At 44.0% G+C, this 72,089-nt stretch overlaps 1 protein-coding gene and 1 long non-coding RNA gene across 4 annotated transcripts; both read right to left on the minus strand.

Annotated features, from left to right (window-relative positions):
* Positions 1-648: 648 nt before the first annotated feature.
* On the minus strand, positions 649-40,617 carry MRAP2 (melanocortin 2 receptor accessory protein 2). Of its 3 annotated transcripts, none has more exons than XM_034766112.1 (4): positions 40,455-40,617; positions 21,563-21,696; positions 10,581-10,680; positions 649-1,626 (listed from the first exon to the last, which is right to left on the minus strand). In XM_034766112.1, exons 2-4 carry the CDS (start codon positions 21,687-21,689, stop codon positions 1,233-1,235), a joined length of 621 nt encoding a protein of 206 aa, XP_034622003.1. In that variant the 5' UTR covers positions 21,690-21,696; positions 40,455-40,617; the 3' UTR covers positions 649-1,232. The 3 variants fall into 3 exon arrangements, with proteins under 3 accessions (XP_034622003.1, XP_034622004.1, XP_034622002.1); XM_034766113.1 differs by lacking the exon at positions 40,455-40,617 and adding an exon at positions 26,148-26,810; XM_034766111.1 differs by lacking the exon at positions 40,455-40,617 and adding an exon at positions 22,238-22,372.
* Positions 40,618-67,787: 27,170 nt separating this feature from the next.
* LOC117875138 lies at positions 67,788-71,764 on the minus strand. The gene is made up of 3 exons (XR_004645191.1): positions 71,715-71,764; positions 70,191-70,227; positions 67,788-68,830 (listed from the first exon to the last, which is right to left on the minus strand). It is a non-coding gene; the product is annotated as an uncharacterized LOC117875138 (long non-coding RNA).
* Between the last annotated feature and the right edge of the window lie 325 nt (positions 71,765-72,089).

Consider the following 72,089-nt stretch of genomic DNA (forward strand, 5'->3'; position numbering starts at 1 on the left):
TTTAAATTTAGGCAGGGGTTTCCATTTGGGCTCCAACTATTTATTAATTTTCTGTAAGTAATTGTCATCTCAGAGTCAATACCTCTTCCAGTTTTAAAAGGTGAAAAAAAAGTTGCAATAAAACTAAATCTCTACCAAATTCTTTATTTTTTTACAAAATAGCTCTCAGTGGTTTTGCAGTTACCCCAAAAATATCAGAATGCATGAGCACTACAGTCGCAAGTACTGTGCTGCCACTTGCTTGCTTTCTCTGAGTAAAGTACAGTAGCAGCAAGTATCAATCAATTACAAACATACACTACAGTAACTGGCTATATCTGTTGTGCTGTGGACAAAACAGGAATGTTTTCAACCCTGTTTCCTATACTTTCTGTATTAAATCCTGTGCTCACCATGTTAAAGGCTCACATTGACAATCAAGTCCACAAAACTGAATGTTATTAATTGTATGTAGAACGCATTCATTCTAGGACACCCAGCCACCCACAACTGCAAGAATATGAAATTTTCTGAAACACTAAATATCTTCAGCAGCAGATGGTAACTGTATTTTGTAAACACTAACTGAATATAACATACAGAACAGCATCACTAGAATTTTGATAGGTGGGGTTTCAGTAGCCTCTAAAAGCTGCGAGGAGTCTTGAGTGCAGATTAATGGCAAATTTTTATTATGTTGGTTATGTTTCAAAACAATCTGCCTTTTGAATGGGGGGGAGGGGAGGAGATTCAGAGCCTGAAAAGATGTTTCCTCTTCTTATTCCTCCATTCAGTCTTGATTTGAGTTTACTGTCCTCCTGGCCAAACAGTTCCACGCCATTCCTTTCAGAATCCAATGATACTCCTCCCTCTGCAGCTGCAGCAATCCCACAAAGCCAAGTCAAGTGCATTGCAACTCTTGTCTCATGTTAGTGTGTTCTGCTACCACTAGGCAGCTGGGCATGATGGCTAGTTAAATAAAACAAATAGCAAGCAACAACAGCAATGCTGAAGAAGGTTTTGATCTTAGGAAACACTTGAAAGTGACATAAAATAAGTCTTGACATAAAATATTAAGTATTTCACTTTACACGAAAGTGAGGTCAGTCAGTTCAATATTCACAACAAAACACAAGGCATAAGATATGAAATATCTTCTACTGAAATAGGCAAAAAGGTCTGATGTTAGCAGCTGAATAAGAGTTCTTGATACTACAGAAACAATAAGACACTGCTTTAGAAACCAAGGTTTTTCAGTCAAGGATCTGACGTGAGGCTTGGATAACTGGTTTGCTTTCTAAAATGATTGGTGGCTCTGAAATCAGCAAATCATCTTCACCCAGTGAAGAATTCTGGTCAGTGTTCACGAAGTTGGGGATGTTAAATTTTGTAAGGCAATTCAGCTCCTCCTCCAGCCTTCCACTACTCCTAGCTACTTCCTGGAAGTGAATATTACTGTCCAGACCTGGGGCCTTATGGCTTTGTTTTGCTTTGTCCAAATGCTCCACTTCATTAATGTAAAAGTGAAAGAGTGACCTGGACTCTTCAGCTACTTGACGCGAAAATACCCTGTCTGACTCCAGAGGTTTTCCAAAGTCTGCCACAAAGCTACTCACGTGAAATCTTTTTTCAGAAGGTTCTGTATTGCTGGGGGGAGGAAAAAAAAGCAAAATTATATGTACTAAAATAACCATGGAAATAAAAATAACTATTAGACTTCAAAATGATTACCTCTCAGTATCAAATGTAACTTCAACAGGCATCAAAATTGGGAATAAATGCAAAAATATTCATTTACCGAGGGCATGCTTAAAAGACGAACTATCTACTTCATATTTTCTGTTGTAAAATTTTTGTTTATTTTTATAGATGATGTTGTGCTGGAATAGATCATTAATGCCAGCATTCCTACACTGCACTCTAATATGCCAGGTGTTAGAAACCCCTGATCCTCCCATTTCATTTAATCTGCTAAATACTCCTTGTTTAGTATTATGAGTAATAACAGTAATAATTAGAGCAGCACTTAACATTTTCAGAGCATTCTACAAAGCATTAACTGACATCTGTGGGATGTATGTATGGGTACTGCCCCCATGTCTCTTTGGTGACTAGCAATCACTTGACTAGCTGGTGGTCTGCGGAGGCATCTATGAAGCTGAGGTCTAGGGGACGTATACTCAGCACTTCAATGCTGAATGTTTAGGAGCCTTTGCTGCCTAGTGGAATCCACAGCCCCAGTTAGATGCGCCGGTCTCTCCAAACAATACCGTGGGAGGAGTCAGGTGCCTAAGAATGGGATTCACAAAGGCCAGCATGCTGAGCAGTGAACCACCTAAGCTAGGCAATAGGTAAAGGTCCTTCATTATTGGGTATTTACTGATTTTCCCAGAAAAATTCTCAGGGTTTTTAAAAAGTCAGTATTCAGGTGTTGTTGATATTCATCCAAATTGTGGCTTTTCTGAGACCCGGGAATTTTTTGCAGGAGAAGCAGATGGGGCCGTGCATAAGAGCCAGTGGGGTTAGCAGGAGACTTTGCCCAGCAGGGGGGCTAGTACTCCTGGGGAATAGTCTTTTACTCCCCTCCTGACCCAGCCCAGGGGTGGAGAGAGACATATGCACAAGGAGCTGGGTCCTGCAGCTGAGACGCCCATCTGCTGCAGGACTGGAGCAGAAGCTTCCTCAACTGCCCCTTGGTGTGTACGCCCCACTCCCCCCCAGCCACAACTGCCCTCGGTTTGTTTTTTGTTTGACTGATTTTTCTCCCAGTAAAAACCAATACATTCCCTGGACATTAAAAAAATTAAAAAACCCAAAGCGAAGGGACTTCCTTATAGGAAATGACATGAGGGGTGTGGCCTAGTCCCCACCTCTCGAAAGGATTTAGGAGCTTATGTCTGAGTCAGAAGGAAAATGCCTCTCTCTGCTTGGTATTCACAGCCTGAAACCCTTTCCTGCAGTTCGGTAACTAAGCCCTTTCTCACCAAAAAAAATGAGGAGCTGGTGTCCCCCCTTATAACCTTATCCCAGTGGTTAGAGCACTCACCTAACATGTTGATGACCTTGATTCAAATCTCCCTTCTGCCCGATGTGCAGCAGGGATTTAGAGCCACATCTCCCAAGTTTCAAGTGAGAGTATTCTAACCACCAGGCTATGAAATATTCTGGGGTTGCTCGCTCTCTCACTGTCTCCTGATGAAGCTGTTCTATTATGTACAAATATTATAGGCCAGACAAAGTGAGAATGCTCTATAGCCCTATGACTAGGGCACTCTCCTGAGAGTTCCTGTTCCAATGACTATTTAGTTATTTATACAAAGTGAAACAGCTTCAACATGAGACACAGAGAGACCGACTCTAGAATACTCCATAGCCCAGTGGTTAAGATGTGCACGCTTCTCAGATTCTGGATAAAATCCCAGCTCCATCAAAGCCAAGGGCAAAACTCCATTGATTTCAATGGAGCCAGAATTTCACCCATTGTTTCAAACTGAGGACAATATAAAAGGCCAGGAGGACAGCAGGATAGCTATGAAGACTGGATAAATAGCTAGGAGACCCAGAAATTCAAGGGAGCCTAAAGAGTAGTAGAAAACCATCCTATGCAATAAGACTTTTATATGATATATCAATACTGATAAATCAAATAAGCAGCGTAAAGTTTAAACCCTATGTTACACAGAGAAGATCTATATGGTATAAAATGCAGGTGTATTAGATTCAGTATGATTAGAAAAGTTTGCCCAAGAGTAAAAAACATTGTCATTTTAGAGAGTATTCTATTAGTAGAATTTCCATTACAATAATATCCTGTGCTTTACAAAGCCAGTAAGTGTGTTCTAATGGATTTTAATAGATTTGCGCAGAGGAAGTTAAATTTCTGTAAAGTTAAAAAAAAAAAAAAACCACACACACACACCTAGGCTTTACTATAGTAAGGCCCTTTATAATGGATAGTTACCAATTTTCCCAAAAAATTCTCAAGTTTTTCAAAAAGTCGTTGTTCAGGTTTTACTGATTGCCCCTCCCCTCCCCCCCATTTTTGGGACCTGGGGAATTTTTGAAGGAGAAACAGATTGGGCTGCACTGAAGGGACGGAGGGGCAGGAGGGGGCTGCATCTGGTGGGATGAGTACTCAAAAGATATAGCCTCCCCTTCTGACCCTAACCCCTCAGTGAGGCCCCGTTCACTTCCCCTGCATGGGGGCTGATGGAATGAGATGGGCAAGGAATTGGGCCCCTGCAGCTGAGATAAGCCAACTACTGGAGGCAGTGGAAGGCTTCCTCAACTGCCACATACAGAGAACACCGTCACTGCCCGTTGTTTTCAGTTTTTAAACCAATTTGCTCATGCTTTTTAAATTTTTGAATAAAAACTGATAAATTCCTGGGAAATTTAAAACAAAATAAATATCAAAAAGAAAGGGGATTAGATGTTTTGCACTATTGGGCACAATACAAGCTACAATGATTGATACAGATATTCTTTTTCTGTTTATATTAGTCTGCCTTGGTAATTTTGAGCAGTCTGAAGCTGTGCAATTATATTAGTCAACAATTTGTAAGTACAGGTTACAAGAACAGACTCATGAGGTATGTATACTGGTTTTCCTAAGGCCATTTTTAAATGAGCTAACAATGGAGTCTGAAAATCTAGACTAGTTTTCATGCACAGATACAACAAGCCTCAGAAAGAAGAATAGGAGTACTTGTGGCACGTTGGAGACTAAGGTGCCACAAGTACTCCTGTTCTTTTTGTGGCTACAGACTAACACGTCTGCTACTCTGAAGCAAGCCTCAGCAATCTTGTGTCTTTTTTTTCCCCCAAACTGATTTTCTAAACATGGATAATGTACAAAAAACACAGACAAAAACAATTCTGGCCTTATTTCCATAATTATCAAAATAGAGTTCTTATTTTTCCCTGCCCGCTACATTTTCTTTCTATTCTGTCCTCACTCTATTTTATATATCCTGACTGAAGACCTCAGGAAATCTGGTTTTGGACATCCTGTACAATTCTACTCAGAATATGCCCAGAGCCTATTTGTCTGAGATGGTAAGCAGCCTTTGATGCACAGACTGGAGAATTCTGCTACCTATTCTGGATTAAGTTACATTTGTGCCCACATTAAGGCCCCTTTAACATTGCCAGAGTGGTCTAAAGCAGTGCTTCTCAAAGCCAGTCCGCCACTTGTTCAGGGAAAGCCCCTGGCAGTCCGGGCCGGTTTGTTTACTTGCCGCATCCAGAGGTTCGGCCGATCGTGGCTCCCACTGGCCGCGGTTCGCCATCCAGGCCAATGGGGGCTGCGGGAAGCAGCGCGGGCCGAGGGATGTGCTGGTCGCCCTTCCCGCAGCCCCCAATGGCCTGGAGCGGTGAACCACGGCCAGTCGGAGCCACGATCAGCTGAACCTGCGGACGCGGCAGGTAAACAAACCAGCCCAGACCGCCAGGGGCTTTCCCTGAACAAGTGGCGGCCCAACTTTGAGAAGCACTGGTCTAAAGGGACAACAGTATAGCTGTGAATCAGGGTCTCTTCCAAGACCTGGGTATCCCATTAACATCAACTTGCCAGTGAAGTTCTGCAAAACAATTCACTACTGGAACTATGGGTCAGGAAAAGGTCCGATGAGATGAGAGGGTAGGGAAAATACATCTCAAACTAAATCCACAGCCTGCATTGACTTTTCCAGTAAATATTTACTTTTCCCAGAAAATGTTATATTCTTACACATGCAACAAAAAGAAAAAGGGAACAATAGCATTCATTGCCTTCAGAGAACACTGATAAATAAAGTTTCTAGCTCAGTAAACAATATGTTATCTGAATCCATATAAAATAATAATGCTCTAAGACACTGGAACCAGTCACTCCAGACACAGCTGTGATAATAACAAATATTCAACCATCCCACACTCAAATCTACATCCCATAGCTCCAAAGAAAGCCAAAACTAAAGTAGGCACAACTGAGAAGACTGCTTTGCTTGGGGAATGAGGAAAAATACTAACAGACAGCACGAGCACAGTGGAAGGCTTCTGTAGGCCTTCCTTTCTCCCTAGAGGCATCTTTCCCACAGTACAAACATTTACTCATGCTGAGAGACACCCATATCATTGTGTGTTCATTGCACCATGCTCACTCCAATCATTCCTCTCCCCCACTATTTGCATGGATTACAGTAGCACATGGTGGATCAAATCAGGGATGACTGCTCCAACAAGCCAAGCACCATTTAGACATTTAAGCAAAGAGACTCTTAAGCTCTTTTGGGGCAAGGACTGTCTATATTATGACAAAACACAGCAGGAAGAGTTGACAAACAGAAGGGGACGACGACGGTGGAACAAGCAGTAGTCAGCCTCTGAATAACAATGCTCCCTCGTATGTTATCTCCCTCCTTCACTGCACACACATAATTTCCATCTCATGGGTAATTTCAACATATCAATATCTGTATTCATTCTGAATCTGAAGGAAGATTAATATTTTAAAAAATTCCCATGAAATAGAATTTCTGAACAATTTTGATTTAGAAAAATGAACATTTTGGAATTTTGAAATTTTATTTTGTATATCGTTTTTACATTATTTCATGACATAATATATACTACTCCTGGGAGCATTCTGTGCCAAAACATTAAAAATTCTACACATCATATTTCAAAATTCTGCAAATTTTATTTGTCAAAATAACACTACATAATCACACCAGTTTCAATTATTTTGGTAATTTGTTTCAAAATACCTGTAGCGAATATGTCTGTACCAATACAGACACACAAAAATTCCCCCAGGAGTAGAGAGTTAAAGAAACCCCTATGACAGCCAAGTTCCTGTTTCTCTGCCCTCTTCCCTCCCCCAGAGCCCAGCCAGGGAGCCAGATACCTGCACCCCATTCCCCCCAGAACACATCCAAGGAGCCCCCCTTTGCCCAGACACCTGCCCCCTCCGACCTCAGAGCCCAAGGCTCCAGAGGGAGAGAAAGCCTGATGCTCAGTCCCAGAGTTTCCTGTGCGCCGCCCTCTCTTCCCCTCAAGGCATGCTGGGAACTGAAGTTGCCAGGAACCCTCTAGCTCTCTTCCCATCCCCCCTGCAATGTCTTCTATTTGCGAGCTGGGCTCTGCCGGGTCCAGCAGCCCCTAGTGGCAGCCAGTAGCACTGTAGCCCATTTCTGTGAGAGAAAGGAAATTCTGTGCGCACAACATTAATTTCTGCAAAATTCTGCATTGCACAGTGGGCAGAATTCCCCCAGGAGTATCCTACGGACAACAGTTGAAATAATTATTTTAAAAATAAAACAGATTAAGGGCAGCTGGTACTTAGTACTGATTAAAACATTTTCTCTTTTCTAGATCAAAGTGTCTCCTGTTTGTGCTATAAATGAAACACTGACACTCCTTGTTCCATGTGTGGATGTGGTTTAACTAGGCTGCAACTTTATTAACTCATCTGGGAACTATCCAGCAATAACTCATGCAGTCCAAGTCACCCTTCCTTAATCATTTCCACCTGACAGGGGGCTGCTGTCAGTCCCCCACCCCTCCAAAGCTGGTCCAAGCCAGTTACTGAGACTCCATTGCCCTCCCCTCATATGAGAGTTTAGGGCCTGGGGAAAGGGGGTTGTCTCCAGATATTAGAAGCCTCAATCCCATTACCTGGCTTCTTTAGGGGATACCTTCTCCTAAGTCCACTTTCAGTTTATCAGAGAACTGGACCCCCTATAGAATGAGTAACTGCTCAGGACACTTGCATCCAGGCTTGAGAGGGGACTCAGCACTGGAGAGACAGGATTTAGATCCCCTCCCACCGGTGCACAAGGGCCAGTTACCTGAGTCCCATGGGCCCACCCACCAGGTCAAGTGATGCCTTTCCATGCTCCAACTCTCAAGTGATGGGGAACTCTTAAAGGAGCCACTACACCCTTTTCCCTCTGCCAGTGCCAACAAAGTGCAGTCAGCTCCATCACCTCCTTCAGACAGACAGAGCTGAGACTGAAACAGTCCAGAAAGATCTGCAAGAGATGTGAGATGACACACACTATGAATAGCTAAACAATCAAGGAAAAGAGCTAGGCAGGAGCAGGCGGACTGCTCAAGAAGGAGGAAAGCAAGTATGCTTCTTTCACAGCCAATTCCTCATCCACTACAGCAGAGACCTCACTTCATAGAGAAGGCCTTTTATTTCATTTGTGGTTTGTGAGCCGAGCTCACATAACCTAACACAGTGCTGAGTGATGGGGTCTGCATGAGCTCACTATGTCTGAAAATCAGGCCATCTAGTTTTTTGTTTATTTATAGTCTTTCAATTTAGAATAAAATGTTCCTGCAACACAGGCTCTAAAATTATTTCAAATTATAAACCAAATAAGTAGGCCAGTCAGCTCACCCCTTTTACCAAGTAGAAACTCATAATCAAAAGATATCAACCCATATTTTGGCCAGCACCTCTATTCCCCGCCTCTTTTCAAAAGCCAGATGAAGGACATGAGCCCTGCAGGATTCACCAAAAATCAACAAATCCAGATTATTTCAGATCAGGGGCTAAATGGCTTTCAAGAACCCACAGGCCCTTATGCCGAACATCCTGCCAGGGACCCTGTATCCACAGTAACCTTGCATCAGCACCTCTCCTGACTGCAGCTGTGGCATGGTAGCATGGGGAGAGTGATGCTCTCTCTGGTCAACTGGACCAAGATATAGGAGCCAAGCATCAGGTTTGAAAAAATTCAGCTGAATCAGTCACCTCTCTCATTTGAAGCCACGGGATCAGGATTTTCATCAAATTCCACTCTCTTGAGGGCAAGCTTCTTTACCTCCTCTGAAGGTAGAACGTAACGGGGAATGCTTGGGGGTTGGAGAGCGCCTACTACATCAACAGCTGGAAGGCAGTGCTTGTGATGTCAGATTCTGGTAGTGCTGGGGAACTCACAGCAGGTAGAAGCAAGGCTGCCTCACACTAAGTGCATACGGTAGCAAGGTGTATCACAACTCTGGGTACCCCCAGGAAGCGTCACAACTCCTAAAACCCTAAAAACCTAAAACCAGATTGTAACCCTTCAGCTTCTTAGAAGGAGCCATTCAGGTACAACAGCTTTAATGTAGGCTACATCTACACTGCATTTTATTCATGTATCATTTTGCCACCTTCCACATGTCCCTATTTCCCCAACCGTCTGCTCTTGTCACTGCACCCCACTTACAGGGGCTTATGAAATAGATGTATCTAGGTTACCATACATTACACCCCTCTTTAGGCAGCACGTAGGGCAGTGGTGGGCAAACTTGTTGGCCCGAGGGCCACATCGGGGAATAGAAATTGTATGGCAGACCATGAATGCTCACAAAATTGGGGTTGGGGTGTGGGAGGGGGTGCGGGCTCTAGGTGGGGGTGAGAGGTTTGAGGTGCAGGAGGGTGCTCTGGGCTGGGACCAAGGGGTTCAGAGAATGGGAGGGGGATCAGGGCTGAGGCAGGGGGTTGGGGTGCAGGCTCCAAGCGGTGCTTACCTCAAGCGTAGTGCAGCCCCAACCCAGCGCCCCAGCTGGAGCGCCGGAGTGGGGCCGAGCATCGTAGTGCGGCTTGCAGGCTGACTTAAAACGGCTTGCAGGCCAGATCCGGCCCAAGGGCCATAGTTTTCCCACCCCTGACATAGGGTATATGTAGCTACATGCCACAGTAAAGAGCAGGCTACATCCAATCTGCAGTGTGAAACTACATGTGTCAATGAAAGGCTCTGGCAGGAGGAGCTGCCTGAGTCTTTTGAAGCTGCTTCCCTCCTGCCAGTCTTTCACTGCAGCGGTGAAAGGCTCTGGCAGCTCTGTGCATTAGGGAAAGGATGCTATACTGCTAAAAATAGCAGGGTAGACAGTGGGAGGCACTGCTTGGGCAAGTACAGAGCCCTGCAGTGTAGATACTCACAAGATTCAGGAATGCCTAAGCCATGCCTCACTGTCTACACTATTTACACCCATGCTGAGGGGCATGTAACGTGTGTACTTTACATGCTACCAAAAGGAGTGTGCAGTGTAGATGTACTTCTAAAGGAATGTCATCAAGATTCAGAGGCCTAAAATGTAGCCTATCACCTTTCTTTTAGGCTGAAAGCGTGCGTGTATGCCCATTATGCTGTCCTTCCTCTCTACTTGCGTACTGATTTTGCTAAGCAGGTGGAGGTATTAAAATATTCTATACAGAAGTGCTCTCTCAAATGAGTTCTGAAAACAAAGATTCTTGATTATTTTGGTGCCATCAACTTGGTCACAAGAACAAAATAGGCAGGCAGAGTAGAAGGGTGGTATATCTACACTGACAAAACACATCCTGGGACCACATAGAAACAAGCACCCTGGATTTGTTGTCTGGTCTGCAAAAGATCACTGATGTTAGAAATTATGCTGCTCCAGCTTCTGAATAGGCAGACTTTTTAGTATCAGCTGGAAAGTATTAAAAAAAAAAATCTCCTTTTTTATAGTAGGTAAAATTCTGGGCAGTTTAGCCTTGACAGCATCCCCTTTACAAGCAACTCAATAGAAGGGACCATCACTGTAAAGGGAAAAAACATTTGATCAGCACATCACTGTCGCCCTCTGATCCGACTTACTCTTGGTGCGGTGCTCCTGTCTTCGTCAGCAAGGTCAGCACAAAGAACATGAAAATGACAAAAACTGCCAGACCGACCCAAAATCCAATCACAATGGAATCTGCGGGAGAGAGGTAATAAACTGATTAGTATTCCACCTTCGCTTGTAAACAGGTTCCATTCCACATAATGTGTCATGACTCAGAGTTCAGAAAGGCTTTGTTTCTTATTACAAGACACATTCAACATCCTGACCAGCCAACATACCAGGCACTGTGTCTCTGGAAAAAGCCAATGGATATAAAAGTGACTAATTCAGCATCAGCTACATCAAGCATGCACAGCACTGAATGCAGAAACAATTCTTTTTTTAAATTTCCACTTTTATAGCAATAAAACCTCAGGACAGGCCAATGTTTGGCATCCTAGGTTCTTGAACTCCTCCCAGCCACTCAGTCTCCAGCAAGTGCCCTGTACTGCTATCATTAGTGATTAATTACAGCCAATGTATGTGTTACTGTGGCTGTACTCAATAGTCATATTTGATTGGAATAACTGGAAATGCTATTTGGTCAAAAACAAGTAGTGGATAGAGTAATAAATGAATTAAATGCACAGCATTATGGTAACCGGAGCTGGTAGCAACCCCTATATTTAACTTACCTAACACTTTCCATTACAAAAGATTCTTACAACTATTTCTTTAAGAAGCTCTCACACTAGAGTGACCAGACAGCAAGTGTGAAAAATCGGGACCGGGGGGGAAATAGGAGCCTATATAAGAAAAAGACCCCAAAATCGGGATATCTGGTCATCCTATCTCAGACTTCCATAGTTTTCAGCAGGCCTTTGATATCTGACAGGAGGAATGCCCTCAAACTACAGAAGCACCTGTTTTTGTCTCAAAGTCCATTCAATTTTTGCAAAGAAATCAGCATTTCCCCTTCTCTCTGATGTGCCTTAGGACATTTTTGGCAACCTGCCAGAATAACTACTAAAAGACAACACTAAGTGGGGCTTGCAGCACTGCCAAAGTACAGCAGCACATGCTGTACTGAGCACACCAAAGAGCTACTGGAGTGAGGGGAAGACAGATAGGCCAGGATTCCCCCAGCCCCCAGACTGAGCACATGGCCCCAGTTGTCCACACCTCCTCTGGGGGTAACCCATTGGGCAGGTGCTCCCCCAGCTCACATGGGGGGTGGGGGGAGAGAACATGTGCACACCGGGCCAAGCTCCCCACAACCATCCCAAGACCCAACACATGGTCGTAGTGACCCCCACCCCAACATAATAGCCCTCTCTTGTTGCCAACCTTAATTCACTCCTTGTGCATATATATGCATGATGAGAAAGTCTTTAACTACATGACCACATTTTTTCCACAGGACCCCTGACTCATTCAGTGCACAGGCTGGATGCACAAAGAGGCAGAATTAAGACTGCACAGGCAATTGTAAAATTTGGCTTTTCCTAACATTAAAGTGCTTTAAAAAATTGCAAATTAAACAACATTTTGACATAGTTTAATTGTATTTACCGTATATACTCGTTCATAAGCCGAATTTTTTGGTAAAAAAGTGACGCATCAAAGAGCAGGGGTCGGCTTATAAACGGGTCTACACCAAAATTTGATGATTTTAAACTCTGTGGAATCATTGAATTGAATAGCTAATATACTGTCGTTTTGTTTACCTGGAGCATCTGCAGGCATGGAGCCCCTCAGCTCCCGGTGGCCGGGTTCACCATTCCCAACCAATGGGAGCTGCGGGTAGTGGCGCCACTTCCCGCAGCTCCCATTGGTTGGGAATGGTGAACCGCGGCCACCGGGAGCTGAGGGGCGCCATGCCTGCACACACTCCAGGTAAACAAAACGTCCCGCCAGCGGCTTACCCTGACAGGCCGGGAGCCAAAGTTTGCCGACCCATTTATTGATGTCAATACTGCAGCCTTTTAAAGTTGCAAAGGCTTCGTTTAGTGGACTAGATTGGCTTGAAATGGACCTCATAAGTCTCGAGCCAATATGAAAATATAACATACAGAATCGATGGAATCACTAATAAAATTGAAATAGCCTGTTATCCCTAAAGACAGCCAATCTACAGGGCTGCTTTGAAATAAACAAAGAACAATAATAATTTGATAGTGATAAAGCAGGTGACGTTCCTATACAAAGGACTACAAAATCTATAACTACAATAATAATAATAATCTATTTTCATACTAGTATTTAAAATGAACAGTGAAATCAAAAGAAAAAGATTTTCTTATCATGCAGCGTTTAAACTTAAAGTTGTTGAATATGCAGAAGCAAACAATAATTGCGCCATTGCTCGTGAATTCTGTATCAATGAGAAGCAAGAGAATGGCAAAAAAATAAAACACTAAAAGACATGCCGAGAAGCAAGAAAAAATGTCCAACAAGGTGAGCTTCATTTCCTGAGCTAGAGAAAGATCTCAATAATTGGGTTGTTGAATGTCGACAAAATGGGTATATTGTCACTAGAACTGGAATTCGTCTGCGTGCTCTGCAAATGTCGAAAGACGACAATTACAAGTCAGTAAAGCCGTCAATGTTTGTCGCATCAGCGGGTTGGTGTACTCGCTTCATGAACCATCCTGGTCTCTGTCTTCGTCAGCGAACAAAGATAGCGCAAAAGCTGCCTAGAGATCTGGAAGAAAAAAAAAAATCGAATCTTTCCAAAGATTATTATAAAATATCCAAAGGAATATGCATTTGAACTGTCACAAATAGGAAATATGGACGAAACATCAATGACATTCGATCTCCCGAGCAACAGAACGGTAACCGGTGTTGGTAAAAAACAGTTTTAATTAAAACCACTCTCCATTAAAAAAAATCCATTTTACAGTGGTTTTATCATGTTTGGCAAATGGATCAAAGCTCCCTCCTGTTATTTTTAAAAGAAAAACCTTGCCTAAAAACCATGAAATTTCCTGCAGGTGTCATTGTACATGCACACGAAAAGGGAAGGGTGGATGAAAGTGGGACTATTGAATGGCTGGAAAAAGTGTGGAATAAGAGGAGCACTTTTCAAGAAACCTGCTATGCTCGTTTGGGACATGTTCAGGGCACACAAGACGGATGAGGTGAAAAACGTGGCCAAAAATATGAAAACTATTTTGGCTGTAATACCTGGAGGCTTAACTTCAGTTCTACAACCGCTTGATGTCTGCCTGAACAAACCCTTTAAAGACAGGCTACACAAAATGTGGTCTGAATGGATGTGCTCAGGCATGACGAAGTTGACAAAAGGCTGGACTCTTATGAAGCCCAAAATCAATCTGGTCGCCCAGTGGATCAAGGACGCGTGGGTGTCCATTCCCTCGGAAATGGTAGAAAAATCATTTAGGAAATGCTGTATCAGCAATGCACTTGTCAGAAGATGATGCCATATTTGATGACGACACAACAGAGGCTGATGATGAGAAGGAATCTGAGTCTGACAACGACACTGCTGACATCTACGATGACAATGCAGGTGCAGCTGTGACTGAAGCCAAGTTTAATTAACTGTTTGGTGAACCAGAGCCTGATTCAGACTTTGAAGGATTTTAAGACTTTTTAAAGTCTCATATTGTTCTAAGTTAGTTTTAAATATCCATTTACTGATTTTAAATATTGACTGTAATGTTGAAGGTGAATACGTATTTGTTCAATTATTATAACAATAGGTTTTTCGTTAGATTACATTAAAATAATTCTAGCAAAACTTTTGAGTGTTTGTGATGCCAGCTTTTAAAATATAGCCAGGGTCGGAAAACTTTGGCTCCCTCCCGCAGCTCCCATTGGCTGGGAACGGCAAACCGCGAACACTGGGAGCTGAGGGGGCTCCAAATAAACAAAACATCCCAACCCGCCAACGGCATACCCTGACAGGCCGGGAGCCAAAGTTTGCCAACTCCTGAAATATAGGGTCGACTTATGAAAGGATCCTACAGTTTTAGCTATTTTTACCTAACCATCTTGGGGGGGGAGGGGGGTCGGCTTATAAATGAACGGGCTAATGAACAAGTATATACAGTAATTATTCTTCTTTTAAGGAACCCGAATAGTATATTATAGTGTGAAGTTATGTTTTAGCACTGGAAATATAATTATATTTTGGCAGTGACATTCATCAGCAGCTGGAGGGTGCCAGTGCTGAGGAAAACACTAAATGAATGGCAACTTCCAGCAGTCAAAAAAAGGGAGAAAAGGAACAAATGGATGATTTTTCATAACTTTTTATGAAAGTCTTGACTTTACACGGAATGGGTCAGGGCAACATTTTCAACCTCTGCCCAGGGCAACTGACACAATTAGTCAGTCACCAAGTACTTATTTCTGTGAAACACAGCAAAACTGACAACTGGGTCGGGGGGGGGGGGGGGGGGGGCGGGGGGAGGGGAAGGCTGAATTCTTGTGTGTTACAATTGTTCCCTTCCTACTACTGAATATGGCAAATAAGTGCCTTGCCAGATTCCTGTTCACCGGTTAATATCAAATTGAGATCCATCTACTGTATCAGAGACCTGACTGGCTGGGTAAGAGACATAGGGGTTCCAAAAGGATGCATTTATTTCTAATTGTTGGCTTTCACTTTCCCTCTTAACCAAGATGGGATTTCAATCAAAGTTGTCCTATTTTGTGACTGGAATTAGAGTTTTTTAGCCATCTAATAAATTCTTCTTAAAGAATTCCCAATTTTCATTCAATTTTGTCTAAATTTTTTCTCCCACTCAATTTCACTCTATTTTTCCCAGCTTTGGGAAATTCTCCCTTTGGAAGCAGCAACTATATATTTTATACTGGTTGGGACTGTCCTTTGTTTGCCCATACTGAATGTAATCAGTTTATGATTGCTGGTCCCTAGGTAACCACCAATTTTCAGTCCACCGACTAATTCAATTGTGTTTGATGCGGTACCTTATGTGAAATCATCATCTATAATTTTTAGAAACTCTAATGATGTTTTACTACTGACTACATCTGAGCACTGATGCCTCTCAAACTGAAGTCCCCCATAACACCACAATTTTTCTTCCCACACAAGTACTTACGGAGTAACTCAATTTCTCTGGTTTGATTTGGTGATCTGTAACAAACCCCCCACTAGTACCCTCTCCTGGGCTTTGTTAGTTGGTACATTGATCCACATGCACTCAAGAAGGTTCAGAGCACACAGCCACATCTTCTTCTTAAAAGAGCTTGTTTTAAAGCGGCCTTCTTAATCACTGTGGTGGATCTGCCGCTTTGAGCCTCAGTTAGATGATTCAGATGTTTTTCAATGCCAACGACGAGGCAGACAAGTGTTACGTCTGTCAGTATCACTCTGGATCTCCCCAAGAAACAGAGCCAGTGTCCTCCAAGTTTTGTTTAGATGTCATAGGAATATAGGAGTTGCTGTACCAGGTGAAGTCAGAAGTCCACCTATTTCAATATTCCCTCTAAGTGTCCAGAACCAGATGTTTCCAAGGAAGGTGCAAGAAACTGACAGTGAACGATAACCTGTCCCATTAGTGGATAGCTTATGACCTGAAGCATAAAGGTTTGTATCCCTTCTAAATTTTATCTTTCATCCTTTCTAATGTAACAGAAGTTGTCATCCATATAAATATCTAAAGCCTTTTTGGAATACTACTACTAAGCTCTTGGCCTCAATGATAGTTCGTGGCCATGGCTAGATCCTGAGGAACCCCTCAGCGCTGCTTGGATCAAGTATGAGGCATATTAGGCGTTCTATCACATTTCTCTCCAAGATCCTCAAGGCACACTTTGGACTGTTATAACTTGTGCAAACTGAAATGGGCACCGCAGGCAATTCTGCCAGCCCAGAATCACTAGAATTCAATAGAAAACAAAACTGTACGTACCAGGAAGACACCACAACTTTGTCAACAGCCTTATTCCTACAGCCACAAAGAGACTGATCCAATGACTACTGAAGTCAATGGGAATCTCTTCACTGACTTTAATGAATATTGGACCTAGCTCAAAGGCTGCAGCACGTGCACATACACACACAAAAAATCTTCGAATCTTGCAGCTGTTAATGTCCCTCTAATAAGTGGCGATATAACCAGTCTCCAGTTCCGTGGATTTTAAATACAGAGGAAAAAATGAAGGAAAACAGACAGTGCATTAACAGTACAAGCATGACTTTATATAAAAGCGATTTCAAACTGAATTGCTGTTTGGAAAGTGATGAATATTTATGGAAACCTAAAGCTGCACAGTGGTTAAAATACAGACGCCAGTTGCCTGGAGGATTTCTACATACACTTTCCAAATGTAATCAGTAGTTGAAAAAAAATATATTGTTCCCTTCACCCAACTGGGAGTAGTGAAAAGTAATGCAATAATAAATAATTGCTCTATGAAGCCTGCGGGGCTTTCAATTGCATTATCACTTTGGGATAAGATTTTTCCTGTTTTACTAGATATTCTCCCCTTTTCTACTCCCCCAGCTAAACCACACATATGCAAGCTAACCATTTTAAAAAGGAGGACATCCTCCTCAATCACACAAAAAGAAGAATTCAAGTGTATCATAGCCACTACCCTTGCCTGCCTTCCCTTACATCCTTTTACACTCTCATAACACCTTAAATGCTGTAGAATTCCATTGAGAAGATTTCACCCATCAATCTCAAGATGCAGAGAGAATGAACAGTTGTTCCAAATTTGCTTCTTTATCATCTGCATCTGCCAGAAAGCACAGGGCTCCTCCACTGACTGCTACATCTTGACACCATGAATCACATATACACAATTTAAGTGACTAATGGCCAAATATTGCGCTCAGTTTTACCACTGTAACCTCAGTGGATTCACTGGGGTTGCACTGATATACCAAAAGTTGAACTTGGCCACATATTTTAAGGTGCGTGAGAAAGCCTGGTCACTTAGCATCTTTTAGTAATTTGTAGTAGAAAGCCCCAACCGACAGATACATATGCTAGGAACTAGAAAATTAAAATTAGAGACAGGCTGCAACGTTCAAAGCTGGCTCTGAAAGCCATAATGCTCAGAAGGGTTCCAACCCAGTTCATTACAGAGATGGGGCTACTGATATTTGGGTGTCAATTAAAATTCCCACTTCACCACCTACTAACGTGCAGGTGTGCCGATATCCAGGTTTTTGTATTGGGGCCCATCTTTAATTAAAATATTTACTCCTTTTGTTTACAGTTTCACATTTTGTACCCCCGACTCAAGTGTTAAGTTCTGCCTGCATTAAGGATTAATAAGGTATCTTGCATTAAAAGGGAACTGCAAGGCAGACATCTTAGTTAAAAAGGCTGATAAATGTAGCAGTCATCAAATTAAAAGAATTTTTTGAGGGGAAGGAGGGAGATAATGGGATTGGGTATGTTTGAGCACTTAAAAGCACCCTCACTGTGGTTTACAAGAGAAAACACTTAGCACGCCCTACAAAAGGAACTGGCAAAGATTTAATCACGCCATTGTTACCTCCCACAATTTCTGCCTAACTGCTACTACCTTGAAAGAGAACATATTCCTCACTAGCATTAAACAGCTTCCATTAAACCATTTGCAAGAACATTAGTAGTAGTATCCGCTGTTATTAGTATCCACAGTTATTAACAGCTACCTGGCATGAGGGTGATCATGACTCATTAATATATTCCATGCAAAGAACTAATGTTTAATTCCATATTGCTTTAGACCACAGGTAAGCAAATTGGCAGACATACCACAGTTGGCATCCATTTTTCATAGTGTAATGCTCCAGGATATTCAAATATAGCCTATCTGCTAATAACATCAAGTTTTCTAGATTAATTTGACTATGATCACTGTTTGGAATCGAGCACATTAGTCTGAATTCAATATATAACTGTCCCTATGATGTGTCTCCTCCTTCACCAAGAGATAACTAGCTTATTGTAACCAGCTCTAACAGCTATCACTATTAATAAACTAATGAGGAAAGAGGACAGGTGCCAGAGAAAGCATTAATCCAGTCCATTCTCTAATTCTTCTTAAGGTAGTGGTAACTCTGAAAAGTACTCCCATAACAGGGACATCCTGCAGCACCACCTTTGGTTACTCAAAAAAGGCTGGGGTGTTATGTTTTGGGGGGGGGGGGGAGGGGGGGGGGGGGGTTGGTGCTTGAACTTTCCATATAAATCCACCTTTGGGCAGAGACCAACACTGGGAAGATTTCATGCTGAAACGTAAAAGTTATTTCTTTGAAAAAGGAGGTTAGAATGGAAGCACCTATGAAAAGTTCAGATTCATAAATTGGGTCCCGCCTCTAGTAAGAGCTGGAGGAAACCGATGAAAAATAAATAAAACCAAAACATGACCTTAATAAATTGCTTGTAAACTACATGATTCACCACAAATGAAACAGCAGGAGCAAATCTTTATCAGCATAAATCAAGTTACCATTATCAAACACAGACACAACCAAAAACTTCCTCAGGTTAGGGTTCACTAACCACTTGAGTATGGAACCATCATCATCATGCCTTTCCATTTCTCTCTTTCCTGCCGCCCTATGCAGGGCAAGGGATAAAAGGAGCTCAAGTTACCTCTTGTGTAATGGGGACCCTGCACTTCTGTCAAACTGTTGCGTTCACACAGTCCTGCCATGCTTCCAGAATCAACTAAAGTGAAGGGCTGCAAAGGGTCAGGGAAGATACTTCAGCCCTTAGTCACTCAAAAGTTCCTTCAGGAGTCAGTGAACACAATTCAGCATTGGAAAAAGTGGATGCAATTCCACTGAAGACAATGGAGTTGTGCCCACTTTTCACCAGTATTTCAAAGGAACTGCACCCATTACCATCCCAACTAAATCAGGGCCACAGGATTGGGTCCTATTTATACATTTGGTATTATCAAAACACTGGGTTGCTTTAATGCACACTAAAGACAGGTGCCTATGGCAACTAAAATTTAATTTAAATTGAGCTGAATTAGTTACTCAAGAACTCCATAAAATATCTGACAGTGAAACCCGCTGGTTTGCCATGCCAGTCATGATAATTAGTTTAAATAGAGTTCAGCAAAGGTCTGTGGTGCTAGACTTTATGAGACCCAGAGGCAACTATCAGTTATATCTTTCCTCTTTTACTTTTGTCTAATATGTGACTAAATGTGATAATATAGCAAATCTTCAAAATCAGTACCTCCAGGTTCAGTCTCTGGCTAAATGGAATACAAATTAGGGAGAACATGATTAAAGTGAGATATCTTTAAGAACCTACTTTTGTCAAATATCTAGTCTTTAAAAAATAAAAACCAAATGAGTCATAAGGGTCTGACAACGCCAGCAGGCACAGTGAAGCATGCTATAATTAAGGCTGAAATGCAAGTTCAGGTATAGCCCTCTCTCTTTAAAGTTGTTTATATTCCCTGGCAAACAAGTTTTGTTTGACACTTTGGCATCCATCCACCCAGGTATTTATATGGTCCTCAACACTAATACCAAAGCACCTACTCTTATCTTGACCCCCCCCCCATGCACCCACATTAATGTTGCTTTTGCAGCACATGGGTGTGCCCATTCATAAGCAAGAACCAACTGCATATTTTAGCTCTGTAATACAGTCCTATAGCCTTAAAATTCTACCTGTCTTGCAGCTGATTTCCTGGGCAGAGGGTGAATTCTATTGAATACAGTTGAGTTGCCATTAAAACCAACTCTCTCTTCATTCAAGAACTTTAAGCCTCTAGGACTTTTCTCTACACAATAGTGTCAGAGTCATCGGGAATTACAGTAAGCCCATGCATTAGTCAGATACTGTAAAATCACCAGGAAGATCAGAATCAAGTCCACTGACTAGATTTTGTATGTTTCCCAGTTGTATTACCTTGTATTTGTTCAAGTTGAAACTCATTTTATTTCTAACCTCTCTGCTACACCTTTGTATGATTTTTTTTTTGGTCTGAACTGCTGGTTGGCAATTTTCACATGAGTATAATATGGGAATAAGCATGTGGTTTAGCCCACTCCATATCATTAAAGATGTTAAATAATAACAAACCTAATACAGATCTCTGCAATAGCCTACTATACAGCTCCTTACCTTGATATATTCCTATTTAATCAAATAATATTTCAAAATAGGTTATACAATAAGACTGTAGAACACACAGGACATTGATTTCATTCTGATGACAACTGCATAAATATGAAATACATGACATTTCATATTAATTCAGCATGCTGTCTGGAACAGGCTATTCTCCCTATCCACCACTACTTAATTATAATTACAATAGTTTATAGTGAATTTGATCCTTCTGACTAATGACTAAATACAAACCTATGGTTTGTAAACTATAAATTGATTCTAAAATTTAAAAAGTTCCCTCTATTTGTTTTATATAATTGATTTATAACAAGCAATGCAGATTATGGTGCTGACATGGACAATGGGAACTAGCTGACACCACCAATATCTTTGACACAAGCCACCAAATAGCTTTCAGAGGGCAACAACCATCACTATCAAGTAAGCCAGGTCTCTGTATTCTATTCCCTGAACCCTTGAGACCCTTACACACTTGTTTCATCTTTTCTTATTTACATATACTTGTTTTAATGGTCACCACTATTAGCAAACATATAATGATAAAAGGTCTCACCTGAAAGAGAATTTTCAAAATGTGTTTTAAACCTTAATCGTTTTTCATATATATTTTAACAAGAACAAAGCAGCCACGTTTCTTTTCTTATCAGAGAGAACTTTTTTCTTCTCCATAAAGCAACTAGATGTTGCAGTGGATCATAAAGTATGGGGAAATTTCTATTTGAACCAAAGAACTGGTATCCCAGCTATCCCAAGGTACCGATATGAATAAGAAAAAAAAAATACTTCAACAAAGAGAAATCAATAATGCTATTAATTCAATGAGCTGTGTGTGGGATAATCAATTCACAGAAAAAGGTTTTTGAAAAGCTATCCATTAAGAATACACCAGGAACTTCAAAGCATAGAATACAGAACTGCCAGATAGGACTTACATTTATGAGCTTTCAGTCCTTCAAAGGAAACTGGTCCATACTCATAGTACTCATACTCCCAAGTGTAATCAGAGTTCGATAAAGCTTGCTGAGATGTTTGGTTGGAAATTAACCTATGGGCAGACATCGCTAACCTGTACAGATATATAAAATGTGAACACAAAGCAGGTCAGTATACAGAAATATTTTTAACAATGTCTTTATACGTTTTTATAACCATGCACCATCTTTTGGCTTTCCCCCTCCTCTGTCCCTTTCATAGGTAATGCCCCACTCTTGCATAAAGGGCTGTCTCCCACCTGTTCCTTTCAAAGCTAATTCCACCACTCCTTCAGATAGAGCCATCACATTCTAGCCCATTCCTTCCCTATCCCTTGTCCAGGCCAATCACCAACCTGCGTAGAGCTTCCTTTTAATAGAAAGGTGGAATATATGAGGATCTCCACAAATGTTCCTATTAACACATAAAAGTATCAGAGCACATCAGTCAGATAGACCGTGCCTCCTCTAGGCCAAATACAGTAAATACAAATGATCATCAGCCAGAGGGAGTCCAGAGGTTTAGGTAGTGTAGTCTTGGGTATGTTTACATTACAAGTATTACAGCGGCTCAGCTGCAGCTATACCCCTATGGTGTAGACAGAGAGACAGTTTCTGTCACTATAGTAAACCTACCCCCTCAAGAGGCAGTAGCTAGGTTCTTCCATCGATCTAGCAGTTCCTACACTGGAGCTTAGGAACTGTTCACACCTCTGAGCAATGTAGGTAAGCCGACCTAAATTTTAGCCTGGTGTAGACCAGGTCTCAATTGCACCAGGCTTTGTTTTCGGTATGTCTCTACAACAAAAAAATATAAAATCAAGCCTAATAATCATTCTGAAGGAAAATTCCTGATCAGTTCTAAATATTGTGGAGTTTCTTCAGATGGGGAAGGAAAAGGTCCTTTTTTTTAAACAGGTTCAGTTTTCACATTATGGCCCCAATCCAGCAAAGCGCTTACTTTAAACACCTGAATAGTCCCATGGAAGTCAAAGTCCAGCATGTGCTTTAAGTGCTGAATTAGGCCCTTTGTGTATTTTGTAATTTTTTGCCTCATGCAATGGATAAAACAAATGAAAGTGAGATATTCCCTTTAAAGCTCACAGAGGTGCACATTTTAATGAAATATACAAGAAAGATTATTTTGTATTTTAACAGAAAGATCTGAAAGCCAACTCCTGTCATGATAAAAAAAATGATATAGTCTGTAGACTTCCAGAACATGAATTCAGTGTTGCTATTCCAAAGAAAGTTGGCACTCTGATATATAGCTCTAATAGTAAGCCATGTATGATTTTAACCAACATAAGATTCCACTGGTTTTAGGAGCTAAAAGCTGAATCCAAGTAGGGAACTGACTCATCTTTGAAATAAATGATATAATCATGAAAAGATATCAAAACCATTTTTTAAATGGAAGGAGGTTTTAAATTGTCATGCTTTTGCTGTTAAAAAAAAAATTCCTTTGTTCAATCTTTGAAATTAGCTGTACTGTTTTGGTGCTATTTAAAAAGCAAATAAGCTGAAAATAATTCATACACTGCACAAAAGATTCAATAATGTATCAAAGACAGCTAAATTCATGATCCATCCTTTACTCACATGGAGCAGTTGCTTTGGCTTCAATATATTGCTCGTATGAGTAAGGGTAGCAGGACTTGGTGCTTACTTTGGCTTCAATCCTACAATGGAAATCAACAGGGTTCCACATGGGAGTAGAGGTTTGCCTGCATGCATCACATTGCAGGATCAGGACAGTCCGTTGTTACAAGTATGTTAATTGTTCTTTCAGATTTAGGTAATTTCCTACAATGAGCACATACTGCAGAACAACACACAAAGAGAGAGTTGCCTGCATCTATTCTAATACTAAAACTGCCAATTTCTTAAGTATTAAGAAAAAGGACTAAGTATTTTTAAGGGTTATACAGGAATAACAGAAGGCAACAAATGTTTGTTCAAAAACACAACACCACACTCATCTTGCCAATGTAAGCTTTGAAAATGAGGCAAACTTTCCCTTCCTGAAATTCCTCACAAACACGTCTGCATCACAGAGCGTACTGTATCACTTGGCTAAAAATGGTCATATTCAACGAACACTCCCTTATAATGATGCACATGTTATTCTAATTCTGGGTGATGGGAAGTACCAGTGGATCATTGGGAACCTCAGTTTCTTAGTCTCAGTACTTTTTTCTTTAGATTTAGACAGGAGGGAAATGAAACTTGCTGAACACAAAAGAGCAGCAGGACAGTGAGTGGGGAGAATAATAGTTACCCCTCAAAAATGCTGGAGACAGTGCACATTCTGTTCTTTCATGCCAGTCAGGTAGACTGCTGTGCTCTGCCTCCCTCTCTTGGGCCACAACCAGAGAGATATGTTCGCTTTGCATCATTCTCATTGAAGTTTCGGAAGGGAAGGAGTCTCAGGCTCAAGCCCCGCTTGTATGATGTGCTACAAAAGGCTATCGGATGAGAGAGAACTGCAAGATGGCTTTTGCTCTCAGGAGGTGACCCATGTTCTCTCACTCTGCTCATTTATATGCATTTTCACACACTATAATCCTTTCCATCTTCTCCAGTATTTTTTCTCCTTTAGTTCCCTATAAACCCCAGCACGTACAGATAGAGAAATAAATCTTGGCAGCTTTTTCTATTTTAGCATGGAGCATAAGGATTCTCCCAAAAAACGGGGATATTTAAAGAATAAATATCTAGCCCTGTAATAGTTTTTTAGTCGAGTAAGAATGCAAGCAGCTTGCCAACAAAATGTTCCTCTTGATCATATTTCTGTGTAATTGATATCCAAGTTCCACTCCAAATGCAAATATTAACCTTCATGAACAGCTCAACTGAACATCAGAGTCATTTATTTTTCTTCGTTAGCATTTGCTTGCTTTCATCTCTTTCATAAAACAAATAAGTGCAACAAAATGAATTGGTATAAATAACAGAAGGCATAAGGCTTCCCTTTGTTTGAAGGGTAGAAAAATAGCTGATACTTGGTACTATCTCAGTTTCACACTGAAGTGAATATCTGTATAACACCATATCTGCTTCAATTAACTCGGAGAGCTATTTTTATTGGCCCAGAAAAGGCATTGGATAATACCCATCTTGTTGTTATTGTTTAGGTAAACATATTCTTTTATTGACTTTCAGGAGTGTGGGGGTAAGGTCATTCTTAACCATGGTTTATTTTTTTCAAGATCAAGTAAACTCCTAGCCAACTATCACCTAGTGTCAAACCTATCATTCCTGAGCAAGCTCATAGAGGAACTAGTCAAAGGCTGCCTATCAGCTCATCTAACTGAAGCCAACATTCTAGACCCAGGACAATGTGGGTGTAGGCCAGGACACGGACCTGAAACAGCTTTATGGAACTGATAGATGATCTCCTCCAATCAAAAGATAGAGAACAGACATCCATTCTCATCCTCCTGGATCTCTCTGCAGTGTTCAACACTGTTGACCACGAAATACTGCTGTCTGACCCGAGAGAGATGGCAGGGGTCCAGGATAATATGCTAAAATGGTTTGAGCCCTTCCTGGAGGGATACACCAAAAAAGTAGTGATGAGAAAACACACCACCACTAGACCCCTCACTTGTGGGGTTCCACAAGGATCAGTTCTCTCGCCAGTCCTTTTCAACATCTACATGCAACTGCTAGGTGTATCTGTCAAACAACATGGATTCACAGGCCAGCAATACGCAGATGACACACAGCTCTACCTATCCTTCACCACATACTCCTACCACCAAGGTGGCCCAGTGTTTGGATGAGATCAGCTCATGGATGAAGAACAGCTGGCTGAAGCTGAATCCAAGCAAGACCAGGTGATGCTGGTGGGCAGAGGAAAGTATCCTGAGGACTTTGCAGCCATGTTGACTCCCCTTTGGTTGACGGTTCACATCCACAACTGGTCAGTTCAGTCCATAGTCTAGGCGTACTCTCAGATTCCTTGCTGATGCCGAGCTCCCACATCACAACAGCCATGAGTAATGCTTTCTACCATCTCCAGTTGGCTAGGAGATTCCATCCCATACTGGCAGACAAAGGCCTCAATTATTCATGTCTTTGTCACATCTCGGCTGGACTACAGCAATGCAGTATACTTGGGCAGGAAGTCATCAGCACTTACGAAACTCCACAGCTAGTACAATACACTGCAGCATAAAAATGGCCATAAAGGGTCAGACCAATGGTCCATCTACTCCAGTATCCTGTCTTCCAAAAAAGTGGAAGCATGTGTGCTGCCCCAGTCCACCAACATCTGAAAGGAACACTCCTATTTCCCTTTGGGAGGTCACCTAGGAGAAGAGGAGATAAAGGACTGGTCATCAGCAATACCAGCCTGACCAGTCTGATCCTGTCCAAGAGACTCCCACTGGTGATAAGATCTATGACCAAGCTTCTCCATCACCTAGTTCCAGTAACACTCAGAACCCCACTCCATGAAGTCAAAGGTCACAAAAGCACAAAGCAGAAGAAACTCAAACCTTTATCTTAAGTATCTCTGTAAAATGCTAAGCTCACTCACCAGCCTGGGGGAATAAATAGCCACTCCCAAGCCAGTCTTTAGCTCCCTTGCCTCAGGGCTCCGTTTATTGTTGAAACATCAAAAGAACATGTTAACAACAACATAATGTAACTGCCCCACTCCCCAGTATAGGTTGTGGGTCCCCTGGCCACTAGTAGTCTAGTGGTTAGAGTCTTCCCTCAGCACAGAGACTTCTCCAGGGTCTCCTGGCCCATGCTGTCCTCCACTGCATGGTCTGCAACTTGGGCTTTTAGTCATAAGCAAGTATTCTCATGGCATTAGAATGGTCCTAGGCTCTACTTAATGGAGCTGGGGCCCACTTCTGTATCATCTAATGGTAGTTATCAGACCCAGTCACCTGACATTGCCCACCTGGGTCTGATGATTCCCAGCACCTGCCTGCTGGGCTCTTCCTTGGAACAGAGCTGGTTGTTTCCTAGCCCCCCACCCTGGGACTTAAAGGGGCAGACCACCCTGTTACAATCTCATTTTTCCTGTTTTCTACCTTTAGTTCATGGGAAAATGTTTCTGTTGGTGTATTAGGGTGTCAATGTATGGATTGAGTGTACCTTGGGAATGGCGCCAGGAATGCTTCCCTAACCCTAAATCCTAATTCTTCTTTTGAACCATTCCAAGAGCTTCCTCAGTAAGGAAGAGTTATCTGAAGCTTTAAGCATCCTTTAGTAACTACCTATGTTCTGAAATCAGTTGGTAAACTCTCATCTTTGTAGGTGGGGGAGTAAGAAGAGGACACTATTAGTCACCATAACAACAGTGAGATTTAAGAAGAAATCATGCAAGAGCGCTGAAGTTGTAATTTAAGAAACCACTTTGGTATCTACTTCCTTCAGACTAGCTACGTGATTCTATCACTTCAGGTTCTCTCTCTTGGTTGGAGTCTAAAACCAGAGCAGATAGTTATGTCCTTCACCAGCTAAGTTGATTTCACTGCCATGGGCAATATCTTTTAGTTGGGAGATGGGGGAAGAGAGGTGGTTAGACTAAGCAAGACCTCCTTCAGTCTCCTGTTGCAGGATCAATAGAAAGTGATTCTTTGTTGTATCAAGCTCATTTGATTATCCATTATATTAATTTGACCAAATGATGACTTAAGCCACATATCATTGCTACTCATTGACTGGACTTCAATTTGACCTTGATTTGATAATTTTATTGTTCTTCTTCGAGTGCTTGCTCATATCCATTCCATTAGGTGTGTGCGCGCCGCGTGCACGATCGTCGGAAGATTTTCTACCCTAGCAACACCGGCGGGTCGGCTGTGGAGCCCCCTAGAGTGGCACCTTCATGGCGCTGAATATATACCCCGGCCGACCCGGCGCCCCCTCAGTTCCTTCTTACCGCCCCTGACGGTCGTTGGAACTGTGGAGCGCTGCTTAGCTGTTCTCCACTCTCCCTAGCTTAGTTAGTTATTCGCACTTATAGTCATAGTTATAGTTCTAGTGTTTATAGTTAAATAGTTAAATAGTTTTAAAAGTTGTTCTAGTTGTTCTAGTAGTTCAGGGGATTAAGGGGGTCGTCTCCCCCTTTCTCCCCCGGCCGCGGGGCCGGGCTCATGCCCAACGCTCCCGGCTTTAAGCAGTGCGCCTCCTGCGCTAAGCCTATGCCCACGAGCGACCCGCACGACTCCTGTCTGAAGTGCCTGGGAGAGTCCCATCAAACAGATAAGTGCAAGATCTGTAAGGCCTTCAGACCAAGGACCAAGAAGGAGCGGGACTTTCGGCTCCGGCAACTCCTGATGGAGGCGGCACTTAGTCCGGACGCTCCATCTACAAGTCAGGCCCCGGCACCTAGCGCCTCGGTGCGCAGTGCCCCGGCGGCACCGGCTATGACGACCACGCAAGTGGCGTCGGACAAGCCTCCCCGGCACCGGACCTCGTCGGCACCGCAAGCACAGCAAGTGCCTCGGCGCCGGTCATTATCCCCGGGGCATAAAAAAGCCCATAAGACGGGGACCTCCGTGCCGAAGACGCCGGCTCCCCCAGTGCCGGGGTTAGAGCCGCGTCTGCCGGTGGAGCACCGGAAACAGGTGCCTCCAGCACCGTCGACTCCGGCGCCGAGGCCGTTGAGTCCGGTGCAGATAGCGTCTCCACCGAGGCCGGCGGTGATACAGTGCCTCCCGTCGACTCCAGAGACCTTCACGGCGGCGAGAGACTTAATAGCTCTCACGGAGCCGGCACCGCCTCAACCACCGGCACCGACGGCACCGTTGACTCGCCCGGTCCAGTCGAGGGGGAAACCTGCCTTGATGCGCCCTCCATCGCAAGGGCTGGAACCTCGGCACCGATCCAGGTCCCGAAGCAGGTCCCCACGCCGCTCGCAGTCCCGGCACCGAATATCGCCTCGGCACCGGTCGTACTCGCGGCCAAAATCTTCTTCGCGGCACCGCTCTACGTCTCGGCACCGCTATGATCGTCGGCACCGATCAACGTCGAGACGTAGTTCTCGGCACCGCTACGGTCGACGCTCGACGTCGAGAGGCCGCTCCCGGCACCGGGCATACTCCAGGTCCTCGTCGAGGTCCAGATCCGACTCCCGGCACCGACGAGGTCATCGGCACCGGTCGCGGTCCCGGCACCGATCGCCGGCACCGCGTAGAGATAGATCATCTCCGGACCGGCACCGTGCGGCACCGCAGCCCACGGGAATCGTCTCGACGCTCTCGGCACCGCCGTGGCCATCGAGATCGGTGTCCCACTCCTCGGAGGACCTCTCGAGATCGGCATATCCCCCTCAAGGGCAAGCCGAGGAACAGGACTTGGGCCATTGGCAGGAGATGACAGAGGACCATTCTCATGGCCCATCTCACTGGTCGTTTTGGACCCCGTGGGCGTACCACCAGGAGCAAGGGGCTCCAATACCCTCGACCTCTCGCTCGGGTCACTCCGTTAGAAGGGCCCCGGAGTCCACCATCTCTCGACCTCCGCCAGGGGACATGGAGGCTTCCGTGTCCGCACCACCTGACGCCCTGGACCCAGGCGCAGGTGATGCTCCGGCCCAGGAACAGGGAGACCAGGACCAGCCCTTGGATCCTGTTCCACAGGAGGCATCTTCCTCTTCTTCTCCGGACGAGGCAGTGGCGGGCACATCGTGCACAGGCCCACCTCCAATAGATCTTCGGGCCCACCAGGATCTTCTGCGCAGGATGGCCCGTAATATGGACCTGCAGGCGGAGGAGGTAGTGGAGGTGCACGACCCGATCGTGAATATCCTCGGAGCGGATGCCCCATCAAGGGTAGCGTTACCCCTGATCCGCACGATACAAACCAATGCGGATACGATATGGCAAACTCCTGCCTCTATCCCACCCACAGCGAGAGGGGTGGAAAGGAAGTACTTTGTCCCGTCGAAGGAATATGGGTACTTGTATACCCACCCCCAACCGTGTTCACTGGTGGTGGCATCAGTGAACGCACGAGAGCGCCACGGCCAGCAGGCTGCAGCGCCTAAATCAAAAGAGGCTAAGCGGCTCTATTTGTTTGGCCGTAAGGTTTACTCAGCCGGAGGGCTGCAACTTAGAGCGGCGAACCAACAGGCGCTACTGAGCCGCTACAATTTTAACTCCTGGAACTCTATGGGGAAGTTTAAGGAGTTGATTCCCCAAGAGTCCAGGGAAGAGTTTGGAGCCATGGTAGAGGAGGGTAAGAAGGTGGCTCGGACCTCCTTGCAGGCCTCCTTGGACATAGCAGACTCAGCTGCGAGGACCCTGGCTTCGGGTATCGCTATGCGAAGGATCTCCTGGCTTCAAGTTTCGGGTTTGCCTCCGGAGCTACAGCAAACCCTACAGGATCTGCCCTTTGAGGGACATGGATTATTCTCGGACAAGACGGACTCTCGCCTGCAGAGCCTCAAGGACTCGAGAACAATCATGCGCTCCCTGGGGATGCATGTTGTGGGCCCTCAGCGCAGACCATTTAGGCCGCAGCCTCAGCGCTTCTACCCCCCCCGCCTCGTCAGAGGCAAGACTCGGCCCGGAGGCGAGGGCGAGGTGGTAGAAGAAGGTGGACTGGCCCTCAACCCGGCCAGAACCAGGGGCCACCTAGACCACCTTCAGGGCCCAGGCAGAACTTTTGAAGGTGCGGTCGAGGACGGCGCCCCAGTCATCCCCCAGGATCCAGCCCCCTCCTTTCGGGATCGTCTCTCCCACTTCCACCGTGCTTGGTCCCTTATAACTTCGGACCGTTGGGTCCTCCGCACGGTGGAGAGGGGATACGCTATCCAGTTTTCTTCTATCCCCCCCTCCCACCCCCCTTCCCCGTCCCTCTTCAGGGACCCTTCTCACGAGCAACTTCTTATACAGGAGGTTTCTACGCTCCTGGACATGGGGGCCATAGAGGAGGTTCCGATAGAGTTAAGGGGCAGGGGATTTTATTCCCGTTACTTCCTGATCCCCAAGTCCAAAGGAGGTCTGCGGCCCATCTTGGACTTGCGCGGACTCAACAAATTCGTAGTAAAGTTGAAGTTCCGCATGGTCTCTTTGGGGGCCATTATCCCTTCCCTCGATCCTGGAGACTGGTTCGCCGCCCTCGACATGAAAGACGCTTACTTTCACATCGCAATTTACCCACCTCACAGACGCTTCCTGCGATTCGTGGTAAACGAGGTGCACTACCAATTTGCAGTCCTTCCCTTCGGCCTATCCTCGGCCCCAAGAGTGTTCACGAAATGTATGGCTGTCGTGGCAGCGTACCTTCGTCGGCAAGGGATACAGGTGTTCCCGTACCTAGACGACTGGCTGGTACGCGGTCGCACCAAAGAGCAAGTTCAAGCTCATGTCCACATAATAGTGCACACATTCAACGAATTGGGCATCCTACTCAACAAGGACAAATCCACTCTAGAACCTACCCAGAGAATAGAATTCATCGGCGCAGTTCTAGACTCCAGACGTGCACAAGCCATCCTGCCAGACAACCGCTTTGGCACCATCACGAGCCTCATTCAAGAGCTCCAGGCCTTCCCAACTACCACGGTGAGGTCGTGCCTTACCCTGCTGGGTCACATGGCTTCCTGCACGTACGTAACCAGGCATGCCAGACTTCGGCTTCGCCCACTCCAGACCTGGGTGTCGTCAATATACCGCCCACATCGGGACAGCCTGAACATGGTGGTCACGGTCCCGATCTCGGTCCTGACCTCCCTCACCTGGTGGCTAGATCACAATGTGGTCTGCGAGGGGATGCCATTTCACGCCCCACAACCCTCTCTGCACCTGGTCACAGACGCTTCATCTCTGGGTTGGGGCGCCCATCTCAACGAACACCATACCCAGGGCCTGTGGACTGCACCCCAGCTAGCCCTGCACATCAATGTTCGGGAACTGATGGCGGTGCGCCTGGCGTGCCAGGCATTTCTCAATCTCCTACGTGGCCGCTGTGTGTTAGTTCTCATCGACAACACCACGGCCATGTTTTACATCAACAAGCAAGGAGGAGTACGTTCGTCAATTCTATGCCAAGAGGCCATTCGCCTGTGGGACTTCTGCATCGCCCACTCAATCCATCTCACGGCATCGTTCCTCCCTGGAGTCCAGAACACTCTAGCGGACCGACTCAGCAGGTCCTTCCAGACGCACGAGTGGTCTATCCGTCCGGACATCATACATTCCGTCTTCCAGAAGTGGGGGTTTCCCCAGATAGACCTGTTTGCATCTCGAGACAACAGGAAGTGCCACGTGTTCTGCTCCCTGCAAGGTCGAGCTCCGGGCTCCCTCTCGGATGCGTTTCTCCTTCCCTGGAAAGACCACCTGTTTTATGCTTTCCCTCCGTTTCCCCTGGTCCACAAGGTACTGCTCAAATTGCGCAGAGACCAGGCACAGGTAATTCTGGTCGCTCCAGCGTGGCCGAGACAACATTGGTACACCACACTGTTGGAGCTCTCGGTTCAGACACCGATCCCGCTTCCATTATGTCCGGATCTCATATCTCAGGACCACGGTCGGCTGCGTCACCCCGACCTGCAATCACTCCACCTCACGGCGTGGCTGCTCCATGGTTCACCCAGGCAGAGCGGCAATGCTCGCACTCTGTCCAACAGATCCTGCTGAGCAGTAGGAAGCCCTCAACACGGACCACGTACCTGGCCAAGTGGAAACGGTTCTCCTGTTGGTGCGAACAACGAGCCACGTCCCCGTTGCAGGCACCCATTCCTCTCATATTGGAATATCTCCTCTCCCTAAAACAACAAGGGTTGGCGATATCTTCAATTAGAGTTCACCTTGCCGCTATATCGGCCTTTCACCCAGGGGAACTCGCGTCCTCGGTATTCTCTAACCCGATGGTTGTTAGATTCCTCAAGGGCTTAGACCGGACGTACCCACAACAGCGTCATCCCGTCCCGACGTGGGATCTCAATCTGGTTCTCTCCAAACTCACAGGTCCTCCGTTCGAGCCACTGGCCACCTGTTCACTTCTGTACCTATCCTGGAAGACAGCCTTCCTCGTAGCCATCACCTCAGCAAGGCGCGTTTCTGAACTCAGGGCGCTTACATCCGAGCCCCCTTATACCGTTTTCCATAAGGATAAAGTGCAGCTTCGTCCACATCCTGCCTTTCTCCCTAAGGTGGTTTCTCCATTTCATATCAACCAGGACATATTTCTCCCGGTCTTTTATCCCAAACCACATGCCACTCGCCAGGATCAACGTTTGCATTCCCTGGACGTGCGAAGGGCCCTGGCCTTCTATATTGACCGCACAAAGCACTTTAGAAAGACGACGCAACTCTTCGTTGCAGTGGCCGACCGAATGAAAGGCTCACCGGTCTCCTCACAACGCCTATCCTCCTGGATTACGTCTTGCATCCGGACTTGCTATGACCTGGCAGGTGTCTCAGCACCGCACCTCACCGCTCACTCCACGAGGGCCCAAGCCTCCTCGACTGCTTTCCTGGCACATGTTCCGATACAGGACATTTGTAGAGCGGCGGTTTGGTCATCAGTCCACACGTTTACAGCTCACTATGCACTAGTGCAACAGTCCAGGGACGATGCTGCATTCGGATCAGCGGTTTTGCACACAGCAATGTCTCACTCCGACCCCACCACCTAAGTTGGGCTTGGGAGTCACCTAATGGAATGGATATGAGCAAGCACTCGAAGAAGAAAAGACGGTTACTCACCGTTGTAACTGTTGTTCTTCGAGATGTGTTGCTCATATCCATTCCAAACCCGCCCCCCGTCCCCACTGTCGGAGTAGCCGGCAAGAAGGAACTGAGGGGGCGCCGGGTCGGCCGGGGTATATATTCAGCGCCATGAAGGCGCCACTCTAGGGGGCTCCACAGCCGACCCGCCGGTGTTGCTAGGGTAGAAAATCTTCCGACGATCGTGCACGCGGCGCGCACACACCTAATGGAATGGATATGAGCAACACATCTCGAAGAACAACAGTTACAACGGTGAGTAACCGTCTTTTTTAATTCCTAATTAGTTTAGTGAGATTTCTAGTAGTTTTCATCTTAGTGATATTAAAATTAAATTTTCATATCTGCTTGTTCTTTTAATAAAACCCATAGAAGTATAGAAAGCCAAGTTCTTGGGTTTTTTCACATAAGCAACTTGAATCAGACCCTGCAGGAATGAAGGTAACTTAACTGAGGTATTTGACAGCCACTTTCTCTCTCTAAATTAAATCCTTTGTTTCTTGCACTATGTAAATATTTATTCCAATTTCAAGTGAAGAGTCTAATCTCTAAATAATGTCATACTCACTGTCCATCTGGTTTAAAATCCAGATCTGAACATACAGATTAGCACTGGTCTAGTTCTCCCCTAGTGCTTCCTGCTGAGTCCTCATTATAACAGTGTCCATAAATAAGTATGGTTCCTGGTGTCCCTTGAAGCCAGGAGAGAATAAGCTGATGGGGCTGAAAAACAGTCACACTTGGGCCATTCACTCATATCTGCATCAGTCATAGATCACACATGGGCAAACACATTCTAGGATCCCCTTTGCAGATAAACTGTGAAGTCACAATCTGGCCCCATAGTATCTGAATGCCTGAATATTTCAGTATAGGAAGTTAGCTACGTATAACACACACTCAAAATTCAATAAAAAATTAAAGACAACCATAAAGCTACATTTAGCTTTTCTTGGAAAGTGTTATGAACTGTAATAACTACAAACATTTAGAAGTTTAGCATTATTACGTACGATATGATGGAGAATTTTTTTAAAAAATATATCCAATCTGTGAGGATTTCAGGCTGCCATTGCAATAGAATTGAATTTTTTTAAAACCAATTCAATTTGGAATGTTTCCAGAATAAAGCTGCCAAGCAATTTAACAAGTTCTTTCCTCCCCTCCTCACCTCCACCCCCATATTCAAGGGAAATTTTTCCTTCCAGCTCTGTTGGAGAAGATAAAACAATTTATTATACAGTCTCTAATGAAAAATTCAGTTGAGGCTGAGCTCTTGGTGAAACCTGACAGTGATGTATGAAAATGAGTGCCAGTGAGAGTCAATTTCTTATTCTTAATCTCTACTATTTCTCTGTACAACACACTAGTATGCAAAGGTAGCTAATAAAGGGCTTCATCCGACAGCCCTTACTCATATGAGTTAGACTGTAGGATTGGGTCCAAACATACTACGCTTACGTCTTATTTCCTTGGTCTCTATCATAGGCTGGGAAGAAAAAGAAAAAAAAATATTTGCTAATACCACCACCCTTGCAGGACAGAAATCAACTGCATTTAAATAGCAGGCCAAACTGTATAACATCTGCCATACTTTATCTACAAAATATCTTCCATTGCAAAACCCGGAACAATACTTGATAAAGGGCAGAGTGGTCAACCTTCTTCATGTTATCACAAGCCTCACAATTTTTGGTGGTCTTTTTTGGGACATTAGTGATCTCCTGATGTCTTCAGCTTCTTCGTGAATATCTGCCCTTACTCAAAATGGCCTCAAAAGCCCATTACTTTAATCAGGAATTAAGCCAGATTGCCTTCAATCAAGATGGCTGACATTTCTCCAGTAGCTTTTCATATGATGCTGCCTCTAGTAAAGATAACTGCCACCCTAGGCTCTCTGATTAGCGAACTGGAAAGGAAACTGAAGGGATAAGGGAATGCAAAAAGTGCAGAAAGGAGGCTAAGGCCTGGTCTACACAGGGAAATTGACCAGCATAGTTATAGCAGACTAGTGTAATTAATCCCCTATATCTATACCAGTCAATTTCCCCACATAGACAAGCCCTAAGAGGGTCATGTTGCAGCATGTGGACAGAGAAGGAGACTAACACAGACAGGAGAATGGGTGATGGCCATAAGGAAGAGCAAGGGATGTTGGGAGTAGGGAATGGGGAGACAGAATGTAAGAGAAGGAAGTTCTTGAGGTAAAGGGAGCAAAAATATGGGAGGCAGGAGTTGGACTGGAAGAACATGGAAGGAGAACATGAGTGGGCAGAGAAAAAAAATGGGAAATGGAAGAGAATAGGGGGGAGGGGAAAAGGATAGCGCCTCCCCTCCTGTATTTGGAGACAATAAATGGGACCTCCTTCTGAGCAGAAATGGAGGACCCCTGCATGTTTGCATCCATTACACTGGTCTACAATTTTTGAGAAGTCGTCTGCTTCAGAGATAAAATGTGCTATTTATTATGTATTTTGATGTGCTGAATTCAAATATGACAATTAAAACAACTGATTGGCTACTGTTTAAGATATTTACGTTTTTACGTTTTATATCTATATATATTGTGTAGATAGTAGAGTTTTAATCATAAATTGTAAACCTAGGTCTTTTCATGTGTTTATGGCTGCTTTACATGATAATATTTCACCTGTCCTGGTTATGGAACACTTTAAAAATCAGAAAAAGGGTTATATAAATAAAATTTATCATGAAACAAAAGGCAAAAAACTATGATGTACATAGTTTAGTCCTATTCAGTGTCTACTCTGAGCTTCTTGGCTCGTCTCTTGTATTCATTAAATGGAGCATCTCTTGTCACTGTCCAGCAATAGTCTGCAAGCATTGATGGGCTCCATTTGCCCTAATAGCGTTTCTCCATTGTTGCAATGTCCTGGTGAAATCGCTCGCCATGCTCGTCGGTCACTGCTCCGCAGTTCGGTGGGAAAAAAATCTAGATGAGAGTGCAAAAAATGTATCTTTAGTGACATGTTGCAACCAAGGCTTTTGTATGCCTTGGAGGTTTTCCACCAACAACCTGTAGTTGTCTGCCTTGTTGTTTCCGAGAAAATTTATTGCCACTAACTGGAAGGCTTTCCATGCCGTCTTTTCCTTGCCATGCAGTGCATGGTCAAATGCATCATCTCGAAGAAGTTCACGAATCTGAGGACCAACAAAGACCCCTTCCTTTATCTTAGCTTCACTTAACCTTGGAAATTTTCCACGGAGGTACTTGAAAGCTGCTTGTGTTTTGTCAATGGCCTTGACAAAGTTCTTCATCAGACCCAGCTTGATGTGTAAGGGTGGTAACAAAATCTTCCTTGATTCAACAAGTGGTGGATGCTGAACACTTTTCCTCCCAGGCTCCAATGACTGTCGAAGTGGCCAATCTTTCTTGATGTAGTGGGAATCTCTTGCACGACTATCCCATTTGCAGAGAAAACAGCAGTACTTTGTGTATCCAGTCTGCAGACCAAGCAAGAGAGCAACAACCTTCAAATCGCCACAAAGCTGCCACTGATGTTAGTCATAGTTTATGCACCTCAAAAGTTGTTTCATGTTGTCATAGGTTTCCTTCATATAGACTGCATGACCAACTGGAATTGATGGCAAAACATTGCCATTATGCAGTAAAACAGCTTTAAGACTCGTCTTCGATGAATTAATGAACAGTCTCCATTCATCTGGATCGTGAACGATGTTGAGGGCTGCCATCACACCATTGATGTTGTTGCAGGCTACAAGATCACCTTCCATGAAGAAGTATGGGATAAGATCCTTTTGATGGTCACGGAACATGGAAACCCTAACATCACCTGCCAGGAGATTCCACTGCTGTAGTCTGGAGCCCAACAGCTCTGCCTTACTCTTGGGTAGTTCCAAATCCCTGACAAGATCATTCAGTTCACCTTGTGTTATGAGGTGTGGTTCAGAGGAGGAGGATGGGAGAAAATGTGGGTCCTGTGACATTGATGGTTCAGGATCAGAAGTTTCATCCTCTTCCTTCTTCCTCGTCTGACTCAAGTGAGAATGATTCTGGTGCATCAGGAACCGGCAGTCCTTCTCCGTGGGGTACTGGGCGTATAGCTGATGGAATGTTTGGATAATGCACAGTCCACTTTTTTTTTGACACACCTTTCCCAACTGGAGGCACCATGCAGAAGTAACAATTGCTGGTATGATCTGTTGGCTCTCTCCAAATCATTGGCACTGCAAAAGGCATAGATTTCCTTTTCCTGTTCAACTACTGGTGAAAATGTGTTGCACAAGTGTTGCAGCATATGTGTGGGGCCCACCTCTTGTCCTGATCTCCAATTTTGCAGCCAAAATAAAGGTTATTCTGCGCTTTTGTGATGCAAAAGTCACTTCATCACAAACATAGCAGAAGTTATCTGCACTGTTCACACAAGTACGAGGCATCTCTGTTCACTTTGGCTAAACAGAAGTGTGTCCCTTTGCAAAATCAAACACTGACAAATAAGAGAGCACGACACTGTATGATTTCTAGAGCTGATATAGGGCAATTTGTTCAGCAGAGTGATGTAAGCTTCGTTATGATTGCATCATCCATGACTTCTAGGAATAACATGAAGCAATTCATATAATGTATGATGCAATACCCGCTTCAGATTGCATCATTCATTGTTTTGCCTAAAAAGCAAGTACTGTCCAAACCCAGTCATAGATTTTATTCATAGATCCAGTCAAAGATGTATTTTAGTCATTTCTGGTTTAAATTGAGATCCCTTCCCTTTATAACTCACTTATCCTCCGCCATTCCCAAGTCAAGGGTCGTATATACTGACCCAATAGCATATCTTGAAAACTAGAGCCAATCAACAATTTTAAGCATCATTTTTGTTCTCAGTGACCCAGAATTAGTAAAGTTTGACTCCATTTATTTCAGAAGCATTTTGGCTGTAGAGCAGTGTTATAGGTTGAATTTTAACACACACAAATTAGAGTTAGGCTCAAGTGCTCAAAAGTCAAGAAGGCAGACCAAAATATTGTGCTGTTTATTATTGGTTTAGAAATCATCATGTTTAGGGCTTGTCTACACCACACAACAATGCACACTGCAGGGGTGTGGTCTCATATTAGAGAACTTTTCGTTCGCTCCAGCAGGGTCTACGTAGGCCAGTTACCAACTGTTGACCAGTTCTTTTCCCCCCACTACCCAGAATGCACAGGTTCACAGACAGACTCTTGAGCTGAAAAAGTGTGTCATCTATTTGCTGCTTCAGTGAGTGGTCAGTCCACCAAAAAAGGGCACAGCATACATAGGGTTAAATGCAAACACATTCAGGTGTTCACCTTAAATACACTGTTACAAACCTATTCATTATACTTTCCTGACTAACACTAAGATTAGTTTGCTAAACTCAGCTGTTTAACTGACTGTTTACCTGATCAGGTTGCTGACCAACCTTTTTACCTGGTTGTTCTCTTTCCCTGACAGACAAGCAGACATCTTTTCACATGTCTCAACACATAAAACATACATTCTACATATCACATCCTAGTACACCAACACATTGGTGCACTCTAGAAATCAGTTTGCATTGCTGTGCAGTGTAGACAAGTTTCCCCTCCCACCCCTGCCCAAAACCTAACAAACAAAAGCAATTTCATGATTTGAGGAGAGTTTGATTTTTTTTGAACTTCGATTTAGCAACAAAAAGGAATAGGTTACATAACAAATACCCGCATGTACACAAAGGGTAAAGTTTCCAGGAGTGCCTCTGTGCCATTTCCAAAGGTGACGTAGGCACTTGGGAACCTATTGACCTTCAATGATATTTAGGCTCCTAGTACCTAAGGCACTTTCGAAAATGGGACCTAGATGCTTTTGAAAGTTTTACCCTAAATCACAGTATATTTTCTAAACAGAATAATGACCTATCCTCTAATACCCAGTTACACAAACTCTGATACTTGTAGTATATTTATGACACACAACTGTTTATTTTAATAGTTTAAATTCTGAAATAAGATCACAGCCTGCTGTTCTTCAAGTAGAATTTCCACAGATTTCTTGTCCTTAGTTCAAATACTTCTTTCCATTTTTGATTATTTTTAAAATAATTTACCGGTTTCAAAAGATGTTTTCTCCTAGTTCAAATGCAATAAGTAAATACATTTAAAACTGAATGGGGAAATTGCATGTGTTCAAAATTTACTTGTCTTGAGAGTTATCAAATTTGTGTTTACTTTAGTCTAATCTAATGTTAATAACATAGCTACAGATGTTTCTTTTGTTCTGAACACACTGATTTTGCTGAATTTACAGGAAAAAAAAACAGATGCATAAAACTGTGGAGTAACTATTCTGAGGTACTGTTTAAACGCAAATGAAAGAAATACACACAACCAAAAACGAATCTTGGTTCACTGATATGGAATTTAAAAAAAAAAAAAAGCCACCCCCTTCCCTCCCAACGAAGTCTCAACAATTTCCTTCTTACACTAATAAAGCCACCACTGACGAGAACCAAGGGAAAACCCCCAAACACCTCGCCCAAAAGCAAAGTGGGCAAGAGCTGAAATCTAGGTCTGCATTTCTCCCATGTTACGTGCTCTGCAATACCTCCCACGAGGCACACCAGAGGGCTGCAATGGCCATTTAACAGACAAGAGTATCCCCCATTTAGTGCAACCTCTCAGCACGGTTAAGTTTTAGCCTTTGCGGGCTGTTACGAGGAAAATTCTCTCGCCACCCCCGTACAGCGGGTAATAACGGATCGGCGCGACCCGTTCCCAAGCCAGCTGCGCAGACTGGAAGACGACAGATAGATCAGACTTAACACGTTACCTGGCCGCGCCTCGTTCCCCACGCGGCCCCGGCGCGCGGCTGGGCTCTGCTGCCCACCCTGTGCCCTGTCCCGTTCGCAGCCGAGCCCGCCTTTGCAGCCCCCCGCGAGCCCGAGCCACACCCCTCCCCCGCTGCCTGGCGCACGGCAGCAGCCCCGGGAGGGAGCGGGCCACGCGCGGGGGTTGCTGTTGGAGTTGGCACCAGCCGCGCCCAACCCGAGCGCACGGCCAGAGCCCCGGCGCGCGCCCCCGGCCCGCGCCCCCGGCCCGCTCTCGCCCCCTCCCTGGGAGCACGGGGGACGCGGCGCGGGCGAGGCACGGTTCGCTCCTGTTCACTGTACCGGGCTGGGTCTCCCGCCTCCCGGGCTGGCAAGTTCTCCTCGGGCAGGGGCGGGTCCGCGCGGGGGAGCCGGCTCGCTCAGCTCCGGGAGAAGGAATCCGCGCGGCGAGGAGCGCCCCTCGCCCAACCCTGCCCCAGCCTGCCTGCCCCGCACGCCGCCTGGGCGATCACGTGGGGCGGCAAAGCTAATCAGAGCTACTGGGGAGCCGGGAGTGGGCGCTTCTCTCCTCCTCGGGGCTTCCCGCAGCCGCTGCTGGGAGCAGGAAGCAGCAGGCGCTGCGCTGGTTTTACTGACTGCAAAGGGCAGCATCAGGGCCCATCAAGCACACTCCAGTAACATGTGACCACCCCCAAAGCTGTTACTGCCCCCCGCATTCCCCGGCACCGGGATGGGCAGGAAGGCAAACCCCAGGTGCGTCCCAGCCCCCGCACGACACTGCCCGTTCCAAAGTGTTGCAGCCTAAGCGGAGCCCTTGCTAACTGGCTCAGCAGAGAGGCCCCGCTGTGCACAGCCAGGGACGCTGAAATAACCTGTCAGCTCCTCAGGGCAGGGGCGAGGCGCATTGGCAGAATAGCGAGTGAGCGGGGAAGATGCTTTGACGCTACTACACCACTGAAGTCTGGTTTTACTGCTTCCGATGTGGCTCCTGCTTCGGGGTTAGGTGGAGGATTTCAGTTGGGTGCTTTCCCCAGGCACGAAATTCACCAAATTGAGGACTAGGTTATAATAATTCTGTACAGCTTTGCCAGCTCGCCACAACCCCCCGGTACTGGCCCGTGCAAAACTGAAGCCGGTGACTACTTCCTCCACCCACCCTGCGAAACGTTCGACCTGCTAACCTAATGGAACAAGCTCTGGTTGATGGACATCTTCTCTCCACCTGTCCTAGATCCATTATTCTCCTTATCCCTGACCCCAGATCACATAGGTGAGGCAATTCATTGATGTAATCAGACCATTATTAGGAATTACTTTGCGGCCCATATTTCCCTCCCATCCATTGCCATTGTTTCTCCTGGTAGGAGTAATTTATTTGTCTTAATGTAGTATCAAAATTTAAAACCCTCATAGGTATCTAGATACCTTATTCTGTTAAGAAAACACACACCTTATTAGACCAGCCTTGGGGCCTCACTCAGTAGTACCATCAGCTCCCACCTGTCTTCTGCTGCTGTCTCTGGTTCTTTTTAAGACACATTTTTAGCTTAAAACAAAATCTTTATCATTCAGCTTCTCTCTGTGGGCACTTAACTCATTAGTTGTTACCACATTCCTATATGTTTTCTGTGCTGTGCATTTTGGGGGATTAATTTCAAGTTAGCCTTTATCCAAATGCAATCGATATTAAAATCCAAACAAAAAGAAAAAAGGATAAAAATATCTTAAAACAATCAAAACAAAATACAAGTAGTAGAATTATGTCATTTTTTCTCCAGATCCTTATTTGATACTGGAAATTAGCAAGAATAATTTTCAGCTCTATGCTTTCACCAATAGTGAGAGCTAGCAACTTGGTTGAGATGGCAATAGAAATGTAGTATCCTTATTCCTTTCCTGTGTGTTGATTGAAAGGGGGATACTTGCGACACCCTGTACCTGAAAGCAACACCCTGGTATCCCCATATTTACCATGATGATATGATTTATGATATGTTTTGTACAAAGTATGCCTTGTGAGGTATCATTCTAAAAGGCTTGATCTGTTGAATATTAGTATCCTGTTGGATTGTATGTTCTGTCATAGTATCTGAAGTTATAAAGTTTTGCTATGTGTATGTTACTGAAATATGGTGTTTGAAGTTAAAACACCCACAATCAGCCTTTTAGGTACAACATGGGGCAGCCAGACACTGATGATGGTCCATTAAGGGAAATACACACTCACAAAGACTACCCCAGGAATTGTATACAATGGAGACCTCTCAAGGCTTGTCTACACTTCCATTTTGTAGCGCTCTCATTTGCTGGCTCAGGGATGTGAAAAATCACTCCTCTGAGCGCAGCAAGTTTGAGCGCTTTAAAGCACTAGTGTGGACAGGCTTCAAGCGCTGCTCCCAGCGCTCAGAACTATTCCCCTCGTGGAGGTGGATTACCAGGAGCACAGGGAGAGCTCTCTCCTAATGCTCAGATGTGACCACACTCACACTTCAAAGCACTGCCACGGGAGCGCTCCCACAGCAGTGCTTTGAAGTTTCTAGTGTAGATGTAGCCTGAGAGAGAGCACGTAAACAATGGAGACTGTTTGACTCACATCATAGCAAAATATCTTTCTTGCAAGCTGGAGGAACCTATAAAGGAGGGGAAGTGACATCATCATTTGTCCTTACTCCCCCCCAACTCAACACCTAGAAACGTGTGGAGAACAAAGACTGAACTGGGGAGGTGGTCCCAGGTTGGAAAGGAGAATCCCAGCTTGAATACCATCAGCGTGTAACACTGCTTGATTGAAATCCTGTCTAGGTTGTAGAACTCAGATTGCAATTTTACTTTTTATTTCTTAGGTAACCAACTTTGATCTCTATGCTTACTACTTATAATCATTTAAAATCTATCTTTTCTGTAGTTAATAAATCTGTTTTATATTTTACCTGGGGGATCAAAACCTGATGCACGTCCACTTTCCTTTGTAGAAGTGACACACTGAGTAATAAACTTACACTGGTCAGGCTTCTGGCAAGGGGAAGATGGTACAGTTCTGGGGTCCTGAGCTGGGTGAATTGGCTGGAGCCTCTCTATTGTTAGTTCATGAGTGTCTAGAAGCATTCATGTAACTCAGCTGGATGTGTCTCTGCCTGTAGGTGTCTGCATAAGTGCAGCACCTGGAGAGGTTTGCAGCTTGTCACAGCATCACAATGTGAGAGGGAGCCCAGATTAGTCAGACAGAGGGCTCAGTGGTACCCCAGGGGAACTGTCACAATACTATTTAGTCCTCTTGCAGCTGGTGTTGCTCGAGCTCCTGAGTACATCTGGTATCTGTTTGTAAATGCACACTCACTCTCATTCACCCACCCCAGACATGATCTCTTTTTCTACACACCCATCCATCTTACACACACACACACACACACACACACACTCGCTCTCTCTCTCTCTCTCACATCAACCCAGGATAGGGGAACTTAGAGAAACCAAGAGAATGCAGCTCTGGAAGGGGGCAAGATATTGAAGTTACTCTTCCATTCACTCTGCTGCTGGACTGAGGGAGAGTGGATGAAACTCCTCCTACGAACCCAACAGTGTGGCTGCTCACTCACTGCTCAGCAGCTGCAGTTTCAGTTAGGTTCAGTTCAGTGTTTGGAGATATAGCAGTTAAAAATCTATTTTAAAATAGAAACTTAGATTCTGCTCATTAGTCATTCTCGCTCAGTGAAGTGTCCTATTCTTGCCTTGATAACAGGTGTTTGGGATTTATTTAGTATAGTTGCTGTAAAAACTACTACTAAGGGAGTAACTATTCTTTATAGCTTTAGGACAGATCTAACAAAAGAATTAGAGGAGTGTTACTAAAGTTAAAGTGATAACGGACAGTGAGGATGATCTTGCACTTCACCCACTCAGGCTTTGTCTGCACTACACACCTTTTAGCGACATGGCCATGTCAACACAGCCGTGTGGCTAAAAGTCAGGCAATGGAGCTGCTGTTTGTCAGCACTTTTGCCAACAAAATACTTCCACCCCCAACAAGCTGACAATGCGCCATTCACACAGGCATTTGTTGTGGCAAAACTTTTGTCTTCTGGGGCGGGGGCGAAAGGGAGGTTTAATACCTCTGAAAGACAAAAGTTTTGTCCTTCAATTGCCAGTGTAGACAAAGCCTTAGATCTTCAGCCACCACAGTACTGTAATATAATATTAAACTGTATTATACTCTTCAGCCATTAGGTAACATGTTTTATAGAATCATAGGACTGGAAGAGACCTTGAAAGGTCATCTAGTCCAGTCCCCTGCACTCATGGCAGGACTAAGTATTATCTAAACCATCCTTGGCAGGTGTTTGTCTAACCTGCTCTTAAAAATCTCCAAAGATGGAGATTCCACAACCTCCCTAGGCAATTTATTCCAGTGCTTAACTACCCTGACAGGAAATTTTTCCTAATGTCTGTTGGAGAAAAACACAGTTCTCACTCTTTGGTTGGGTACAGCAAAGTCAGATACTTTATTCTCTCTCTATCAATTGCATAGAGGGAGAGAGTGCACTAGGACACAAGGTCTCCCCGTCCTAGTCAGGTCTCTCACAGGTAAACAGCTACAGCAAGCATTTATACCTTTTGTTACAGACAATAATGAGCAACAGCTGCATTTTTTTTATATATAGGTCATCCTGATATCTTATTTTCCCCACTTGTTTAGACTCTAGTCTACATACAATATTATCAACACAAGGTCGCAACAACTTCTCACACAGTTCTTTCCCACTCGCCTCACACAATCCTCGCTTCTACAAATCTCGCGTTATTAGGGTTACAGTTAGCCTAACTCTTGCTAACAAACTGTCATGCATTGCAATCCCCTTCCTGTCAGTTCTTTCTCTGCTTCCACATGTCCAACCTAAACCTCTCTTGCTGCAATTTAAACCCATTGCTTCTTGTCCTATCCTCAGAGGTTAAGAAGTACAATGTTTCTTCCTCCTCCTTGTAACAACCTTTTACATACTTGAAAACTTATCATGTCCCCTCTCCAAACTAAACAAATCCAATTTTTTTTTAATCTTCCCTCATAGGTCATGTTTTCTAGACCTTTAATCATTTTTGTTGCTTTTCCCTGGACTTTCTCCAATTTGTCCAAATCTTTCTTGAAAAATAGCATCCAGAACTGGACACAATACTCCAGTTGAGGCCTAATCAGCATGGAGTAGAGCGGAAGAATTACTTCTCGTGTCTTGCTTACAACACTTCTGCTAATACATTTCAGAATGACATTCGCTTTTTTTGCAACAGTGTTACACTGTCGACTCATATTTAGCTATGACCCCCAGATCCCTTTCTGCAGTACTCCTTCCTAGGCAGTCATTTCCCATTTTCTATGTGTGCAACTGATTTTCTTCCTAAGTGGAGTACTTTGCATTTTTGCTCATTGAATTTCATCCTATTTACTTCAGACCACTTCTCCAGTTTGTCCAGATCATTTTGAATTTTAATCCTATCCTCCAAAGCACTTGCAACCCCTCCCAGCTTGGTATCATCTGCAAACTTTACTCTCTATGCTGACTGTTACTTATCACCTTATTATGTGTGCATACAACAGATATACCTGGGGTGCAATAAAGGATCTTATACTGAAAACATCTTTGATCTCTCTCTCTCTCTAAGAAGGAAACTCTATAGCAAGTCCGTATCTGCTTCAAGAGTCTGAGCTACTAGTTGCAGTCCTACAACCTACCCTGACAAGAGCTGATGCCATCCCACAACTAACATGCTGCTCCAAGCCCTGGCTGAAGCTGAATCTCGAAGCAGGATTCTCAAAGCAGGTGGAGGAACACCTCTCTCTCCAGCTGGACCTGATGCTGTAGGCATTTTCTGAACACACCTACAGCACAGAGCCCCACCCAAAAGAGGGAGTGTGTGTGCAAGGAACCCTATTTTGAAGCACCTTCTCTCCCCAAAATCGATGGTAATATCTGAATGGTTTTGGTTCTACAGGGAGGTCTGGCTGAAGGTGCATCTGCTTTCACACCGCACATATCACTTTAGATTGCTTTGGTGGCCATTTTATCTATTGTTCATACAGTGAAACTGTTCAGAAATGCTTACTTAAGTAAATGTGACATACTAGTAAACAGGGGGAGATAACTATTTATAATGGCAATAGCAAAAGACTCTCAGGCTAGAGCCACAAAAGGGACTTAGGTGCTGCAATGCCTCAGTCCTACGCACATTGCCATCCAGTGGGATTCACAGCCCTGTGATAGGTGCCCAGGCTCACCGAACATTGTATGGGGAGAGTTAGGCACTTAAGAATGGGATTCATACATGCCAGCAAACTCAGTGAGGAGCCACTTAAGCCAGCCAGTAAGAAATGCTGGGGAGAAAGGGCTGGGGCTTAGGCCTTACTTCTCATGGGTAGTTAATCACTTATCTCCATTTAGGATTCACAGATGTAAACCCTGGAGTTAGGCACCTAAAACAGGTCATCCCCCTCTCATGAAAAACCAGCAAGAGAGATCCCCACCACATTACAGCCTGGCAGTTAGCGTACTCTGCTGCAATGTGAGAAACCTGTTTGCATATCCCTCCTCTTGCTGATTTGGAACAAGGACTTGAACATAGGACTCCCATGACACTGCCCTAACCACTGGGCTATGGAGTCTCTCTCTCACTTATTCTCTCTCTCTCTGGTCCAGTGAATATGTAATTAGTTACATAATTTTGTAGAACTTATTACATATTCTGTGGACCAGAGAGAGACCCTAGAGCCCAGTGCTTGGGGTGCTCCCCTGGAAGGAGCTTCGGGGCTCTGGGGGCTATTTAAAGGGCCCAGGACTCCCCTGCTTCTACCGCCCCGGCCCTTTAAATAGCCCCCGGAGCCCTGGAGTAGGGGCGGCAGGGCTCCGGCAGCTATTTAAAGGGCCCAGGGCAGTAGAGACAGCGGGAGCCCTGGCCCTTTAAATAACCCCCGGAGCCCCACTGCCACTACCCCAGGGCTCCAGCAGCAGGGCTCTGGCCTGGGGCTCCAGCTGCTGCTGGGAACCCCAGGCCCTTTAAATTGCCGCCTGGGGAAGCCAAGCCGCCCCGATACGGCGCACCGGCTTACTTTCACCTCTGGGGCTAGTGCAACAGATGCACATATAACCCCACAATATCTCATCCCCAGCTGTCTTTGTGCAGATTAGGTGTGCTCTGAGCATCAAACAGAATTGGGCCCACAGGTCAGTTGGCAGGGGCGCGAGCGCCGTATATGAGAATTCCACTGGGGTTTGGACATGAACTAGGGCACTGAGCAGCTCAGTGGCATCAGAACTTAGGCAGTTTTGCACATGCCCACCAGCAAACACTCAAGAGTTCGTCTACACAGCAAAAAAACCCCACAGCAGCGAGTCTCACAGCGCAGGCTGACAGACACAGGCTATGGGCTTGTGCAATGGTGCTAAAAATAGCTGTGTAGATGCTCAGGCTCTGAAACCCTCCCTGGCTTCGGAACCCGAGCCCGAACGACTGCCTGGCTATCTTTAGCACCATAGCGCAAGCCCAAGTCTGTAGTCCTGGGCTCTGAGACTCACTGCTGCAGGGTTCTTTTGCAGAGTAGACACACACTTAGGTGCCTAAGGGGCTTCAGGCACCTGCAGGGTTAAGCAGCAGCTGAGCAGGGAATTTGTGAGTGCCAGTGGCATCTGAATGTAAGACTTAGGTATCTAATGAAGGATTTAAGCAACTAAGTCTCTTTGTGGATCTAGCCCACACTGATCTGTGTGTTAATAAAACGGAGCTGCACAATCACAGCTTCCCATTTTCACTGTGGGAAGGGATCACAACCCTGATGGTTCTGTCATTTTGACCAGGAAGGAAGCTGACAGTGTAGCGCAGTGGCTCTCAACCTTTTTTGGAAACATAGATGGCCAGTCCTGACCCAGTACATAGCTTAAATAGAAAACACACAAATATTTTGGCCCCAAAATACTTTTTACCCACTACGCAGCACCATCATCCCGTCCTGCCCACAGCCTTGCACACACAATCTTAGCCCTGTCACAAACCATGCAATTGCTGTAACCTCCCTCCCATTTACTTCCTCACCCATTGCTTGGTGCTCCATGCAGCCTCCCCAGGAGTACGGTACTAGCCCACAGTGGAGCGTGATCCCAGAGCCTCCACCACTGCCACTGGTGCTCTGGGGGGCGCTCTGCTCGGCTGCCCCTGAGCTGCCCAATGCTGCCAACTTCTCGGGAAAGGCCAAGTGCAGCAAGCCCAGCCCCCAAGTCAGCCCCGCCTGGCCCCCAAGCAAGCCCCGCAACGCTACCAGCAGATCCAGTGGTCCACAGTGTGCACAGCCAACCCTGGCTCCACTTCGAGCACCAGGAGTGCTGGGCAAAGTTTGCACAGGCACATGCAGGACGTCGTGGCTCCCGCCCCACCCGATTGTGGAGCACCAGGTGCACTGGCTGCCAAGGAACCCTGCAGGGCCTCTCCCCTTTCTTCAGTTCCCCCGTGACTCCAGCCCCCCCAGACTGCAGTATCCACCCCTGCTTTGTGAGGTAGGAATAAACGTCCTTCCTAACCTCCTGGTGCTTACCAGCTGCCTTGGGTCAGTACGGGGTTGCTCGGAGGCATCCTCCCTTTTGGGACTGCTGCAGTCTAAGGCCGGACGATGAACCCAGTGTGCTGAAAGTTGCGCAGTGGCACCCAGGGATGGGGCTGGGGCTGGGACTGGGCGGGAGATCCAGGCAGCTCCCTCCTGCTGGGTTGTGTTTGCTTTCCTCACCTGCAGCTCTCCATTTCCTGCTTTCTCACCTGCCTCCCCCCTGGAGCCGCCACACGTCCTCCGCTGCTTGCGAGGTAGCTGGGCACCAGCAGAAGCTACCATGCACATGTCAGCAATAGGTGGGTTGGCCAATAGTTCCCGCTGCATCCCTTCCCGAGGTAATCAAATGAGGGGACAGGGACACGAGACTCCTGCTCCCCAGAGTGGTCTTTCCCATAACTCTTCGTGCATTGCATTTGATTGGCTAATTGGTGGCACCTGCATGTTCAAATAACTTGTTAACATACAGCGATGCACAAGTGGCATCTATTTAAAGAAAATTGTATGCAAAATATTATCTATTTTTAAAGTTTGTTCACAACCCTTTCATACATCCTTGTGACCCAATTTTGGGTCACGACCCAGGGGTTGAGAAACGCTGGCGTAGAGGGAACAGGCCAACATTCAACCTGTCTCCGTTCACATCCAGAGAAAATATAATTGCACATAAGGCTACATTTGGAACTAGACATAATACTCAAGCTTCTAACAACAGGAAGGGACAAAAATATGTTCTAACAGTGATAATGATGTGAGTGGTGGTATTTTGTGGTACGTGTGCTGTCTTTGAATAAGGAAGGCAGTATGAGGATGCCATCTGTAAAACCTATGTGTACAAAGATAACATTAAACATCACAAGAAGAAAGCTCAATCAATTTTTTCTTTTTCAACTAAAAAATGAAAGAATTTTACCCACAATTTAGCCAAGAAAAATAATAGGATATGGGCAAAAAGACCCCTTAATAAGCTACTTTCCTTTCAACTGCAATTGCTTGTCAAAATGATAGCCTGAAATAGCTTAAATTGATTAATGAGTCTCTTTCGGTTCATCCCAGGGGATATGCACAGAGGCAGAACTTTTAAATTGTATGAGACACCCATTTGGGAAAAAATGATCAGTATGCCACGAAAAGTGTAAACAGACTTACAAGTCATTTCAGGTTGTTTTAAGGGTCAAACCACAGACACAGATGGGCATTGGGTAGAACTTTGTAACAATTTTCCAACAGTGCTTTCTTCTAGCTTTACACATTTAGCCATGTGTTCAAAGGTAAGAGTCCTGTGATGAAGCCTTCTGTTATTATGACTGTCTGGAAAGGGCATCCTGTTTAATAGTGAACTTAAAATATTGTCTGCTGGTTGTCAATGGCAAATCTCCCATGGACTTCAGTGGCAACTAATATTATATATACCTCTGTCATCTCTCTAACGCTAAAACTTTACAAAACCAGACACTCTTGATTCTCCACTCTGTTATTCTAGTTTTATTCCAGTGCAACGCTACTGATTATAATGCAGTTACAGCAATGTAAATCTGGTGCAATACAGCAGAGAATCAGACCCTTGGGGCCTAGTTCTCATTTACATTAAGGCCCCTTTTATGCTGATCTGGCAGTATAAAGTAAACATAACTGTAACTTAAATGTGGTTAGTAAATTAATTGTAATGTAATTTATACCCACCTTAAGACCCCTTTATACTGCCAGAGTGGTATAAATGAGCTTAATGTAAATGAGATTCTGTCTGTTGGTCTCTAAGATCTCCCTGGAACCCCCTCATGCCTTTGATACTTTTTGTTGACTTTTTCTGGATGCTGTTTTATTTCGGCTCTTTATCTTGAAATGAGGTGACTGAAGCTGACAGAAGCAGTCAAAGGGAAGGTGTACTTTACCATCAGTCTATATAATATCATTATAATATGTTGTATATTATTCTCTAATAAAGAATATTCTGAACTTTTTAATAAAGCCTAATATCTTAATAGGTTTTGGAGCAGCGGAGTTTGGACTACTGCTCTGCGTTCAGCAGACAGCATGATTGAGCTATCCATAATGATAATTCAATCATTTTTCTGAGTGCTCACAACTAATTAAGAGCCCATCAATATGTATCAGAATAATTTAAATTGTTCCTTTCGGCATGCATTGCACCTTTGTAATGGTCTATGCTGAACTTCATTAGAACACCATAATAGTTAGGAATTAAAAACTGGACCAGTGGACCACGAATTCAGTATCCCATCTTCGATAGCGACCAATACCAAATGTTTCAGAGGAAAACAGACAATTATGGATTAAGATAGTCATAGAATTTTTTCTCCCAATCACATCAGTTAATGGTGGCTTATGCCCTGGAGCATTAGCAGTTATATTCTTTTATATATATTTCCCTTATAATGCAAAACCCTGGATGTTCTCATTATCAATCTAAATGTCTAATTTTTTTTTGTATCCTACTAAATTCTTATACTCAGTGGGATTGTATGGAATGAATTCCAAAGATTAATTATGCAAGTGTAAAAAAGAGTTTCCTTTTATCAATTTTAAATTTGTTGCCTTTCCATTTCATTGCCTGGCTTCTTGACTTTGTACTATAAGAAAGCAAATAGAGGAATATCCAATTTGCCTTCTCTTCTCCATCCATTATTTTGTACACCACTGTCATATCCCCTCTTATTCATTTCCTCACTAAACTACACAGTCCAAATTTTTAGGACATTCCCAGTTTCATTACTGAAATTTGAGTACACGGTTAGTGCCATACTCTTTATTTTCCTAAGGGAAAAAAATGAGGCAAACTAATTCTGGGGAATCTGCAGATCTGAGTTTTTATTTTTATGTACATTTAAAAACTCATGAGACAAAAATGTTTCATTGTGCAGAAGATGTCATTTTAAAAACAGATTATTTATCATTTGTGCCTATATTCTCACCAGCCAGGATGCTATAGGAATGAAAAAAAATTTTAGGCTGTGTATGTTTTATTATTTTCAGATGATTGAAAAGTTAATAAAAACATTCAGAAGAAGCTATCTAGAGTATTTATAATTAATTACAAAAAATCTCTCTCTAGGTGGCAAATCTATAGGCAAGCTACAATAACAAGCTTAACTATTTACCCAAATAGTTATAAATTCACAAATATAGTGCTCAGGGTATTCATATTTGGTTGCACATTCTGTCTTGTCTCATATTGAGTCTCAACATCAGTCCTGTTCAGAATTCAGTGGTTTTATGATCTAAGAAGCCACATTTTAATTAATACATCAAGACTCTCTATACACATTATAAACTAAAACTTCTCAGAATGCAGAATGATCAACCACTTTCATCCATGCTAGGACTTCAGTAGGACTTTGATCTCACTTACACTGAAGCCAATGGAGTTACACCAGTAAAATCTATGTAAGCAAGACGAGAATGAGGTCTATAATATCTTCTAAGCATCTGCATTTCTGCAAATGTTAAATATCAATTCAGTCCTTCTTGAAAACACTGTTTACCTTCATGAAAACTCACAGAGCTGTCACTATGACAAAAGGGAGGACTCGGAATTGGTAGTAGTGGTGTCCCACCTGGAAGTGGAGAAATTTCCGGTGGGCCGGGTGAATGTCGATGTGGAAGTAAGTGTCCTTCATCTCAAGAGCTGCGAACTAGGCCCTGTTGGGGAGAGATGGAATAATAGATGCCAGCGTCACCCTATGGAATTTGGATGTTCTGATAAGGGTGTTAAGTAGCCAAATGTCAAGACTGAAGCGGCGCCCTCCCTCTACCCTTCTTTGGGATGAGGAAGTGTGGGGAGTAGAAGCCTATTCCTAGGTAGGGAGACAGTAGCTGCTCTATGGTGCCCTTCGTGAGAAGGGCATCTGCTTCTTGTTGGAGAATGCATTGATGGGAAGGGTCCTCTGGGGCTGTCCGGTGGCGGGGGGGGGAAGGAGAGAAATTCTATGAAGTATCCATGGTGGATGATTTCCAGTATCCAACGGTCCATGGTGATCTTGCCCTAATTGTGGGAAATAGGGCAAGACAGCCCCCAATGATAACATGGGGCTCCATGGGTGGTATTGGGAGAGGTTCATGAGTCTCGATAGTCATGTAAAAACTGGGATTTCGGTTGCTGGCGCGAGGGGGCAGAGAAGGGGGGGAAGTGTGATCGCTGGGAACGATGTCACCGGTGTGGGGATTCCTTCTTGCATTGGTAATGGACCAGGTAAGGCGCATATGAGCAGGGACAGAATTGCTGCTGCTGTTGTCTGAAGTGTCGGGCCAGGGTATAGATACCCAGGGATCATAATGTGTCCCCTGGAGTCCTTCAAAGAATAAAGGAACTTGTTAGTTTTGCTGGAAGACAGCTTGTTCTCGTCAAAGGCTAGGTCCTCAGTTGTAGTTTGGATCTCCTTGGGAAAGCCAGAGGACTGGAGCCACGAGTCCTGGCATATGTCGATTCCCGGAGCGAGGGAGCGAGAGGCCATGTCGACCACATCCACAGCTGCTTGGAGGCCCACCTTTGTGACCAAGTGTCCCTCATCCACCAGCGCCTGAAACTGCTGCTGCTGCTCTGGTGGCAGTTTGTCCTGGAACTCTGCTAGCCATGCATAGTTGTTGAAATCATATTTGGCTAGCAGAGCCTGATAATTGGCTATGTATTGCCGGAGAGGAGGACACCTTCCTCCCCAACAGGTCCAGACGATTTCTGCAGCTGCTGGCATGCCCGTTCAGCTGCCACATGGACAACAAAGGAGCTGGGGGAAGCAGGGAGAAAAGAAAAGCTGCCCCTTTGGCAGGGACAAAATACCTCTGCTCTGTCCTCTTAGGCAGGGGGCAGAGGAGGCTGGGATGTGCCACAGCACCTGTGTTGAATGGAGGATGGCCTCATTAATGGGGAGTGCCACCCCAGATGGTCCCTGGAGGCTGAAGAATGTCCGGGAGCTGGTGTTGCCAGTACTGAATCTTCTCCAGTGGGATCTCCAGGACCACTGCCCTCTGCTGGAGCAGGTCTTGGTACTGTGGGTGATCATCTGGCAGAGAGAGGGAGAGGGGAATGATTGCCTCATCCAGTGAGGAGGAAGTGGCTGTAGGGAGCGGTGGAGTCAGCAGTACTGACTCAACTTCGACCTCTTCCTCCAAGATCGACGATGCTGGAGGAGGCGCCTGGGTAGTATAAGAGGGTGCCTAGGAGGGCTGATAAGAGCTGTTGTTAGGGTCTCAGGTCACCCAGTATGGCCAAGGGGATGGTTGCTGGGGGTGTGATGGGCCCCATGAGTACTGGTACCAGACCTGTGCCACTGGGTCATATATCAGTCAGGGATGTGAGTCGGACCTTTGCCGAGACATTGAGGAGAAGCAGGGTTCCGGCTCAGGGAACTCCTCTGACTCAGAGGATAGTTCCAGTACTGGAGGAACTGGGGAAATGGGCAGGCCTCAGTACGGTGCCTGCAGGGACCTTTCCAGCAATAGCAGGAGAGGCTCTAGCATTGCCAACTGTCTAATCACACAAGCCCAAACACTCTTGCCCTGCCCCTGCCCCACCCTGTCCCTGAGGCCCTGCACCTTCCCCACCCCTTCTCTGAGGCCCCGTCCCCGCCGTTGCTTACTCTCCCCCACCCTCACTCACTTTCACCGGGCTGGGGCTGGGGCAGGAGGTTGGGGTGCAGGTTCTGGGAGGGAGTTTGGGTGCAGGAGGGGGCTCAGGGCTGGGACAGGGAGCTGGGGTGTGGGCAGGAGGTGCTTACCTCAGGCAGCTCTCACGAGGCAGTGCAGTGGGGCTAAGGCAGGCTCCCTGCCTGCTCTGGCCCCGCACTGCTCCCGGAAGCGGCTGGCACGCTGCGGCCCCTGGGTGGGGGAAGCATGGGGCTCCACGCGCTGCCTGCACCCACAAGTGCCACCTCTGCAGCTCCCATTGGCCACAGTTCCCAGTCAATGAGAGCTGCGGAGTCAGTGCTTGGGTTGGGGGCAGTGCGTGGAGACCCCCTGTACTCCCTCAGGGGCCGCAGGGATGTGCCAGCCATTTCCGGGAGGGGCACAGAGCCAGGGCAGGCAGGGAGCCTGCTTTAGCCCTGCTGTGCCGCCGGACTTTTAGCACCTAAAATCTCCCAGTTTGGCTTCAGTAGCCTCTGGGAGATAGGGAGACTCCCGGTGAAAGAGGCTCACCTGCCAGAGTGGGGACCTTGCAGGTGAGCAGAGGTCCGGAGAGGAGTGGAGAGGATGGGTAGGGAAGCACCAGTTCTGCTGCTGAGAGGCGAGGCTCCAAACATCTGGGAATCCGAGGGGTGCCAATAGAAACACCTGAGGTAGCATCCATGGGGCTGGCTGGTCCTGGGAAGTAGTTGGAAGGATGCTCACCACTGATGTTGATCACTGTACCAGCGGTTCCGACAGTCCCACATCTGAATGTGTATGTGGCTGCATTGCTTCCTCTATAAGGAACTGACAGGTGGAGCTTTCGAGCTCTGAGGTGGGAACAACTTGCAGATTAAACAATATGCTGCGATATGAGCCTTGCCGAGACAATAGAGACACCCCTGGTGCTTGTCACTTACAGAAAAGAGTGTGGGCAGGATACAGTTCTTAAACCCCAGAATATGGGGTTTTCCTGGGGAAAGTGGAAGGAAAGTTTCTAGTTGGGATGATTAACTAACTTACTACTAATGCTACAACTACTAGCTACAACTATAAATAACTATACACAAATGGACAAAGTCACTCTCATAGTAAAATCTCAGAGCATGAAGGAACAGGAGTTCTGACTCAGGCCATGTGGCGGTAAGAGGGGACTGGAGAGGCATGGACCTGCACAGTCAATTATATCCTCGGCTGTGAGCACAAGGGGATGCATGTTTTGATCTTCCAGCTTAGGCACATGATACGCATGTGCACTCACCTTCGGAATACATATAGGGACCATCACTCAAAGAAGAATTAGGTGGAAACCACCAAACTTAACTCATTGTAGCTTGAGCTACATTTTCACTTAGGGCTTGGGAGATGAAAGACCTAACACGGTACATGTTGTTCTAACCTTTATGAGCATTTGTGATGGAAATTATTCTTCTGAACAATTGTAGTCAGATTTTCAGGGGTGCCGAGCACCCACAAATAATAAAGCCACTGGCCTTAATCACCATCATTAGTTTTCTTTCTCTGCTGCTGAATGAAAGACAAGCAATATTTTTGTCTGCTTTCCTTGATCCAATAATAAAAAGTTTCCCAAAATTTCCACTTTAACATTAATGTAATTCATTCCATATTTTTTCTGTGCTTTTAGTTTTCAGCCTCTCTCCCCACAGTCTCCTAGCACTTTTGTCCATCTTCTCTCAATATGCGTCATGCCCTTTGCCATTAATTTTGTTAAACCTAGTAAGGACATCGCCCACCACTTTCTTTTTTTATTCATTTATTCGCTGACTCACTTGTTCATCCTTCTCCCTTGCCATTTAACTCCTAGCACACATTCTAGTGTTAGGCTACTGTTAGTCTTTTCCTTCATCTTGTTTGACTGGTGTCAGAGGCTATGTTAGTTAGTATAATGATTTTCATAACTGTATGAATCCTTCCCACTGTCCTCCATCAATCTTGGCTTCCTTTAATGTTCTTGTCCTGGCTGGCATCCTCAGAAGGGTAACAATGTCAATATATTCATTAAGTAAAATAAAAACTAACAGAAACCAATCATGCTTTTCAATTGACAAAGATGCTTTGTGTGTAAGAATTGTACACCAATCCCTGTTCATCACATGGCCATGAAGGTCATTTACCATTCTCTATGGCCCCTGAATCTCTGGTAATTTTTTCTTGCAAATTACATATTCTGTAGATGATCATTGGCTCTCTAGGCCTTCTTGCTTGCTTTCTTCTCTCTAATTTGAGCATTGAAGAGGGTTATGTTTCCATCTACATAAAGCAAAATGTGCACTCTGTGTAAATTTACTAATTTTAGATTAAGGAAAAACAACAAGAATGAACAAAAATAAAGTCTCAGTGAAGAACACAAAGTACATGTGTGTCAACTGCAGTCAGCCATAGAGAGTACAAAATGGCTATTGAGAATTTAGCCATTTCTCTGGTTATAGACAAAGCTCACATCCTGCACATGGTTTGTGAGCTGTTCATTTAGGGTACGTCTACACATTGAGTGGGTGCTCCAATTCCTAGCTCAAGGACACATAGTCATGCTAGTTGTCATGGAGCTAGTGTGCTAAAAATAAAGTGTAGCTACAGTGGTATGATTTGGTGGGAGAAGCTAGCTACCCTGAGTACGAGCCTACCATCTTGGACAGGCACATACTTGGGGTAGTGTGACCAAATGCACCCCTCTATTTGCACTATTGTAATAATCTTTGCATAAAATATGCATTGTGGGGTATCATTTGAAAACTAACAACTCACTGTTCAATAATATCATAGTGAAATCCGTTACCTGAAGGAACAGCTGGCAAGTGGTAGCAAAGAGAGACTGCCAATCTAGTAGGAACATGGCTACATAAAAGATTAGTCCTTTTGGGGGGGAGGGGTGAGGAGGGATTGATACCAAAACCATAGACTCATTAGTAAAGGGATAGCTAATAAAACAGAAAATATCATAATGCACTACAGAAACCCATGGCACACCCACACCTTGAATACTGCATGCAGTTCTGGTCATCCCATCTCAAAAAAAGATATAGTAGAATTGGAAAAGGTAGAGAAGGGCCACAAAAATAAGCAGAGGTATGAAACAGCTTCCATATGAGGAGAGATTAAAAAACTGGGACTTAGAAAAGAAACAACTAAGGAGGGATATGATGGAGGTCTATACAATCATGAATGATGTGGAGAAAGTGACTAGGGAAGTGTTATTTACCCCTTCACATAGCATAAGCACTAGGGGTCACTTGATAAAATTAATAGGCAGCAGGTTTAAAACAAACAAAAGGAAGTGCTTCTTCACATAGTGCACAGTTAGCCTGTGAAACTCACTGCCATGGGCTGTTGTGAAGGCCAGAAGAATAAGTGGGTTCAAAAAAGAATTAAGTAAGTTTATGGAGGATAGGTTCATGAATGCTTATTAGCCAACGTGGTCAAGGATGCAACCCCATGCTGAAAGTGTCCCAAAACCTCCAACTGGGAGTGGAAGATGAGCTGGATCATTCAAAATTGCCCCGTTCTATTCATTTCCTCTGAAGCATCTGGCACTAGCCACCGTTGGAAGTCAGGATACTGGGCTAGATGGACCATTGGTCTGACGCAGTATGGCCGTTCTTATGTTCTTAACCTCTACCAAACATGTTTTGTTCACAGCCCATACAGGTGTATACTAAACTCCATCAATTCAAGTGATTAAGGGCCTGTAGTTTTGGATTAAATCTCAAGTTCTGTCCTTGCTGGCAGCTGAACATCTGAGTAACTACACTATAACTAATGATTTAAGGGGTAAGTGACCCAGGAATAGACTCCTAGGAGCCTCTTAATGAAGTATTCTGCTCTTATCTTCCTTGGAAGCAAGAGGCTGAATGAGGGACCCTACATTTGATATAGCATGTGATGACAGAGCGCATGGGAATGCACTCTACCTCTCATGCTGTATTTAAATGCAATCTTTTTCCTTCACAGGCCTTGGCTACACTTACCCGGTAGTTCGACGGCTGGAAATCGAACTTCTGGGTTCGACTTATCGCGTCTAGTCTGGACGTGATAAGTCGAACCCGGAAGTGCTCGCCGTCGACTGCGGTACTCCAGCTCGCCGAGAGGAGTACCGCGGAGTCGACGGGGGAGCCTGCCTGCCGCGTGTGGACCAAGGTAAGTTCGAACTAATTCGAACTAAGGTACTTCGAACTTCAGCTACGTTATTCACGTAGCTGAAGTTGCGTACCTTAGTTCGAATTAGGGGGGTAGTGTAGACCAAGCCACAGAAAGCTAATCATTGCAGCTGTTAGAATGTCATAACATTTACAAATAGCATTTTTAACCAAAACAACATGCTGTAAAGCTTATGGTAATGAAAAGCAGATTTCTTCTATTACAGTTTGAGAGGAGAGTGACCACAATTTCCCATTGTTTATTATTGAAGCTGTGTTACTAAAGTAAAAGGATTTGTGTGCAACACAAGAGAGTGCTGAGTCTAATGATTCTACAAAATATTTAATTTTACAGTTGTCTGTCTTTTCAAATAGCCCCTTGATTCAGATACACCATATTATTTTAGGACCAATTCAGCATTAATCAAAATGTTGCTATCAACCAGACTGTATGCTGAATATGATTACCATCGCCTGAGACAGCTGTTTCTGGATATTGCCTATCTGTAACAACAAGCAGACTTACACCTATTACTTGCTAGAAATAATTACAGTACACGGCTATTATGAGATGAAAAACAAAGCTTCCAGGATTTAGTCTAACCTAATTGATGAAACAGTTGCAGACTTGGCACTTTCCAAGTTTATATTTCCTCTGTCCAGCTTCCGAATCTCAGTGTCCATACTCAGCTGTGCTGTACTGACTCCTTTCTCTCTGGAGAAGACTGGAGGGATGATAGCTGGGAGCATGCTGATAAGAAGCTACAGTAGTAATTGTCAACTCCCTCTCCCCACTGGTTTTTAGGAAATAAATGTGGACACTTGGATGTCTACTCAAAACTAAGCATCATGCTTGGTTATAGTGGACCACAAGTTAAATATAAGTCAACAGTGTAATGCTGTTGCAAAAAAAGCGAACATCATTCTGCAATGTATTAGCAGAAGTGTTGTAAACAAGACATGAGAAGTAATTCTTCCGCTCTACTCCATGCTGATTAGGCCTCAACTGGAATATTGTGTCCAGTTCTGGGTGCTACTTTTCAAAAGAGATTTGGACAAATTGGAAAAAGTCCAGGGAAAAGCAACAAAAATGATTAAAAGTCTAGAAAACATGACCTATGAGGTAAGATTGAAAAAAAATTGGATTTGTTTAGTTTGGAGAGGAGAAGACTGAGTGGGGATATAACAGTTTTCAAGTACGTAAAAGGTTGTTACAAGGAGGGAGAAAAATTGTTTTTCTTAACCTCTGAGGACAGGACAAGAAGCTTAAATTGCAGCAAGAGAGGTTTAGGTTGGACATTAGGAAAAATTTCCTAACTGTCAGGGTGGTTAAGCACTGGAATAAATTGCCTAGGGAGGTTGTGGAATCTCCATATTTGGAGATTTTTAAGGGCAGGTTAGACAAACACCTGTCAGGAATGGTCTAGATAATACTTAGTCCTGCCATGAGTGCAGAGCCTGGATTAGATGACCTCTCAAGGTCCTTTCCAGTCATATGATTCTATGCTCTAAATGAGGCACTGAAGGGGTTTCTAAAGTCAAAATTTTCAAAACAGCTCATCTCCAGTTCAGGCCAAAACTGAGCAGACAGATTTTCAAAAGTACCCTGAAAGCTTCTGGATGTTAAGCACTTCTGAAAATCTGCCCCCTCCCCACAAAACATAGGAGTAATTATCTAATTTAACCTTTCCCTAAAGCTAAATATACAGCTCTAGCCACAAATAAGAATAAAAAAGAGACATGATGCAAAGTGCACTACAACTGTGCAGAAATACAAATCAGGTATTATGGCAATAGGCACATAAGTACCTAAGTATCATGCTGTTGTATACTGATCGATACCAAGGTCACTACAAAATTGCCTGTGTCAGCACAGTGTTGTTATTGCCGGGTGCCACAGAAAACACTGTTTTTCTGTACAAAATAAAAACCACTGCTGAAAATGAAAATATTTATATTGTGTTAGTGATATATCTGTAACTGGGGAATAGAAGTGAGGGGCAATGTAAATTTGCTCTTGGCAGGTCTGATCTAGTATGTTAAGGATCTTAGTAACAGAGGCGCACACAGAGAGCATGGAATAATTGGAACAGATATGAGATAACTTTCCAGAAGGTGTGATTGCATAACTGTAAATCCACACACTTGGGTTTTAGCTTCAAGAATGGGTTCAGAAGCTGATTAAGTGAGTTTGTAGTTATTCTTCTGAAGTGGCTAAATTCTTAGTCAGACGGAGCACATACAAGATATTCACCTTCTATTGCCAGGTCCATTTAACAGAACAGAGTATTTCTTGACAGGGTAGTAATCCAACAATACATCAGGAATTAACTGTGAAAGAGCTAGAACATGTCCCAGAAAGGAAATGGCAAGTCAACTGCTTTGACTACATGTAGATCAAATTGTTCCTACCCAAGTAAATTTAGCTTGCATTATATCAGACCATTGTTGCTTATTATTGTCTTCAAATGACATCTAAAGAAAAGAAAAAGAAAGAAAGAATGAATGAATGAATAGGGGTCCTTTCTGCTCTGCATGATCAGTAAAGATCCTGCATCTCTTCTTTTAGATAGATAGATTTGACATAGCCTTGTTGCCCTACTGTGCCCTCTCTGTCTTTCCCAGCTGAGAGTGCTGCACTGTATGGTGCACTATTATCTTTCTGCTGCATACCCCTCCAAAAATGGCTGCATTTCAGTGATGAGGTACATATATAGAGCCCATTCCTGAAAGCTGAACCTTGGAGTCAAGTCCTTGAACCTGCAGAGAGCCCAGCTGAAGTCAGCAAAGCCACACAGAGGGATCCATCCATGTGGATCAGGATCAGGTCCATAGTGGGCACGGCACTTTAGGATGAGAGTCATTACACATTGCAAATGTAAATTGAACTAATGTGTAAAAATTAGGGCTTTCAAACTATTAAAAGAATTAATTGTGATTAATCATGCTGTTAATAAGAAAATACTATTTATATAAATATTTTTGGATGTTTCCACATTTTGAAATATATTTATTTCAATTACAATACAGAATACAAAGTGTACAGTGCTCACTTTATATATATTTTTATAAATATTTGCACTGTAAAATTAAAAAAATATATATTTTTCAATCGACGTAATACAAGTATTGTAGTGCAATCTTTTTATTATGGAAGTTGAACTCACAAATGTAGAATTATATACAAAATATAACTGCATTCAAAAATAAAACAATATAAAACCTTAAAGCCTACAAGACCACTCAGTCCTACTCCTTGTTCAGCCAATCGCTAAGAGAAACAAGTTTGTTTACATTTGTAGGAGATAATACTGCCAGCTTCTTAATGTCACCTGAAAGTGAGAACATTTGTAAGTTGCATGGCACTGTTGTAGCCGGCGTTGCAAGATATTTACGTGCCAGATGCGTTAAAGATTCCTATGTCCCTTCATGCTTCAACCATTGTTCCAGAGGACATGCGGCCATGCTGATGATGGGTTCTGCTCGATAACTACCCAAAGCAGTGCAGACTAATGCATGTTCATTTTCATCATCTGAGTCAGATGCCACCAGCAGAAGGTTGATTTTTCTTTTTTGGCGATTTGGGTTCTGTACTTTCTGCATGGAAGTGTTGCTCTTTTAAGACTTCTGAAAGCATGTTCTACCCCGCATCCTGATCAGATTTTGCACTTCAGATTCTTAAATCTTGAATTGAGTGCTGTAGCTATTTTTAGGAATCTCACCTTGGTACCTTCTTTGGATTCTGTCAAATCTGCAGTGAGTGTTCTTAAAATGAACAACATGCTGGGTCATCATCTGAGATTGCTATACCATGAAATATATGGCAGAATGGGGTAAAACACAGAGCAGGAGACATACAATTCTCCCCCAAGAAGTTCAGTCACAAATTTAATTAATGCATTCTTTTTTAACAAGTGTCATCAGCATAGAAGCATGTCCTCTGGAATGGTGTTCGAAGCATGAAGGGGCATACGAATGTTTAGCATATCTGGCACGTAAACACCTTGCAAAGCCAGCTATGAAAAGTGCCATGCAAACATCTGTTCTCGCTTTCAGGTGACATTGTAAATAAGAAGCTGGCATCATTATCTCCCATAAATGTAAACAAACTTAGTTCTCTGAGTGATTGGCTGATCAAGAAGAAGTAGGACTGAGTGGACTTGTACGCGCTAAAGTTTTACATTGTTTTGTTTTTGAGTGAAGTTATGTAACAAAAAAATCTACCTTTGTAAGTTGCGCTTTCACAATAAAGAGATTGAACTATGGTCCTTGTATGAGGTGAATTGAAAAATACTATTTCTTTTATCAATTTTACAGCACAAATATTTGTAATAAAAATATTGAGTACTGTACACTTTGTATTCTGTGTTGTAATTGAAATCAATATATTTGAAAATGTAGAAAAACATCCAAAATATTTAATAAATTTCACTTGGTATTTTATTGTTTAAAAGTGCGATTAAACCTGCGATTACAGACTGGTAAGTCTAACGTCAGTACTGGGCAAATTAGTTGAAACAATAGTAAAGAATAATATTGTCAGACACATAGAACATCATAAATTGTTGGGCAAAAGCAGTGATGAGCTGCCAAAATTTTAACAACCGGTTCCTTATAAAAACTTCTGATTTAAGGGATGTTCCACAGTATGTATTTTTTGTACCAATAGGGTTACCATACGTATGTATTTTCCCAGGAGGCGATTTAAGACCCAAAAAGCTGGACATGTCTGGGAAAATATGGATGTATGTTAACTTTACCTAAAGTTCTTTTTTAAAAAGATGGGCCTGATCTAGAAATGAGCTCCGTTTCACATGTGTGGGTCCCCATCACTCCTTGGGGGTGTATGTGTGGATCCCAACTGCTCCCTGCCCCCCTCATTGAAGCAGGTGTTTAGGGTTACTGCCCTGGGCACTGCAGAGCACCAGTGGACATGGGGCTGGCTGCAGACAGGGGCGTGGGGCAGGGCTAGCTGGAGGCAGCAGGTACGGGGCTGGCTAACTTTGGGCAGAGGGGTGCGGCAGGGATTGGCTGGAGACAGGGCAGGGGTGCAGCAGGGGCTGGCTGCAGACAGGACATGGGGTGGGGGGCTGGCTGTAGGCAGGGCAGGGCTGTGTGGCAGGGGCTGGCTGGCTGCGGGCAAGGGGGTGCAGCAGGGGCTGGCTGCAGGCAGGGGAGGTGCAGCAGGGGTTGGTTGGAGCAGGGCAGGGGGGTTCAGCATGGGTTGGCTGCGGGCAGGATGTGTGGCAGGGGCTGGCTGCGGGCAGGGCAGGGCAGGGCAGGAGGTGAAGAGCTGGCTGGAGCCAGGAGCTGGCTGCGGGCAGGGGGTGCAGGGCTGACTGAAGACAGGGGCTGGCTGCGGGCAGAGGGTGCAGGGCTGGCTGGAGACAGAGGCAGGGCAGGGCAGGGGGTGCAGGGCTGGCTGGAGACAGGGGCTGGCTGCTCATACGGGGAGAGTGGCTCGGGGCAGACCGAGCAGCAGGACACAGCCGAGGCCCAGCAGAGCAGCCGGGGACCCACCAGGGCCAGAGGTCCGAGGAGCAGCAGCAGCAACAGGGCCAGGAGACAACCCACATGGCTCCCGCAACTCAGCGCCCCCTGGCGGCCGGAGGAGAAATTACACGCTTCCCGCCAGAGCCCATCAAAGCTGCAGCACTCCCCTCCCCCCCGGAAGCCGGTTAACAAGCGGTTCATGCGAACCGGCTCCAGCTCACCACTGGGCAAAAGTCAACATGGTTTCTGTAAAGGGAAATCATGTCTTACTAATATATTAGAGTTCTTTGAAGGGGTCAACAAACTTGTGGACAAGGGGGAACAGGGGACATAGTGTACTTAGATTTCCAGAAAGCCTTTGACAAGGACCCTCACCGAAGGCTCTTACATAAATTAAGTTGTCATGGGAAAAAAGGGAAGATCCTTTCATGGTTTGAGAACTGATTAAAAGACAGGGAACAAAGTGTAGGAATAAATGGCAAATTTTCAGAATGGAGAGGGGTAACTAGTGGTGTTCCCCAAGGGTCAGTCCTAGGACCAATCCTATTCAACTTATTTATAAATGATCTGTAGAAAGAGGTAAACAGTGAGGTGGCAAAGTTTGTAGATGATACTAAGATGCTCAAGATAGTTAAGACCAAAGCAGACTGAAGAACTTCAAAAAGATCTCACAAAACCAAGTGATTGAGCAACAAAATGGCAAATGAAATTTAATGTGGATAAATGTAAAGTAATGCACATTGGAAAAAATAACCCCACCTATACACACAATATGATGGGGGCTAATTTACAATATACAATTAATACAATTAATTAAAAAATACAATTAATCAGGAAAGAGATCTTGGAGTTATCGTGGATTGTTCTCTGAAGGTACATCCACGCCGTGTGCAGCGGCAGTCAAAAAAAGCAAACAGGATGTTAGGAATCATTAAAAAAGGGATAGAGAATAAGACGAATATCTTTTGCCCTTATGTAAATCCATGGTATGCCCATATCTTGAATATTGCATACAGATGTGGTTTCCTCATCTCAAAAAAGTTATACTGGCATTAGAAAAGGTTCAGAGAAGGGCAATTAAAATGATTAGGGGTTTGGAACAGGTCCCATATGAGGAGAGATTAAAGAGGCTAGGACTTTTCAGCTTGGAAAAGAGGAGACTAAGGGGGGAATATGATAGAGGTATGTAAAATCATGAGTGATGTGAAGAAAGTGAATAAGGAAAAGTTATTTACTTGTTCCCATAAGAACTAGGGGCCACCAAATGAAATTAATGGGCAGCAGGTTTAAAACAAATAAAAGGAAGTTCTTCTTCACACCACGCACACCCTGTGGAACGCCTTGCCTAAGGAGGTTGTGAAGGCTAGGTCTATAACAGGGTTTAAAAGAGAACTAGATAAATTCATGGAGCTTAAGTCCATTAATGGCTATTAGCCAGGATGTGTAAGGAATGGTGTCCCAGCCTCTGTCAGAAGGTGGAGATGGATGGCAGGAGAGAGATCACTTGATCATTGACTGTTAGGTTCACTCTCTCTGGTGTTGGCCACTGTCAATAGACAGGATACTGGGCTGGGTGGACCTTTGATCTGACCCAGTATGGCCATTTTTATGTTCTTATGTGATTAATTTTTTTGAGTTAATCGCGTGAGTTAACTGTGATTAATCGATAGCCCTAGTAAAAAGTTTGTATTTTCTAAAATATGAGAAATATATATATTTAGCCGGCCCCTTTCTTCCACGAAAATGAGGCGTCTGAACTGTGTAACTCTCACATCTTCCATTTGAAATAATTATAGCTCTTTTCATTACAGAATCAAATTATTGTTGTATACGAGGTAAAATTTGTTATAAGAGGATATAATCAAGCCCTTACAATTTTGACAAATGTGACAAGAACAAGCATGAGAGGTTTCAGGCCAAGGATAATTTGGTTAAATTCTGTTCAGCAATTGTTTTACCCAATGAAAAAATACTCTGCTTCTTTCCTATGCTCAATTAAAAAAATTTTTAGAAGCTGCTTTTGCATTCAAATAACTCAACCAATGGAAAAACCCACTGACTACAATGGGCTGTGAATCAGGCTCTATAATCCATCCTGAGGAAAAGTGTCTTTGATATATGCATGCACAATACACTATTTTATACTATTTATTTTATTTTTACAGTTCTCTGGGGTGCAGAATGTGTGTGAACATATTTAATAAATTGACCAACAAATTGCCATTTATTTCACTGATGTCTCCTTTTATGGTTGATCCTATATATAGAAATATTTGAATATACACCCAGTGCATTTATGAATATTTAATCGCACCTTCAGAAAATACCTGTCTGTTCTCCCCATCACCAGTGAGAAACTGACTCTTTTACTAGGTACAATACTATTTGGAAAAGTATATTTGAAAAACAGATGTCAAGAATCAAAGACATGCACAATTGAACTGTACAAGGATGTCACTTAGTCCTAGATATCTTGCAAGTTCTTTGCCAGCAGGACCCAAGAGAGTGGACATAATAAGGAACAGAGTCAAATTGAGACAAAGTCCTTTATAAGGTAACATTTTCAAAAGGCCCTATCTCTTCAGAGTGGGGACATAAGAGTGGCCATACTGGATCAGACCAAAGGGCCATCTAGCCCAGTATCCTGTTTCTGACAGCAGCCAATGCCAGGTGCTTCAGAGGGAATAAACAGAACAGGTAATCATCAAGTGATCCATTCCCCATCACCCATTCCCAGCTTCTGGCAAACAGAGGCGAGGGACACCATGCCTGCTCATCCTGGCTAATAGCCATTGATGGACCTATCCTCCATGAATTTATCTAGTTCTTTTTTGAACCCTGTTATAGTCTTGGCCTTCACAACAGCCTCTGGCAAAGAGTTCTACAGGTTGACTGTGTTGTCTTTTTGTGTTTATACAGCACTCAGCACATGGGGATGCTAACTGGGGCCTCTGGGTGCTGCTGTAATAAAATAAAAGTAATAATGACACGTAACATTCAGGTATCAAAGTTGCATTTGGACAAGTGTAGTTACAGCTGAATAAGAGACTGGTCAAAGAAGTAACATCTTTATCTCAGTTTTGCATAACCTCAGTCAGATTTTAATTTAGCAATACTAAACACACAGGGTAGCTTGGATCCAGTTTCTATTTTAGGCAAACCACCAAAGCTTGGAGGTGTTTGGGGTAGCAGTAGTAAGCAAAACTTTCAAACTTTTTGAAATTTGTTTGGGATAAACAGCACACACACCTCCCAATTTTTTCTCATTTTTGAATCAGCTTTAGTTTGGAGAAAGGGTTCCAGTATCCACATAGGCCCAGTAAAAATAAAAAAGTAGTAACTAAGATAATCACCAGGAGGAGTCAAGTAGTTAGCAATTTCTAGTATGAGAAAAAGGACAACACAGTTAGTGTTTAGTAAGGTGGATTATTGTCTATTAACTCGTTAAATAAAACGTGCAGGGAACTTTACTTTTTAAAAAAAAATTGATATTAGAAATGTATATTCTATTCCACTACTTATTTAAAGGCCTTTTTATGTATTATAGACAGGAGCGCCGCCAGCTTATTTGCCGCCCTAGGCGGCGGAAGGTCCCACCCTCAAAATGCCGCCCCCGACAGAGGCGGTGGAAGGTCCCACCCCTGAAATACCAACTACGACCGGGGCGGCCGAAGATCCAGCCGCCGCAGTTGCCACCCCCAAATGTTAGCGCCCTAGGTGACTGCCTAGGTTGCCTAATGGGTTGCGCCGGCCCTGATTATAGATGTCTGGTAGCACCACCCATTAAGGTTGCCCAACACTTCCTATTATAAAACCCTATTTTCAGTTGTTTATAACTTTACCAGATTAACTATTTGAGTTGAAATTTTTCATGTCAGGTGTCTGCCTCAGGCTGAATATGTCTATCAAAATAGTGCAGCTGTTTCTGAGAATGAGACTAGGGAAAATACATTGTTAATGGCTGGGCCCCACTATGAAGCTTCAATGTTTCTTGTAGACTGAGTGGATGTCTATGTGGATGCACCCGTCCTTTAAACTGAGAGTTTCAAACCAGTCTTAAGCCTGAAGAGATGGGATAATGAGGCAAGCATTACCATCCTGAATCTGTTCAGTTTCCTCAGGTCTAGGATAGGATGAAGACCCCTCTTTCTTCTCAGGATAAGGAAATATTGACACTAGAAGCTTTTCTCCCTATAGTCTGGTGATACCTCTTCTATGGCTCTTGGACAAAGCAATGAGGACATTTCTGTTTGGTTCTTAACAAAAGGGTCACTTGAGGGATGGGAAAAGTGGTGGGTAGGGGACAAGTCGGGCACCTTGGCTGCCATTGCTAATATTTTCAGTGCCAAAGATTTTGCTGATGCTGAGATGGTCAGCGTCCAAGTGACTGGTGCTGCCTCCGTCAGCATTCACTTCACCTCCTGATCCCAGGGTACAATGTGTGCTAGAGGGAGCACTAGCCAATGTGAACTTATCCAGACTTTCATCATTACCATCATCTCTGGGTCTGAAGCAACCTGCCTGGGCTGCTTCAGCAGGTGTTGCTTGAAATTAGTATCTCTATATATGGCAGAAAAGGACTTTCACACAGAGCACCTATCTGGGATGCGTATCTCACCCATGCAGAAGAGGCATCAACTCCAACGAACCTTGAAGGGAAATGAGTTCATCACAAGGCAAGCAGAGTTTGAACCCTGACAGTCTTGTGTCCACCATGAGGTGTCGTGATTGGCATAAAGTGTCTTGCCCCGTTGTATAGACAGGGAGGTCAGAGGTAGTTTTTCTTTTTCTGTCTTTTTGGACTGTCCACATTTCAGGAATCGGCAGTGTGACTGTAGAAGATTTCTTAAGTAGTTGGAAACCAATTCTGAAATCTCAAAGGAGAGTAGCGGGTCAGACACATGCCAGGTTCCATCAGGCTGCCATAGATGGCAAAAAGGGAACTGAGGGAACATCATGGTTGCTCCGGCTTTTATGCCCTCACACAGGAGCACAAGGAGGCACAGGGTGAATGTGCAACCCCAACAAAAAGAGTTATTCAAAAGACTGATCTCATGCAGATGAGGAACATGTGCATGTACAGAGGGATCCACTTTGACACATACTCAAAGAACAGCCCTCTCTTTACAGGATTCTGATCTCTATCACATTCTGCTCCAAAGAGCTCAGCCTCCAGACACTTTTCCTAAAGCATTTTTGTCATACTCAGAATCAGGGTAGAATGGCTCCACCAAGGGAAACTTCCACTGCAGGCAATAAATTATGCATTTTTACTAGCATTTTCCAATCTGTGTTGCACAGTATGCAGTTTTAAAGGACATAAATTCTGAGCCTTACACTCACTCTCCTGAGTGCACAAAATTAATCTGAAAATACAGTGCAGACGGCAGGTCAATGTGAGAGCAAAAATACAATTATTTTTTGGAGGCTGGCTATCCCTCCAAGATTTAACACACATCTTACAAATATGTCTATATGCATGGTAGTACAAGGGACAAACTTAAAAATTGTATTCTGTTCATTCTGCTGCAGGGAGATTCCCATGTCTTCTGATTTTGCAGGTACCCGTTTCATCTAGAACACCGACACTAGAATTGGAGGGGCAGGGGCTCATGGTCTCTCCACTTTTAGAAGTGGGAGGGCAGTGCCCCCACTTTTTAACAAAAGAAACAAGCACAGAAATCATGTCCCCCACAGATTTCTCCTCCCCCCGGAATAATAGATTCTCCCAGAGAGGACTGCAATTACACTTTTCACCCACTAGAGGCTGCAATGATGCCAGAAATGAGAGCAGTTGGCTCACCGCCAGAGCAGCCAGCCACTGAGAGGGAGGGGGGCACTTTGGCCTTGGCACTCCCACTTTTACAAAGGTTTCAGAGCCCTTCATTCAGCATGATCTATTTAGCTGATGCTTTAACTGAAGAATAGGCAATGATCAAGGTCCCTCTGAGGACTACACAAAGCACCATGGCCATCTTCCAGATATTTGCTGTTCTGCGCATGCATCCTTGAACTCATCCTGGGTTATTATGACAATCATTTGATTATACAGATGAGGGCAGTGAATGTAGCTCACCTTCAGTAATTGAATATTTATTATTTTTCTCTATTGTTATATTATTTAGTCCAGACAATTTTGCTCAGACTATCATGTCGATCTGTACCTTTGGGAAATCTTAGAATTCCTCAATGATATTGGATGCCCAAATAACCATAGAAGCAAAAAACACCTACTTTCATCTGCAGCTGGCCAGAAGACTGTGTCCTTATCCTAACACATAAAGAGGAGATGATCACAGAACTAAAAATTAATGACAGCTTAGGTAGAAGTGATCGTGACTTGATCAAATTTATAATGTGCAAGCAGAATAAAGTCCAGACCAGTAATACATATACTTGGTGCTTTAACAGGGCTAATTTCACAGTGCTGAAAACAATTATGAGCCAACTCATCAGGAAGGAAGAATTTAATCAGAAAAATGTGAATGATAATTGGGAATCATTTAAAAACATCTTATTAGATGCCCAAAAAGACACAATTGAGAAAGAAGGCTACGCTCATTAAATAAACTGACCTGGTTTGGAGGGGAAGTGAAGGCAGCTATACACAATTAAAAAATATATACAATTGAAAAAAGGGGACATTGGTAGTAACGAATATAAATCAGAAGTTAGAAATTGTAGAAAAATGATAATGAAAGCCATGGGACAACAAAGAGAAATCTATGGCCAACACAGAGACAATAAAAAAGTTTTTTAAATATACTAGAACCAAAACCAATACTGACAATGTTACTGGCCCATTATTAGATGGAATTGGTAGAATTATCAATAATAATGCAGAAAAGGCAGAAGGGTTCAATAAGTATTTGTTCTGTTTTTGGGGAAAACAATTGATATAGTCTCATCATATGGTGATGATAACACTCTTTCCATTCCACCAGTACCTTTAGGGGGATGTTAAACAGAAGCTACTAAAGTTAGATACTTTTAAATCAGCAAGTCCAGATAACTTGCATCCAATAGTTTTAAAAGAGTTTGCTGGACCATTAATGTTGATTTTCAATAAGTCTTTGAGTACTGGGGAAGTTCCAGAAGATTGGAAGATAGCTAATGTTGTGCATAATTATAGGCCTATCAGCCTGACATCGAACTCTGGGCAAAATAATGAAATGGCTGATATGGGACTCAATAATGAATTAAAGGAGGGTAATATAATTAATGCAAATCAATATGGGTTTATGGAAAATAGATCCTGTCAAACTAACTTGATATATTTTTATTTGATGAGATTATACATTTGGTTGATAAAGGTAATAGTCCTTATGTAATATACTTAGACTTCTGTAAGGTGTTTGTCTTGGTGCCACACATTTTGATTGAAAAACTAGAATATAAAATTAACATGGCAGATATTAAATGGATTAAAAACTGGTTGACTGGTAGATTTCAAAATGCAACTATAAATGGGGCATTGTCATTAAGTGGGTGTGTTTGCAGCGAGGTCCCACAGAGATCAGTTCTTGGCCCTACACTATTTAACATTTTGATCAATGACCTGTAAGAAAACAAAATAATCACTGATAAATTGATAAATCACAGAAATTGGGAGAGTGGTAAATAATGAAGAGGACATGTCACGGATACTGAGCCAACTGAATTGCTTGGTAAACTGGGTGCAACAGAACAAATACAATTGAATGATCCTGGGATGCATAAACAGGAGAATCTTGAATAGGAGTAGAAAGGTTATTTTACCTCTGTATTTGGCTCTGTTGAGAATGCAGCTGGAATAATGTGTCCAGTTCTGGTGACCACAATTCAAGAAGGATGTTGATAAATTGGATAGGATTCAGTGAAGAGCTATGAGAATGATTAAAGGATTAGAAACCTTCCTTATAGTGACAGACTTAAGGAGCTTAATCTATGTAGCTTAAAGAGAAGGTTAAGGGGTGATTTGACTAGTCTACAAGTACCTTCATGGCGAAGAAATATTTAATAATAGGCTCTTCAATCTAGCAGAGAAAGGTATAATGATTCAATGGCTGGAAGCTGAAGCTGGAAAATTTCAGAATGAAAGTCACGCACAAACCTTTAACAATGAGAGTAATTCATCATTAGAACAATTTACCA

Source organism: Trachemys scripta, chromosome 3 (assembly GCF_013100865.1).
Source record: "Trachemys scripta elegans isolate TJP31775 chromosome 3, CAS_Tse_1.0, whole genome shotgun sequence".
Lineage (NCBI taxonomy): Eukaryota > Metazoa > Chordata > Testudines > Emydidae > Trachemys > Trachemys scripta.

Bases quoted from the DNA above. Each gene is read 5' to 3' on its own strand.
- MRAP2 (XM_034766111.1), bottom strand. From the start codon at position 22,269: ATGGAAGAACCTAGCTACTGCCTCTTGAGGGG. The intron at 21,697-22,237 runs GTAGGTTTACTA...ATATCTGTACAG, and splicing joins AGCTACTGCCTCTTGAGGGG to GTTAGCGATGTCTGCCCATA. The intron at 1,627-10,580 runs GTAAGTCGGATC...TCCTCCCCCCAG, and splicing joins ACAGGAGCACCGCACCAAGA to CAATACAGAACCTTCTGAAA.